We start from the raw sequence: 72,089 nt of genomic DNA, 5'->3' as shown, positions 1-72,089 counted from the left end.
TATCTAGGAATATTATGAATTGAGAATACCATCCAACTATCATTTGATGTCACTAAGCTTTTCATACCAAAAATCTTTTCTGTGATCGCGTACGATGGCCTCTACGAATCGACCAAGTTCTTCTGACTCTGAAGATAGCGTGGCGGGAGCGCACCAACCGATCAACTACCGTGATTTCTTTAGAAAGTGGGGATGGGTTCGCGAAATACTTACCCTATGGAGAAATGAAGAAGGTACTCCATATCATGAGCCGAACTTACCACCTAACGTCGGAGTGCTCGACCCGCTCACCGGCGAACCTGTTCGCAACACCGTTTATACCCTTTTTGCAAGAATTTTTCGTCTTGAGGCTACCATTAACGGAACTAGAGAAGATATCCGACCTCTACCTCACACTGATAACCAACCAGGGTTAGTAGAAGAAGTTAAAGAACTCCGAGCTCGGGTGTTAACTTTAGAGAGCACGGTACTCAATTTGCAAGCACTAGCAGTATCATCAACACCAGTAACATCACCAGCCTCAGCACCAACAGCACTAGTACCACCAAGAACAACATCCGCGTCACCAGCTTCGACATTTCATTCTGTACCTCGAGTATAATCATCGTTCTACATGACGTTCTACATCATTTATCTTAGTTCGACATAGTGATTATGTAACCTCTAATGTTTTAGAGATTATATATTCTTGTTCTAACGGTAAAACAGATGAGTTAATATCATATTAACTCATTAAATCCATGATTGCATCTGAAGAAAATATATATGTATATATGTTTTCATAAAGATTGTAATCAAAAATTCTTTAGTACAAAGTGTTAATTGTGAAAATATTTTAACGGGTAGGTAATACCCGAGGAATATTCAGATTTCACATTAATAGGTTACAATGTACATTCTTCGAAGCTGATTCAACCGTCGTTTACTATCCTACTTACATCCACCGATATACGTATCCGTTCACCACAGAATAACCATTTTCATTCAATTTCATATTTGGATTTTGATCTATCAGAATCCAACAAGTGGCATAATGAAGAAAACATCGGACAAAGTAAAATTTGTTAGAAACAAACGAACTAACTAATTGAAATATTGTTAAGAATCCACGCTAACTGTTCCTAGCTAACTGTTCCTAGCTAACTGGTTACATTTTATTTATCGCAATTTACATTCTCGCAATTTTACTTATCGTCATTTAATTTCTGTTATTTACTTTACGCACTTTATTTATCGTCATTTAATTTCTGTTATTTATTTTTACGCATTTTTAAATATCGGGACACGTATACAAGGTTTTGACATATCATATCGACCCATCTATATATATTATTTGGAATAACCATAGACACTCTATATGCAGTAATGCGGGAGTTAGCTATACAGGGTTGAGGTTGATTCTACAATAATATATATAGTTTGAGTTGTGATCGAGTCTGAGACGTATACGGGTCACGAAACGTATTAATTAATTCGAATATTATTTATTAAACTATATATGAATTATTGGCTTGTTAACTTTGGACTATCGACTGTGGACTAATAATATTGGACAATTAAAATGAATTAAAATATTGATTGTAACATATGAAACTAAACATTTCTTCTAGTTTGCCACTTGATCTCATTTTAAACCTCATTTGTATCTTGACGATTACAATCTGCGTTCAAATCTTTCATGATTCTTGAAAACACCTCGATCGAGAGGAAGAACCAGCCGCATTTCATCTACGGAAGAAAAGGTCGATGCATATAGTTATGCACCTGAAAAACCCTCGGAAACTGAATAAACGTTTAACACATAGCTGTGTTAATTCCTTTAGTGTTATTATTACCCAAAATAACTTTGCAATTCTTCTTCAAATTAGCCAATTTTGTCACAGCTCCAGCAAGTCAATTCCGACTTTTCATCCGAAACAACCTTATTATAACCTTGATATATATGCGTACTCTTTATTGATACTGGGGAACCTTTTATATTCCACCATATTATCATCAGCATTTAATCATCTAAAAACACAACTCTCTTGAAACCACCTCGGATTGATAACCGATGATTCATATAGGGTAGCATTAAATGCAGAGAAAACAGCAAAATCATAGATGGTCTAAACGGCCAAAAGTTTGATAATAAGAATGGAATGTTGGGAACGTTCGATAGAAAATTTAGTACTTTTAAATAGATTGAGCTAACTGTGAAGGAGACCAAGGACAAAGACAAGGACCAAACCCTATATTCAAAGAATCCAGGTAGTTCTGGATCCGCCGAAGTCTTTAGAGAATATCTTGCTCCGAAGTCATGTTAAAATCTTGCGGAAAATTTTTCCTTATCAATTTTCGAACTTAGAAATTCCAAAATATCATCATAAATATCTTCGATATTTCTGAGGATATTTTCATAAATATTCTTGTCCGAAATTATCTATCTCTTCGTGCTTTCTGTATTCCATTATATTGGAAACTTCTGTAAAATTTAAGTATAAATTATGAATGAATTGTGGGGAAGTGTTGGGAATTGAAGCATGAGTTAGTATAATATAATGACGTCAGGCCAACGTGGTTATATTACAGTAAGTCATGCTAAATTTCTAATGTAACGTGATGATGATTCAGAGACCTTATCCTCATCATGTGTCATGTTACACGACTCTTTCATTCTACTTAATCTCTAAGCATATCGCGAAAATATTTTCCTTGATATTTCTGTTTTTCCGTAATTCTGATAGTTTGCTAATAAATTGTGCTACTACATTTTCTTTCCGATTAGAAGATTTTCTTTAAATTCCATGAATTCCGAAAATCAACCGTGACTACGTCAAAAGTTTAGACGAATCTTAATTTTATCATTTCACTCTTTTGCAATAGCTGCACTCATACTCTCCGAGTAATCGAATTGATTTATCCATATTACTCAATGATGATAAAACTCTATTTATTAACTCATATTCGTCATGAAAACATTTTTATTGTTAGCTATGACGACCACGATCAAATTTCGGGACGAAATTTCTTTAACGGGTAGGTACTGTCACGACCCGGAAATTTTCGACCAAATTTAAACTTTAATATTTATATGTATTCGACATGATAAGCAAAGCCTGTAATGTTAAGTCTCAACAATTTTGAACTGTTTCATATATTCAATTGACCTTCGACTGTTCTCGACGATTCACGAACCACTATTTGTAAATAGATACATATATATATATATATATATATATATATACATAAATGTTAATCGTAGATATATTTATTTGAAAATATATATATATATATATATATATATATATATATATATATATATATATATATATATATATATATATATATATATATATATATATATATATATATATATATATATATATATATATATATATATATATTTAGTTCTATAATAAAACCTGATATTAGAATGTATTTATATATAAATTTAGTATATGGAAAATAACTGATTTCGAGCCTAATTAATAAACGACACTAACACTCGATTGACGTTTCGTTAGTTTTAATATAGATATAATACATGTTCATGAAAGATTAAAATAAAAGATGGAGTGTAAATTGATTACGAAGATTTTAGGTTTGATAAAAATATTCTTACCTCTTTAGTTTAAATATTAGTACTCCGTACATATAAATTGGAACAGAAAATAAATAATTATCGAACCTTTTTGATCAGGTTTCAAACAGTTAATGAGTGAAATAATTAAATATACTTAATCTAAAAATTTGGGATTTTTAGGAGCACTTTTATATTTTAACTGTTTAGCAATGGACACGATATGATACTCCGTGTACAAGTGTCGACAGATATTTATGGCTGCTAAGTGATGTCCACACGTTTCAATTCAATTATGAATTAGGAGTTACTATTTTGCACTATATACTTTTTGATTAAAATTCATCAACTGCATCTTAAATATATATATATATATATATATATATATATATATATATATATATATATATATATATATATATATATATATATATATATATATATATATATATATATATATATAGATTATATATATACATAAAACGTGCAATTGGTTACACATACCAATCAATCAACTATATGATTTAATTAGGATTACTGTGCACTTTTTGAATTCATTCATCAACCACATATTCTTATTCTTCTATATATACATGGCATAGATATATACATAGAGGATAAATATGTGTAAACCATTGTCACCTTCACCGCTCCATCACCACCACCCTAAATGAATCACCACTCGACCACCGTTGAACCCTACAACCACTACCGTCGCCCACCCTTCTTTCTTCTCTCTCTATTACTCTCTCTTTTAAAGATATTCGAAACCACCAACACCCTCGCATGTCTAGTGTTAACAACCTTTTACGATTAAGCCATCACCACTTGTTTCTCATGGCAACACCACGGACCACTAGAGTCACCACCACCGGAGCATCTCTTTTAATCGCCACCACAACCCTATGTCCACTCTCTCTCTCTCTCATCCTCTCTTTCACTACTTATTTTCTGTTTCAAATCAATGCAAACCAATGATCCATTTGATCACTCCTGTTTCTGTTTTTCTGGAACGATCAACCATGAAGACACCATAGTTTCATGTTACTACTGTGATCAGATAAGTAAGCTGTTATAGTGGCTTTTACTGTTTCTGTTAAACCGACACCCAAAGACAAACGAGTAGGTGATTACTCAACTACTTTTGCTGTTGAGTATTTTATTATCGTGTTGCTAGTAGTGGGCCGAAGGAAAACCTTCATCCACTCAATTCTGTTTTAGTTAAACTTAATTTGGTAGACACCTATCTATATGATTAAACTATGGAAAATGACGTGAGATGAAGAGGTATCCAAGAATACATGACGGGCTATCTAAATCAAACTAAAACAATTGGTCTTGGTGGACCTTTGATTGATAAGTTGGGCTCTTGATGTTAAGTGGACTACTACCGCTACTATTCTTGGCCTGATTACCGAACCGGGCTGCTATTTTTTTTACGCATCTCTGTTTCTGGTTGACAAACCATCGCATACCGTCTAGTTGGTGCTAGTCGGTTTATATTGCTTGTCTATCGTTTACACCGAGGGTATAATATTTTCTTTATCCAAGCTTTCACTTTAAATGATAATGACGATGATGTTAAGATGGAAGCAACGTAAGATTTGGGTTTGGGTGAGAGTTGTTAGTGAACCGAAAGTGTGAAGGGTTTCTAATTTTTGGATCTTAATTTATCAAAAAGCTCAACTGTTCAGTTTTTAAGCTAACCATTATATTGGGTCGTGATTCAAATTGATATCTATTGGGCTTGTCTTGGTTAGTGAGTTGGACTTTAGGAGTTGAACTCATTGTTTCAAACACTTGATCCACTTTAGATCTAGGATGATTCGATATAGATAACTGGTTATAAGGAAGAAAAAGTTGATCATAATGGACGTAATAATTCATGGTAATATCAAGATAATGGTGTTTACAATTTACATGTGATGATTAACGAGTATGATAATGAGATGATGACTATTAGAAAAGATAATGATAATTATGTACATAAAATAATAACGGGTGTATGATGATGATGATAACTAGCGAGCGATGTTGATGAGTTGATGATGTTGATGATGTTGATCGAGATTAGATTATGATTATGAGTAGAATTTGGTTGTATTGGTGTTGTTAAGAAAATAATAATGTTGATGATAAAAGATAACAATAAAATTATGATAATAATAATGATATGGTTACATGATGATAATGGTGTAACGATAATAAAGGATATTGACGATGAGGTTAAAATGGTTATTTAGTTTTAACTCGGGATTAAAATGGAATATAGTAAACGGAGCAATGGTTAAGGATGTTATCGGGTTAGCGGGACATCGCGGGTTCAAACCCGGACTTGGGCAATATTTCTAGGGCTACTTCCTTAAGGTAGTTATTTATCTATTTATTATTATTATTATTGTTGTTATTATTATTATTATTATTAGTATTATTAAAATTATTATTAATAATAACATTAATATTATTATTAGTATCATTTTTATTAAAAACTATTATTTATATTAAAAGTATTATTTTTATTATTATTATTATCATTATTAGAGAAATTATCATTTTTATCAAAATTATTATTATTACTCTCCTTATTATTATTTTGACATTAATATTATTATTTTTACATTATCAATATCATTATCATAATAACCAATATTATTATTATTATTGTAAAATAAAACAACTTTTATTTATTATCATTATCAATATTATTTTATCAAATAACTATTAGTTATATAAAACTATATTTACTATACATAACATAATTATATTAATACTTTTATAATTAATCAGGTTATTAATGAAAAACCTAATTAAAATAACAATTAAATCTCTAATAATATAAAAATTTGTTCGATTACCATATTATGTGTTAATATATATATAAATGATATAGGTTCGTCAATCCGAAGCCAACCCTATACTTGTTCAATGTCGTCATATGTATTTTTACTACAAAATACAGTATGGTGAGTTTCATTTGCTCCCTTTTTAATTGCTTTTGCAATATATATTTTTGGGCTGAGAATACATGCGCTGTTTTTATAAATGCTTTACGAAATAGAGACAAGTGATTAAAAATGATATTCTGCGGATTGATGTGCTAGGTAATTTAGTTACATGTTATAAGAGCATGTAAGCGCGAATCCTAAAGATAGATCTATCGGGCTTAACACCCCCATCCTGTAGGCTGCACTAGACATAAGAGCTAGTGGAAGGATGTTTAGTACTTCGAGGATTATTTATACATTTGCGGGTGTACATATCCATCTTTGCGAAGATGACTTATTATATTATTGTTAAGGTTGGTTACTGAGGCCTCAACATAAGCAGAACGGTTTTATACACTTGCGAGTGTACATATATTTATAAACGGAAATCTTGTGGTCTATTAATATATTGAAATAATTGTTATGATAAACCTATGAACTCACCAACCTTTTGGTTGACACTTTTAAGCATGTTTATTCTCAGGTATGAATGAAGTCTTCCGCTGTGCATTTACTCATTCTAAAGATATTACTTGGAGTCATTCATGGCATATTTAGGACAGTACCTCGCAATGGGACCAAATGTTGATGACTTCGTCCAGGAGGATTAGGACGGGTCGCTACAGTATTTGTAGAAGGTGAGGGTGTGTGAGGGTGGTGGTGGCCGTAGGTTTAGTGGGGGGGACAAGGGGGACACCTTTTTGCTTTATGGTTAGTGGTGGTCTAAAGTTGGTGCTTATTTTAGAATCCCATGCAACAATAAGGATAATGCTTGACAAAAATGCTAGCATGTTCCCTCTAATAAATGGGTATTTGTCTTACATATAAATGGGTCACTAGTGACTTATAATTGGGCTAATTAAATAGTTCACTAACTAGAGTAGGGTGGGCTAAGGTCCAACAAGGTAGAAAGTCCAACAAAACTAACTAGCGTGTTCTAGTAAGTTACTAATCGTAATTAAGCATCCAAAAACCCAAGTAATTATTATTATAAAATAATAATTAGTATTTCGTAGTCATAATATTATGACCAAGTTAAACGTGTACTGACAAACATAGCTCGTTCAAAACGTTAAGTGACACTAATGGTCGTAAAAGCTCACGTGGATTAAGTTAAGTAACCTACGTACTTAAAGACACGTTCTAACATATAAATGAAAGTAATCAACATGTAACAAAATCTCAGAGTATAAAATAGCACAGTACGCATAAATACGCAGTTACGGGAAAACACAAAGCACAAAAGAAAATCGAAAAAGTCAGGTCGTTACAAAAGTGTTACATCAGCTCAACCGAATCAAGGCTCAACGTCAACAACGGTTGATGTTTCCATGGATACCACTGATGTATAACCTCTTCCACATAACAACCGATGGACTAAAATTCATCCGATAGATCTTATTATTGGTGATGCATCTGCTTTAGTCTCAACTCGAAGGGCTACTCGGAATATGTGTCTATATACTGCCTTTCTTAGTAAGATTGAACCAACAACGGTTGATCAAGCTTTACTAGATTCGAACTGGGTGGTAGCAATGCAAGAAGAGATTAATCAATTTGAACAGTTAAAATTATGGCGATTAGTTCCAAGACCAACGGGTCAACGACCAATAGGGGTTAAGTGGATTTTTAAGAACAAGAAGGATCCTGATGGAATTGTGGTTCGAAATAAGGCACGTCTTGTGGCCAAGGGATATCGACAACAAGAGGATATTGATTATGACGAAACGTTTGTTCCGGTTGCAAGGATTGAGGCTATTCGTATCTTCCTTACATTTGATTCTCATATGAAGTGCAAGGTGTTTTAAATGGATGTCAAAACTGCTTTTCTGAACGGTCATCTTCAAGAGGAAGTTTATGTTGATCAACCAGAAGGCTTTGTCGATCCCATTCATCCAAACCACGTCTACTACTTGGAGAAAGCTTTGTATGGTCTAAAGCAAGCACCGCGTACATGGTACGAGACCTTGACAAAGTATTTGCTGGATAATGGCTTCTCTTGTGGAACGATTGATACAATGCTATTCATCCGTAAAAACCACGGTCACATTCTCTTGGTTCAAATTTACGTTGATGATATTATTTTTGGTTCCACGTCCCCGGCCTTATGCAAAGAATTTGGTGACCTTATGGCCAACAAATTCGAAATGAGTATGCTTGACCAGCTTAATTTCTTCTTGGGGTTACAAGTAAAACAATTACCAAACGGAATTTTTATCAGTCAAAGAAAGTATATCAATGATATGCTAAAACGTTTTAAAATGACTGCTTTAAAACCAATGACAACCCCCATGAGAAATTTACTGGATGCTGATGCTAATGGGGAACCCTTTGACATTACACTTTATCGAAGCCTGGTTGGTTCTTTAATGTATCTGACTTCAAGTAGACCAGATATTACACTTGCTGTAACTGTATGTGCCCGCTTTCAGTCGAACCCTAAGAAATCCCACTCCAAAGCAGTTGTTAGGATTTTCCAGTACCTTAAAGGTACACCTAACCTTGGAATCTGGTATCCTCATGGATCCAATTTCAATCTCACTACTTATACTGATGCAGATCATGGCGGTTGCCATGTTGATAGAAAAAGCACATCTGGATCAATTCAGATATTGAGAAATATGCTAGTTGGTTAGTCATCCAAAAATCAAAACTGTGTGTCTTTATCAACAGCTGAGTCTGAGTATATTTCTGCAGCTCACTGTTGTTCACAAGTTTTGTGGATGCAAATTCAACTTTTGGACTATGGCTTTAAGATTTCTAAGACCCTAATTTACCGTGATTCACAAAGTGCTATTGCAATTACAAGCAACCCGGTCCAGCATTCTAAGACTAAACACATAGATATTCGTTATCATTTTATTAAGGACCATGTAGAAAAAGGGGATGTAGAGTTATACTTTGTGCCTACCAAAGTGCAATTAGCTGACATGTTCACTAAGCCCTTAGATGAACTTGGGCTAAAGTTCTTGATCAAAGAGATTTTCATGGTAGAATATAGTGCTTGACATTCATTAGATCTTTTGGGACTTCTAATTGGGATCTTGTGTTTAGGGGGAGTAGATATTTTCTAGGGGAAGCAACTGATTTCTTCTGCTTTAGATATTATCTTTCAAGGGGAAGCCTTTTAGATTTTTGTTAACTTCCTGGGTTTATTTTTCAATGGTTACGACAGGGGGAGGTAACACATTGATATCATATTTCAAGGAAGAGTTAATTCATTTTCTTGGGAACATATCAAAATGGTGATTTACTTTCTTGTATATCACATCTTGAGGGGAAGAAAAAGGGAGAAAATGAAAAGAAAATTGATTTTCAAAAAGTGAATTTCATAAACTCTTTGTTTTTTATCTGAAATAATTCACTAAGGCTTGTATACATCTCAGTATGCAACCCGTTTTAACATTTGGTATCACTGAAGATTTGTACTTTGTACATAATTCAAAGTTTTTTTAAGTACAAATCTTGTTTTGAGAAAATTAATAAAAATTGAAAAGTTAAAATCCAAAAAGATTTGAATTTTACTGAATAAATGCTATTTTTAGCATTATACCGAATCTGACAACCAACTACACAGATTCAGTAAGTTCAAAGTTTTCAAAAATTGTCTCACAAATGTTTTTCATTGAAAATGTGATAATCTTGAATGGTTTTTTATAAAGATTTGTCAAAATTTGAAGTGAATTTGTTTAAATTTGAAAATGGACTGCATTCGGTAAAATAGGCCCATTCGCTAAAGCCCATGTTTTCAAAATCATTCAGTATCTATAAATAGGCGGGTCAAAGTCAAACTTTCTCTCACTTTATATTAATTGCATACCGAATCTGAATAATCTTACCGAGTCTGCCTAATCTAGCGAGTCATGTCTTTTGTATCTTCAAATCCTTGGTAATTCTTTGTTTTAATTGAATCTAAAATACACATATTGTAGATCTGAGATAATTGAGTACTTATAAATCAGAAAAGATTGCAAATAACAAGATTGTGACACTTAATTTTGAAAAATGTTGATTATACCGAATCTGAGTCGAATATCTTAAATCTTAGATTAAACTCGTCTGATTAGGATAATTAACATGAAATCTTGTCAAATCTATGTTAAATTAGTTGATCTATCAAATGACGGAGTCTGATTACATGTTTAATTGAGTATTTGATGGATTCTGTACATACCGAATGTGTTCTTGCTACAGTACCGAGTCTGTTCAAATGATTAACATGTTTTTCTGATTTGATAAGTTGTTAATTGATTATGATTATGTTTTTGCATGATATAAGACTGAATATGCATGTTTGGGTGATTATGTGTGATTTTTTAAGATACCGAATCTGTTCTTGGCATGATACCGAGTCTGTAATTTGGTACTTTAAAAATAATGTGATTTTCAACTTGAAAAATTTAACATGCTTTATCTAAGTCTTTGAATTAAAAACTCAAGCTAATTTGGTTACCGAATCTGAAGTTTTCAAGAATACCGAATCTGCTTGAATTGTGCTTAAAATTGACTAAGTATTGTTCTGATTCTTTGTGTTATATAATTGACTTTACATGATGATTGTGTAATGTGATGAATATCATATGAATTTCATGTTTGTCAATTGCTTGTTCATATTTGGAATAAATGGTTTTTACAACTTAGAAAAATTATAAAAAATTATAAAAAATTATAAAATCTGAAAAATACAAAGGATTTCAAAGTAAATAAGAATAGAGATATGTGCTTTATGATAACATCTTGTGGTCTTCTACTTCTTATTTATACAGTTAAATGGCCAACAATCACTTCATCAACTCTGTAACCAATATTCCCTGCAACTATTGGACTGCAATTCTAGAGAGGCATACGTTATGGCCTGCTCTAAGCTCTACTGCCAGTGTGGCTGTGACAGATCTAGAGCTTCTAAATAGAACAATTAGGTTTGTGGAAGCTACATAACCTACTGCTGCAAATCCAGAGGGAGCACAAGCTCGATTTGAATTTGAGCTTCGAGGGGTACAAGGAATGAGGAGTATAACTAAAGCTGAATTCAGGAGGATCTTTCAGCTTCCTCTTGTACAGAATGCTCCTGCTTTCCCTGCTACTCAACAGATGATGAGCTCAATCTTTGATCTTGGTTATGTTGGAGCTACCAATGTTCCACCGGCTAAGTTTCAGAAGAAATACTTGCTCTCAAGGTGGTATGTGATCTTCTCGATCATCAACAGATGCTTGCTGATGACCAGGAGTGGATCTGACAGCCTTACTGTGCCAATGCTGAGATTGTTCTACTCTTTCACAAGAGTGGAAACTCGGAACTATGCAGAACTTCTTTGGGATTTGGTTCAGGCCCAAGTTGATACACCAAGGGGTTCCTACATCCCTTGTGAAAGGTTTTTCTGTATCTTTATCCATGTTTCTATAAATGCTTGCAGAAATGCAAATATATTTGTACCAGGTACACATGGATTGCAGAAGAAGAGATTTGGGGAGTTGAAAATAAATACCCCAGTGATTTCTGACAACCAGTTCACTGCGCCGATTCCAAATTGGCTAGTGGGGCTAGCTGCACCCCAATACGCTCGAATGCATTCAGATTTTAAGGCTGCAGGAATACCTCTTCCGAACCTGGTATAACAAGTACAAGTTGAACCTGCTGTGGTTCCAGCCCCAGAGGTTGTAGAGGAACCTGTAGTACAACCAAGCGGGCCAGCTAATCCTCCACTTAGGGTAAACCTCAAACGTTCTAGGGTAGCACACCAAGCTCAACCCGTGAGGATCAGGGAATCTAGTTCACCTAGGATTGAATCAACACTTTCCACAACACCTGAGGTGAGCAATGACACCGATTCATCACCAACTGAATCATCTCCCGAACATTCTCCTAAAAGAACACGATATATGCCTGATGAGATGATTTAGACTCCACCAACCCAACGAGTAACTAGATCTAGGAATTCGACACTATCGTCTGCCAAACAGTTACTCCAACTATTGGTGATATGGACCAAGACCTAGAGCCTATTAGGTCACCCTAACCCATTTCTGTATCACACCCAACAATAACAGTAAGCCCTACATTAAATGAAGCGCAAGCTTTGGTAGGCAAGAGAGCTAAACGCACAGATAGTAAAAATACCAATCAGCCCATCCAATCTAAGCAAGACTTAACAATAAATCCTACCCAGTAAGATGCTTCGGCATCTAAGGAAGTAAAGTCTTCCTCTGCAGTAAAGTCTGCGTTGACTCAATCCATTGAGGAAACTCAATCATTGAAGTCCATAACGGCCGAAGGGGAGCCGAAAAGTCTTGAAAAAGACACCCTGCGTATCGGCTGGAAATCCTCCTGTGTCTCAACGTACAACAGGGTCTCAAGGTCCGGCTTATCTTGATGAGGGAGATCTTCCGCGTCCCATGGAAATGAGTCAACATGACAATCCTTTGGGATATTTATCAGACTTCCAGCAGACTGATCCCTTGGTTCAAGAAATTGATCTATTGGTTCAAACCACTTCTCTTCCGAATTCTGTATCTCAGGGTCTGGAGGAAGAGTCTTTACCTGAAAGAGATGTGCCACCTCATGGTATATCAATGATTTCAGGAGTCGGAGATAGCAATATCTCTGCGAGAGCTAAACCGACGGCTAGTTCTGCTACTTTGTCATAGTCCCATGAGACTAAAGTCATGGAGGCGGATGCTTCAAAAGAAACTTCGCCGGCGACAACTCTGATTGTTGCCTAACCTCCATCAGAAGGGGATATCACGAATCTGACTAGTAGTATGTACAACCCTACATATAAGTATAATACCGCACATTTATCCTTACCTGCCCTCACGGCAAATCAAACACTACCATCGACATCGCCTTCAACCGATGATGCTGCTGCTGTTCCTATTGTTACTTTACCACCATCACCCACGCGTTCAGCAAATTTCTATGATGCTTTGGAGCAAGAATATTCCAGTCGTATGTTTTCTAGAGTCAATCTTGATGTTCTTCAACGCACTTCACTTCAAGCATTGTTTTGCGCTAGAGTACGACATCCGCTTACTTCCTGTTCTTCTCCTCTAAGTCCTCACCGTGATGATGAACATGATGATTATGATTCTCAGAATAGCCATGAGGGGGAGATAGGAGTAGATGGAGAATATCTAACGGTAAACATTTCAACTAAGGGTGGTGGTGTGAGGTGTTCATCAGCTTCTCAAGCTCAATAGGTTCAGATGGAATCAAAAATGGTTTCTACTCATGATGATATTGATGATAAGGAGCCTGAGCAAGTTATAATTTCAATTGTTCATTCTGAGGCTGATAGTGGACTGGTAGATGAGGATTTGAACTTAAGTGATTTTTATCTTGAAGAAACAGATGATGATGGATTTGTCATTCTAAGCAAATTATCTTCAGTATCTTCTATTCCTGAGGATGTAGAGATTGTGGATGAAGGGAATCCTGATCAGGAAAGTGATGATGAAATGGATTCTTCCGATAAAGATGAAGATAATCTTTATGTTAATCCAAATGATGATGACATCTTTGATCATATTGAAGATGATAATATTCCAACATATGATACGACAAATCCTACAGGTCATTCATCAAATTCTACACCTTCATCAAGTTCAAATCCAACTAATGCTAATGAAAGCTCAACTTCTGGTACCTCTACTTCAAGTGCAACAGTGAATTCCAGATTCAAATACAACAATGGAATATTCTTTAAGAATCAGGAACAAAGATTGTTATTGGGAGTTGAACATGATTTCATAACGTTACAAAATACATTCATCGAGGAAAATGCATATAAGATCTTCCGCATTAACGAAACGTCAAGAAGTAAAAGGTTTACCTATATAGGTTCACGATTGCTTCCAGCAAGTGAAAGAAACTGGTATGAGTTTATGTGGAGGAAACATATCAACAAGACCGAAGATGATTTGTGGCTTCAAAGAAAGTATCGTATTTCAGAAGTGTTGAATATTACTCGAGTCGGAGTAGAGATAAGTGAGAAAAGAGACGTCATCAGTCAGTTCCACGTTATTAGAGAAGATGAGAAGGAATACAAGTTCACAGAAGCTGATTTTCAAAATCTAGATATGCTTGACATCATTCACATCTACAACTATCTCAGTATCATCACTATTCGACCTTTTGCTAAGGCTCAAGCTTTGGAAGCTGTGAAAAGATACATGATGGAGACAATTGAACTGATGAGACGTGAAGATTTTCAAATTGGTCTCGAAGCGAATAGGAAAAAGATTCGAATAACCTGTCCGAATCAATTCACAGAAGGACTGAAGGATATGGGAATGTTTCAAATGCAATTCAAACCCAAAGGGTTTGTATTTGTGAATTCTTATAAAGAGAAATTGTTCATCCGCACTGAAGAGCTAAACAAATATTCAGATGGTACACTAAAGGCTGCACTGAAGTATCTTAAGATTATCAAAGCAAGTTTGATGACACTGATATGAAAATGGGTCTTGGAGAGTTTATAAAGCATATCAGAGATCGTCTGAAGCTTCAGATCCGTACAAGACAGTTTGAGATTATTCGTGGCTAAAGAAAGAGAAGGTATTTCAAAGAAATGGATGAATATCCATTACATGAGGGAGATCCAAGAAAGCGTGGGGCGTCTGGAAACCTTCTAAGCAAATTTTAGAAAATCAAGTAGAAGTTTCAAAAGTAGATGGCACACGATGGAAACTAACGTTTGGACCTCTCAAGATTACACAATAGGATTATATTGTAAAAAGTTCACATTTAACACTAAAGGGGAGATTGTTAGGACCCCGAAGTTGTATAGTGTTAATGTGCAACATGCTTAAATGAAGGTTCCTTAGAAGAGGGCTATATAAGAAACCTATGTAGGCCTAATTAGATAGCCATTGCATTGTAAACGAGTTCTAGAAGCTGTGGAATGTAAATCTTATTGATTTTCTCTCATACCGAGTCTCCTTCACTCTTACCGAATCTCATTCTAACTTGTATTTTCTTCTAATCTCAACATGATCTGACCTATCATCGTTCTATGTGTGATATATGTCATCAATCCAATCCTGATAGTATGGATACTCTCTTTCGGGGTGAAACAGTTGTGTTTGGTGGTGACTTTAGACAAATATTACCTGTTATTCAAAAAGGTAAAAGAGAAGATGTAGTAGATGCATCTCTAAATTCTTCCTATTTGTGGGATTATGTTATTGTTTCAAAACTTACAGTTAACATGAGATTATGTGGTAATGAAACTGATGCCGATACTAGAATTTTTGCTCAATGGATACTTAACATACGCAACGGTGATGTCGGTGAATCTGAAGACAGAGTTTTTGATATTGAAATTCCACAAGATCTTTTGATAACATATCTTGATGAACAATTGGTTCTATCATCTCAACTATTTATCCAGATTATCTTCTTAATCTTGGCAATCCATAATATTATCAGCAACGTGCAATTCTTGCTCCAACTCATGAAGTAGTTAACATCATTAATGATAGAATGATGATGAGTTTGGCAGGAGAAGAAAGGTCATATTCAAGCTCACACAGTATATGTGCGTCACAGAGAGACGCTGACTTCAATAATGAACTATACACGACCGATTTCCTAAATAGTATTGAAATTGGTGGCTTACCAAAGCACAATCTGAGGCTCCAGATTAGTGTACTAGTTATGTTACTTCGAAATATAGATCAGGCAGGAGGTTTGTGTAACGGTACACGTTTACAAATTGTTCACTTAGGAGATAAAATCATCAAAGCAAATATTTTAACTGGGTCAAACGTGGGGAAGATTACAGCTTTATCACGTATGCTTATCGTACCGATGGACAAGAATATACCTTTCAGATTTCAAAGAAGACAATATCCATTGTCGGTATGCTTTGCAATGATAATGAATAAAAGTCAAGGACAATCTCTATCGCGTGTCGGTTTATTTCTGCCAAAACCGGTCTTTAGTCATGGACAACTATACGTTGCACTATCTCGGGTTACTAATCCCCAAGGAATGAAGATATTAATCTTAGACAAGGATAACAAACTATCCAACACAACACAAAATGTGGTATACAAAGAAGTCTTGCAACACTTATAGACTTAATTGAAGAAATGTTTTAAATAATTTCTATTTGTATGATATCTATGAACTATTATGTATGTATAATGTTTCTTCTTTAAATATTTGAACTATGTTACATTATTATGAGTTCCACCGAGTATAATCTATTTTTAAATATGTTTCATTCGTATCAGATATGTGAAAAATAGTATATGTTTTAATGTGATGTTACTAATATCATACGTACATTATCTTTGAAATAATATTAATTCCAACGTGCAACGCACGGGCTCTTAAACATAATGTATATATATAGGGTTTTAATCCATGACTAAGCACTAAATGAGGTACAAACTGGATAAGTGAATATAGGCCTTACATTTCAGAAAAGTCTAATTTTATATGAAAAACGAGAAGGGGTAATTCGGTAATTTTGAAAATCAATTGAATAAAGCACATAATAAAAAGAAAAAATAAAACATAGCACGACATATTCATCTTCATCTTTTTCAAATTAAGGTTTCTCAACATCGATTTCGACTATATTACACAAAATCCGATTTGTAGGTTAGCATATTCACGTTCATCGTTCTTCGTTCTACGTTTTGCCTATCGATTTGATTCGGTTGGATGAATCAATCGCCCCTCATTGTCGCTTTTATTGGAGTTTTAGATCCGTCGTTCTCATTTCAAAAGTTCACGTTCGTTAATTCAAATTTATGCGTTAAGTATTTGCGTTGTTTGATCATAACATACTATTGCATGAATTCGATTTTTATTTTACTGTTTTTAATTCGTATTATTTTGTTTTTTATCAGATATGTGGATCTGATGCTATTGGTAAAAGTTGATGGGAGTTGGCAGACTTTCGGTTTGGATCTGATTGAATTCAACGAATACATGCTAATAATTCGGATCTTCAATCGATACGAGAGCTCAAAAAGGTAATGTCCTCATGTAACTGATGATTTGAAATAGAGTTTTGGTAATAGTAGTAGTAGTCATTGCAGGTGGACAAGTATGTCATCGGTGCCGACGAGATGATATTCAGAATGTTGTATGGTGTCTTAAATGTGATAGGAGAGGATACTACAATGAATGTATATCTACATGGTTAGATTAATTTATTGGAAAAGATATTGCTTCGAGTTAAAACTAACTCAACTTTTCTCTTTAAATTTATTTTAAATTAATTATTATTGTTTTTTTAACTGCAACTCAAATTTTTTGTTACTTGTAGGTATCCTAATATTCCAGCTGACGAAGTCCATAGAGTTTGTCCTGCATGTCGAGGTTGCTGTAATTGCAAGATGTGTTTACGAGGGAATAATATGATAATACTAAATAATTTGTGTGTCAGGTCAGATTTCTTTTTTGTGAAAATTGATTTGTCAATCATTTAGCCACTGGCTTGCTAAAATGTACTTATATAATTGTTGCATTTTGTGTTAATTCAAATTGTAGGGGAAAATACGTGAGATACATTCAGAAGAGAAGTTGGAGCATCTTTTTGTTCTTTTGTCTTTGGTGCTTCCTGTTATTAAGCAGGTCCACTCTGAACAGTGCTGAAGGCTTTTCAAGGAAAAGCATTTACTTGCGAATACAAGTATGTTTTTTCGTTTATTGAATTTGATAATATAATTGATATGCCTAGAATTAACTGATTAGTATCGACTGTTATTATGCTAGAAACTATAATAAGGTTTTACATTGTCATGTATAGATATCATGACAACAATTAGATGAATGATAATTGTTTGATAATTGGGTATTTGGTCTAGTGGTATGATTCTCGCTTTCGGTTCGAGAGGTTCCGAGTTCGATTCTCGGAATGCCCCATTTTTTATAAAAGTAATCATGATAACGGTTTGGTGAATGATAATGGTTTGATGATACGAAGTAACATTTTTGACTTTTAATTGACATGTGATTGTTACTAAAACTTTCATCATTCATCATATGTTTTTTCTCATTCATCTTATTTTTATATCATTCATCAATTTTTTTTATCATTCATCATATTTATATAAATGATAACTGTTTAATGAATAATAACTTAGATGAATGATAACTTTTTTCTGATTAATGTTAATTGTTGCTTTTATGAATCATAACTATTTAATGAATGTTAATTGTTTGATGAATGATAATTGTTTTGATGATTGATAATCATTTTGTGATGAATTGTTATTCCTTTCTTATGAATTATAACTGTTTTTAAAAAAATGATAATTATTTGATGAAAGATAACTTAGATGAATGATAATTTTTTCTGATGAATGATAATTGTTGCTTTTATGAATCATAACTATTTAATAAATAATAATTGTTTGATGAATGATAATTATTTTTCGATGAATGATAAATATTTTAATGAATGATATTCATTTTGTGATGAATGATTATTGTTTTCTGATTTTTTGGGTAAAGGGTTACCCCAATGAATATTATTAAAAATAATAAAAGAATAAGTTACAACGAAGAACAGGAGCAACAAGAGTGCCTTGAAGCTACAAAGAAAAAACCAATGCTAAACATCGTAACAGACGAAAAGCAACAACCAAGGAAAAATTAAAAGATGATGTGACGACCCGGGAAATTCCGACTAAATTTAAACTTAATTTTTAAATGATTTCGACACGATAAGCAAAGTCTGTAATGTTTAGTCTCAAAACTTCTTGAACTGTTTACATAGATTCATTTGACCCTTGACTAATTCCGACGATTCACGAACAATTGCTTAAATATGTATATATATATATATATATATATATATATATATATATATATATATATATATATATATATATATATATATATATATATATATATATATGTAAATACATATAATGATTTGAAATTATAAATTATAATTTAATCATTAGAATTAAATATGAAAAATAATATTTAAGATAATAAATTTGTAAGTTATAATGAATCTATATATATGTATTCAATACATAAGTATTATTATTATATATATATCGTAATTAATAAATATTAAAGATTCAATTTGTTATAATATAATTAATAAATTGTAGTATATTAAAATTTATTACAAGTTAAAATAAAATGGTTATATCAATGTTATTACCCTCATTACTATAAAAATTACTAATATTAAAATCAGTATTAGGAGAATTATTATTTTGATATATAGATATGAAAGTTGTTACATTTGAGGTGTTATAATGTTATTATTACTAATATCATTGTTATCATTATTAATATCATTATAATTAGTAGTAAAATTATAATTTTAGTTATTATTATGATTATTAATATTACCATTAACATTAAAAATCATCATTTTATTTTATAGTTATCATAAAAGGTAAATACAAATTATATTATAATAGTATCATTATCAATTATTTTCTTTTTATCATTATTATTAATTATTTTTATTAATTATTAATACTATTATAAAAATTACATTATAGCAGCGAATTTTGAATAAGAATCAGTGTATGTACCAATCATTCTGTAGTGGGTTTTTGGATCTTGTCTCTAAAGCTGATTCCCATCGAATATATCCAGCATATACCACCAAAATTTGTTGCAAGTCTTTGTCAATTTTTTTTATTTTTCTTCCCTGCTTCAGTAATATGTCGACCCTTGTTTTTTCTTCTTTCTTTTTTTTTATAAATTCGATTAATAAAAATTAATAAGGAATTCATTCACTTCCCATCATCAATTATCCATTACAACTGATGCAAATTGATCAAGTTCGTTAAACTAAACAGAAAAATAATAAAACTACCATTTTTCTCCGTTCTTCATTTTTTTCGTCAAAATTTGAATTCGTATCCAATTTCAAAAACTGAAAATGCAATGTTATTAGGAATCTCATACTAGAACTATCTGCAGAGTTTCAAATATCGATTCTTTTTAATGAATTCCAATTTCGAGGTCAAACTTTTGGGGTTTTAAAGTCAAACCATGTTCTTAATTGAAATTCGAAATTTCTGTGATGTATTGAGGTTAATTGTCAGTTCAAGAAGTTTATAGGAATGAAATACAATGTTTTTCCTGTTATAAGTTTTACTCAAAACGATTTAGAAATCAAAGTTTGAAATTTTTTTTTTGTTTTCCTCGAACAGCTGCAGTAGCTGTATTACATATGTTTTATTTTTTTATTTTTTATTTTTTTATTCCAATTATTCCTAAATAATTGATGATATTCCATATAAGAATTATAAAACTCAATTTTTCTGAATGGTTGTATTGGTTGATTAATTTCCCTGGTTGATTAACGTGGAGAGGGTGATGAGATAGAAATACGGGTATATATACTTAGAAGTTAGTAGGATATCAGATAAATGAGTAGCAGCTCAGTGGTTTGTATGGATGTTGGGTATGCGTGAGGTCTCGGGTTCAATTCCCGGCATGGACTCTTATTTCTTTTTGGAACTCATTTGTTTGAGGTAGTCTATTTTTTTATTTATTTTTTATTATTACTATTTTTATTATTAATGTTATTATTATTAATATTATAAAGATAATTATTATTAATATGATTAGTGTTATTAGTATGACTATTGATATTGTTATTATTATTATTATGGTTATTAAAAGTATCATAAAAATTATTATTTGTATTATAATAGGTGTTGTAACGATTATCATTATTATGGCTATAAGTATTATTACTATGTTGATTATTGTTAAATGTTAACATTTATGTATTATAGCTATTATATATGTATTAATATTATTATGATTAGGGTTATTATTATTTTTCATTAGTATTAGTATTAAGTTATTATCATTAATATTATCATTATTATCATAAGTATTATTAGCAATATTATCCCTATTGTCACTAATAAGATTATTACTACTGTTTTTATTAAAACTATCTTTTATCAAAAATTAACATTATCTTTTATTAAAATTATTATATATATTAAAATTTCATTTAGGTCAATATTATTATTATGAACGTTACTTATAAAATATCTACTTATAACAAACTATCGGTTCTAATAATGTACTAATCATATACTTATAAATATACTAATATAACAAAACGAATATAAAAATCATTTTAAATGAATATATGTATATATAAAAAAAATATAGATATATAACATAAAATTTAAGTTATAATACATATAAATAAAGTATATATATAAGATATTTAATATATGTAACTTAACAAAAATCTATATTTTCATATATAAAAATGAATATATTAATGATGAAATACAGAAGTTTCTAATATAAAAATTATATCATTAAAAATAATATATATACATATAAATGTTAGATTACAAGGATACATTTTAATATATATACAAATGATATAGGTTCGTGAATCCAAGGCCAACCCTGCATTGTTTAGTTGTTTAATATAGTCATATGTATTTTTACTACAAAATACATTAGGTGAGTTTCATTTACCCCTTTGACTCTTTACGTTTTTGGGCTGAGAATACATGCAAATGCTTTATTAACTGTTTTACAATATTTATATGCGTGAGTTTCATTTACCCCTTTTACTCTTTACATTTTTTTTGGGGCTGAGAATACATGCAAATGTTTTATTAACTGTTTTACAATATTTATATGCGTGAGTTTCATTACTCCCCTTTTAAATGCTTTTGCAATATATATTTTTGGGACTGAGAATGCATGCGCTTTTATAAATATTTTACGAAATAGACACAAGTAATCGAAACTACATTATATGGTTGAATGATCGAAATCGAATATGCCCCTTTTTATTAAGTCTGGTAATCTAAGAATTAGGGAACAGACACCCTAATTGACGCGAACTCTAAAGATAGATCTATCGGGCCCAACAAGCCCCATCCAAAGTACTGGATGCTTTAGTACTTCGAAATTTATATCATGTCCGAAGGAGGATCCCGGAATGATGGGGATATTCTTAAATGCATATTGTGAATGTCGGTTACCAGGTGTTCAATCCATATGAATGATATTTTTGTCTCTATGCATGGGACGTATGTTTATGAGAAATTGAAATATAAAATCTTATGGTCTATTCAAATATTGAAATGATTGTTATGATAAACTAATGAACTCACCAACCTTTTGGTTGACACTTTAAAGCATGTTTATTCTCAGGTATGAAAGAAATCTTCCGCTGTGCATTTGCTTACTTTAAAGATATTACTTGGAGTCATTCATGGCATATTTCAAAAGACGTTGCATTCGAGTCGTTGAGTTCATCAAGATTATTATTAAGTCAATTATAGTTAGATATATTATGAAATGGTATGCATGTCGTCAACTTTCGATGAAATGAAAGATTGTCTTTTCAAAAACGAATGCAATATTTGTAAAATGTATCATATAGAGGTCAAGTACCTCGCGATGTAATCAACTGTTGTGAATCATTTATAATCGATATGGACTTTGTCCGGATGGATTAGGACGGGTCGTTTCAGTTGGTATCAGAGCGGTGGTCTTAGCGAACCATGTCTGCATTAGTGTGTCTAACTGATAAGTCGTTAGGATGCATTATTGAGTCTGGAGTTTGACCGTGTCTGCATTTCAAAAGTTTTGCTTATCATTTTGTGTCAAAAATTACCTGCTTATCATTCTTAGAGAATCACTTGCTTATCATTCTTATTCTAGACACGTTTTACTACATTGACTGCATGAAAAGCGTATAGACCAAAATTCATATCTTAGCGTATCTGCTACTTCATATCTTAGCGTATCTGTTACTGTAACTTTGCATGACAACTTCCGTAGATTCCTCCGTAACTTATGGGATTTTAGTATTATATATGCATATGTAAACTATGTATTGCAGGGTACTAATCTACATCCTATAATTTATTTCTTATCGAAAATCCTTCATCTGATCGTACGAGATGAATCCTGCAACCAGTTCGAGTCCCTCAGATTCCGATAGCTATTCCGATAGTTATTCCGACAGCTATTCTGACATAGATGTTCACCTAAGCTCCGAAAACAGCGTCATCGGCATGAATCAACCAATCAGTCATTATCAATTCATCTGATGGGTTCGTAGTCGACTTAATTAATGGAAACGCGCAGAAGGCAATCCCTTCCACCAACCGAATTCACCTCTTGACAATGAACCTGAAGCGTTTACCGGCGAACCTGTTCGAGACACCATTTTCAGTCTCATTTCCAGGGTAACTCGACAAGATTATATTCTATCCACAATTTTGAACCTTATTCATCCGCTCGTTCTGACCGACAATCATCCTGGAGTAATAAGTCAACGAACTTCGCGCTGGAGTAATCAATCTGGAGAATATAGTACAAAATGTACCAGCTTCAGCAACATCACCGGCACCAACAGTACCATCAGTAACAGTACCAGTACCATCAACAATCCATGCTTCAATATCATCATCTGTACTTTGAGTATGATCTTCGTTCTATGTATCATTCTACCTCATTTATCTTCGTTCGACATGACAAATATGTAATCTCTAAAGTTTTAGAGATTATTTATTCTAGTTCCAACCGAAAAGCAAATGAGTTTAATATCATATTAACTCATTAAATCCATGAATACATCTGAAGAAAATATATATGTATATATGTTTTCATAAAGATTGTAATTAAAAATTCTCTTGTACAAACTGTTAATGGTGAAAATATTTTAACGGGTAGGTAATACCCGAGGACTATTTAAATTTCACATTAATAAGTTACATTGTACGTTCTTCGAATCTGTTTCAACAGATATATACTATCCTACTTACATCCACTGATATACAAATCCGTTCATCACAGAATAACCATATTCATCCAATTACATATTTGGATTTTGACCTATCAGAATCCAACAAGTGGTATAATGAAGAAATAATGGACACAATAAAAATTGATTAGAAACAGATTAATTAACAATATGAAAGTCTATGAAGAATCCACGCTAACAAAATCCTAGCTAACTGATTACATTTTAATTATCGCAATTTATTTATCGCAATTTAATTATCGCAATTTATTTTATTACAATTTTAATTCTCGCAATTTTATTTATCGTCATTTAATTTATGGTATTTACTTTACGCATTTTATTTATCGTCATTTAATTTCTGTATTTATTTTACGCACTTTAAATATCGGGACATGTATACAAGGTTTTGACATATCATATCGACGCATCTATATATATTATCTGGAATAACCATAGACACTCTATAGGCAGTAATGCGGGAGTTAGCTATACAGGGTTGAGGTTGATTCTATAATAATATATATATACTTTGAGTTGTGATCGAGTCTGAGACATGTACACGAGTCATGATACGTATTAATTATTTCGAATATATATATATATATATATATATATATATATATATATATATATATATATATATATATATATATATATATATATATATATATATATATATATATATATATATATGAATTATTGAATTGTTAACTGTGGACTATCGACTGTGGACTAATAATGTTGGACAATTAAAATGAATTAAAATATTGATTATAAAATATGAAACTAAATAATTCTTCAAGTTTGCCACTTGATTTCATCCTAAACTTCAAATTATATCTTGACAATTACGATCTACGTTCAAACTTTTCATGATACTTGAAAACACATCAATCGAGAGGATAAACCAACCGCACTTCATCTACGGAAGAAAAGATCGATGCATATAATTATGTACTTAAAAACATTCGGAACCTGAGTAAACGTTTAACACGTAGTTGTACTAATTCTTTAGTGTTATTATTACCCAAAATAACTTGATTATCCCTTTTCAAAGTAGCGGATTTTGTCACAGCTCCAGCAAGACAACTTCGACTTTTCGTTCGAAACAACCTTATTATAACATTGATATATATGCGTGCTCTTTTATTGTTACCAAGGAACCTTTCATATTCTACCATATTACTAGTAGACGTACCAGCAACCTCGTTGCTTCTTGGTTTAAATCTCTCTGATAAATCATTATATTTATTCATTGAAACCCTATCATATACTCATCCGCATCTTGTAACCAGAACTGACATACCAATTACCGGGAATCAGCAATCAGTACTTTAAAAACTCACAGCATATCTATATCAACAGTTATATGTATAACATTCATCTCTTAGAATTATGATCTTTCATTCTGAAATTCTGAACAGCACTCAGTCTACAAACCAATACTCTGAATGTTGAAAAAGCTGAATGAAACAGCAAAAACTGTAGACAACTGTAAATGACCTTAATCGTCGGAAGTTTAATAATAAAGAATAGTATGTTGGAAAAGCTCAGAAAAGTTGGAACTGGAAAACGGATTGAGCTAACCACGAAGGAGACCAAGGACAAATACAAGGACCAAACTCTGTATTTAAAGAATCTGATGATTCTGTTTCTGATGAAATATTTAGCGAATACCTTGCTTCAGAATCTAAACCCTTACGAATAAATATTCTTCATCATCTATCGATATTAGAAATTCCAAGATATCATCGTATCTTTCATTATAAATATCCTCCATATTTTTGAAGATATTTTCATAACTACTCTTTTCTGAAATCATTAATCTCTTCGTGATATCAGTGTTACATCATATAGAAACTGTTAGTTTCTATATTCTATAAACTTTCGAGCTTAAAATATGAATGTCATTGAAGTAATGTTGGGAACTGATGCATGAGCTAGTATAATATAATGACACTTGATCAACATGATTATATTACAGTAAGTCATTCTGAGTTTCTAAATGGAACATGATGATTCACAGATTATAACGTCATCATGTGTCATGTTACATAACTCTTTCATTTTGATTAACTTCTGAACATATCAAGAAAATATATTCTTGATAGTTCTATTCTTAGTGATTCTGGTAATTTGACAAATCAAATCGTGCTATAACGTTCTTTCTTGTTTAGAACATTAAATTCATTCGAAACTCCATATTTATGAATTCTGGACTATTACTTACGACAAGAAAACAAAAGCATGAAGCTTCGAAAGAGAAAGGGGGTATAAATTGCAGCAAATAAAAGAGAGCATTAACTATGAATGACGATGATTATAGAAGACGGAAGCAGGGACTCTAAAATATAAGAGAAAATATAAAGCCCAATAACAACACAGAGATTACAAACCGTGGATATTAATACGAATAGCAATATAAAGACACGATAGAATTAAGAGTAGTATCACCCCAAGATAATAATCTAAGTAAACAGATTTTTCTGATGGATGAATGTAAAGAAGGATGACAGAAATGATAATTAGAAAAATATCAGGGATTAGAACGGGATTAAGCATTTTCACGATCTTTTGGATGTATGAACTAAAAAAAAAAGGTATAGGAATGGTGAGGATAATGGAACGGAAGAGTTTAATTTATAGTGGAAATATCAGACAGAGTAATTGTTAACACCTATTTCCTTATGAGGTAAGGCTTAGTATGTCAACAAGAGACTAGAAGTGATCTAGCTTTTAGGAGGGCGGAGTGTTGCCGATTGATTTTTACCCTCGGAAAATAATCCCTGCAGACCCTGTTCACAAGTGTAGAAACTTGTGGGGTGGCTTAATCAATCTGTCATCCGCAGAGCGTAAGAGTGCTAGCCGGATGACTTCTAATGAGAGAAGGTAGAGAGAGAAAGAGAAGTGAAGTCTCAGCTCTCAAACTTATCAGAATATCTGAACTTGTGTAAAATGACGACCCAAGGGGTCTATTTATAGTGTCAGATCTACCAGATTTATTTGGGGACACGTGTCGAATGATGATACGTTCTGTTACATGTGCTTCGAAATTTATGCTAAATGCGGCGCTCTCCGGCCAGGGCTTATGCGCTAGGCGGCCTTCAGGGCTTACGCATGACAGAGCAACCTGTACAGCGGAGAACGCTAGACGGAAAATCTCCATAAAACTGTTGTTTCCAACCTTCCTGATGCTACTTTTATGCAACCTTTATGCCTTTTATGCGTGTATACGATAGGATACACCATTAAGTCCCCCCAGTTGAAGGACTTAAGCATTTGAAAAATGATTAAGTTGTTAAACTTTTGATAACGCATGCCAAACCAGCCTGTTCATTGCCCACTTGCATTGGGGAAAACATTTTAGGCATTAAATGCAGATGAATTTTACTGACACTGTTATGATTGTCTTCTTACGGCTGAGATCATCCACGCGCCTCCAGTTGTAAAAAGTATTATCTTGCACGCTTCGTTTAAACTCGCCCATATACGTGTCTCAATCATGACCATAAAAATTGCACCGATGAACCCTTATAAAAACCGTCATAACCCTGTTACCATCACTTTTTTACCTTTGCCAAGATCCAAAAAGCATATTTCTCCCAAATCTTCATCACCTTCTTCAATCTTCAACTTTTTAAGGTTCACCGTCTTCCAAGGTCAGTACACTTCATCTTACTGCTATTTTCTTGTTGTTGATATCTGTTACTGTATTATCATGGCTTCTTCATGGAGTACTGGCCAAGAACATGCCAAGCCTTCTTCATCAAATACTGTTAACATTCCAGAAGTTAGCACGATGGCTTTATCATTGACTAGTGAATACTTAGATGGATTAAAGATTGCCTTTCGCCATCTCAATCAATACAACCCTGTTCTTCCCACTATCGGACAAACTGCTGACAATCCTCCTGAGGGAAAAATTACTTTATACGCTTTACAAATTACCCACGGCAACCTCCGTGTTCCCCTTACTAACTTTCTTTTTCGCCTTCTTAGATATTACGGGGCCTGTCTTAGTCAGATACATCCCCATGGTCTTCAAATAATTATCCTTTTTGAAATGTACTGCAATGCTATTAATATAAAGCCTAGCATTAATGTTTTTATCTCTTTGTTTAGAATCTGCACAATTAGCGATTGCTGGCTTACTATTGATAGTAAGAAAAATAATCATTTTGTTGGTCTAAATAGAGTTTCAAACTTGAAGGACTGGAAAAGTCCATTTTTCTTTGTTGATGAAACTGTTATTCCGGAAGAATATTTTGTTGTCCGGGAGTGGGGTGCTATTGATGCTGGCATAGGAAAGGGTGTTAAAATTTCTCCCGCAGAACAGCGGATAGTAAATAGCTTGAAAGGACTCCGTATTCCACCCAGATCATACAAAAGGTATGAGGGAATCCTTGTGCTGTGCAAAGTGAGCCAAGAATGGCCAAGCAATTCTGTGCCAGTACTTCGTGAGAAAAAACAGGGTAGGATGTGATATGATCATCCTATTATATATATAGATTTTTGTCCACTGTTTGTCATGTGTACTTATATTGCTATTAATGTGTAATCTTTGCAGGCAACTCCGTGATGCAGGTCCGCTCTGCTCTTTTATCCCCTGATCTTGATGATGATGTGGAGGTCACTGCTCGTGACAAAACTGTTGAAGAGCTTGAGGCGGAGAGAGTTGCAGCTGAAGCTAAAGCTGCTGCTGATGCTGAAAAGGGGAAAGAAATTACTGTGAGCAGCTCTGACAGCGAATCCAGGTCTGATCATACAGACACTGAGTGGACAACGGATGACACCACCACCGCCGATCAGCAAACATCGGCATCAATTGACATCACGGGTGAAACCAACCCTACTCCTCCCCCAACTCAAAAGACAAGAAAGAAGAGCATGGGCTCTAAAAGGGTGAAGAGTACTGAGGAGGGCAAAAAGCAAAAACGCAGGAGAAGTATGTCCATTCTGCTTTCTTTTAAAAATGCACATGTTTTTGCATATAACTGTTATGTTTGTTCATAATACTAATTTGTTTTTGTTAGTAATTTTAGCAGAGTCGGATGATAGCCAAGGAAAGGCTACGGAGGGCGGTGACCGGAGGCCAGAGAGGAATCTTGAAAGTGAAGGAGAGAAGGGCCTGAAAATGCCTGACCCAAACTTTGCTCCCTTCGATGAATCTGAATTTCATGAAGATAGGCCGGAAGGCAACTCTGCTTATGATTCTCCTCTTCCTAATATCACTAACCCTGCTGTCACCTCTTCCAATGTTCAAGAGCCAACTCTTCCTGCTCATGTGAGGGTTTTGCAGGCCATCATTGCAAACCCTGCCACTAAGGATAAAGAATTTGCAACTCTTCTTCAGGTATGAATGATAAGACCATCTACATGTATATGCTAGTAATTTATTGATGTGAGTTGTTTGAAATAACCCATAAAATTTTATTAATGTACAGGGTTGTGTTATCCCCGAGCTGAAACCCCAATTCTCTGCTCTCCGTTCTCATCAACTCAGGGAATCAACTATGGCAGCTCATGTACTACTAACCAACCATCTGGACTCTGTTCTGCAACTGCAGGAACATCAAGAGTCTATTCTTGCCTTTGCTCATAAAGACATAGCTGAAAGTGCAAATGCTCGTAAAAGAGCTGCTGATGCTGAGCGTGCCTTAAATGATGCACAGAACATAATAAAGGCTAAAGAAGTTGAGTTAAAAAGTGCTCAAGATGTTGCTGCTGTTCTGCAAGGGGAAAAGGATGTTGAGCAGGTGAAAGTGGGTGAGCTGGAGAAATAGCTGAGTGAAGAGAGATAGAAGTCTGCTGAGCTACTCCGGAGGGCGGAGAAAGGGGAGGGCAATTTTGCTGAGCTTAAGAAAGGTGTGCCAAGTCTGATAGCTAAGGTTCTTGGATCCAGTCTTGTAGGGAATCCCTACAATGATTATGTTGATGCTGCCTGCGCCCATGCTATTGCTGATGTGACCGGTAAGCTGTTCAAACGCCTTGCTCCCAACCAAACGCCTTCTCATGCCATTGCCAAACTTATGCCTCCTGGTACTCAAGAAAAAGTTGATGAGGCCAAGAACAAATTAATAAATCTGAAGATAAATGTTTATGATGAAGTGTGCAACAAAGAAGACTCTTCTGCTCAAGATGTACTTGGCGTGCAGTTTAATTGATCTTTGTAAAAATTTCAAACAATGTTTTGTAATAAACTTCTTACTGACTTTAACATTATATATATATATATATATATATATATATATATATATATATATATATATATATATATATATATATATATATATATATATATATATATACTGACTTTATTGTGATGACTATGTGTGCTTATATGCTTGTTACAAATATTTTTATGCTTAACGCTTTAAAACCAATCAATTATGCACCTGAGCATAAAATTTCTATACACAATTGTAAAGTGTATAATTTGAGCAAATCATTTTGAAAAGTGCATAAGGTAACTCATATGTAAATGCCTTGCAGTATCAAGAATACGATGTCTAATTACGCCTTCCATCATAAAATTAACGAGGAAGAATTATGAAGTGTTTTAGAAGAATGACTATAAATCAACAAACTCTCCGTCTTACGCCTTTCGTCATAAAGTATATGAGGAAGAATTGCTAATTATTTTGCCTTCATACATAAAATGTATAACTTCGTTCTGTGAAGTAATTTTTTATAATGTTTGTCATGACAAGTATCTGAGTTTTATATCATGCCTCGGTGCGTTCTAGTAAAACTTAAACGTTTTCTAGCCTATCCCTTGTGCCTTTATTGGCCGGCACAAAAGCTTCCGACATCGGAGGTATTTAAAAATACGATCCTTCTGTGGGCAGGTTATAAATGTAATGTTTTACATTTGTCACGTGCAACACTTTGTTTAAGAAAAATATAAAATTATTGCTCAGTACTGTGCAATACATAAACGATTGATGACGACTTTTAGGTGGATCAAGCCTAATTAGTACGTCATGAATGTTTAATGTATGCAATTGCTAATGTATGCACTGCAAAATAACCACAATGGTTCATAGTAAGTTTGATAAACGCTGCTTCATCTTATAATTCGAAATGTGTTCTTCAAATGCCAAACAGGCATGAGCACAACGATTGTAAAAGACTGCTTTTATTAAAATGCTAAATGAAACTGCTCTTTATTGAAAAGATAAACACTGTTCTTGATAACTTGTTGACAAATTGCTTCTTCATATGCCGAGCACCCAGCGCTGTCCGGCCTTCACACTTGCTTACGAAATTAAAACTCCTGAACTTCTTCCTCGCTGAATAACCTATCACGCCTTCTCTGATTCATTCTGCCTTCTGGCCCATTTGCAAACGTTGATCTTTCCCTTGTTGGCTGCACATACTGTGAATGTATGGCTGCGACTCCATTTGGAGTGGGGAATCTGACCTCTGCATGGGCCGTCGATGTTATTGCCCCAAACTTAGCCAAAGCTGTTCTTCCAAAAAGGACATTAAAACGAGAATTGCCATCTATGATTGTGAAATCAATTGTTTCCGTTCTCAACAATGGGAATGTGCCCATAACAACTTCCAAACGAATCTGCCCCCATGGCATTTATCGGTGCTCCTGTTAGTCCAGAAACTTTCAACCTCATTTGCCTAGCTCTGCTCTACACATGCCTTGGAAAAGTTCTCAAACAATGCCAGTAGATGATGTCAGCTTCACTTCCTGTATCTGTGTAGATACAATTGACAAACTTATTTGCTATCTCTGCTGAAATGATCACTGGTTGAACGGACAACGCCCAATTCTGAATTGGCTGAAAGATAATTAGGGCATATCTCCAGCTGTCCAAATTGCTGTTTGATGATTCACCTTCTTCATAATGACCATCGTTAATCCAAACCATCCTGATTTCAACTTCTGGAGTTGTCTCACGCTCTGTGATCCGTTCTCCATACTGCGGTTGGTTCCGATTATCTCTTTCGCCCTGCTGCTCTCTTCTGTTCTCTCCACGGCGTCCTCTGCTACCATCATTCCTTTGCCACGCAAATTTCCTGCGAGGATCATTCCTCATGTACTGTTTGCCAGGCAACAAATGATTCAATTCTCCTGCCTTGATTTTCGCTATGATTTCCCTCATCAAAGATTTACAATTGTCCGTATCATGGCCCCATGCCTCATGGAAATCGCACCACAACTCACTCTTTGGACCCTCCCTTTCTTCCATAGGTGCTGGAGCATTGAAAGTGGTCCGAATCGGTTTAGTGAAGAGGATCTCTTTAGGAGTTTTGGTAAGCGCCATAATCAACGGGTGCCTTTCTATTGGCTTTCTGTTGTGGTGAAAAATCATTAGGGTGATTGTTTCCTCTCCATCCTCCATTTGAATTGTCATTCCTTCTCTGATTTCTGTCAAAATACCGTCCTCCGTTGTGCGGCTTGCTACTACTACCAGTATCAAACTTGTTCAACCCACGCTCACCAGCTCGAACATGCCTCTGTGAAACCTTCAAAGCTTGATGCAATGTTTTTGGCAAGTCATACCGTAATGCATGAACAAGTGCACTAAACCGTCGTTGGTCCAAACAGAAAATGAAACCAGATACAAGCTGTGATTCTGGACAATCAGGAATCTTCTGTGCTTCAAGTGTATAACGCTTCATAAAATTGCTTAAAGATTCGTTATGATGCATTGTGATCTCGTGTGCATCAAGATGTGTCAGAGTACAGCTCCGTAGATTTTGGTATTGCATCACAAATTTTGCTCTCAAATCAAGAAAACTGGTAATACTCCTTGGTGGCAAACTAGCAAACCATTCGCGTGCCATTTTCTGCAATACCATAGGAAACATATGGCACGCAGTTTCATCCTCCCAATGCTACAACCTCATAACACCTTCAAACATAGTCAGAAAATCTTCCGGATCCGTTGTACCATCATAAACTCCAATTGCTGGTATAGCAAGATTTCTGGGCAATGGATAATTAGCAATTCGATCAATGAAACACTGCGTTGATTCTGCCATCGCTGGTGGCTTGGTGGCTTGTTCTCCAGTAATGAGGGCAAAAAAGTTGTCCACAGTCACAGCACGGACGGCGGGTTGCGCTAAGCGTTGCTTGTATTTTGCTGGAGCTGTCTGCTTAAGAATGTCATTTAAAAGCAACACTGCCTGCTTTTCTGACATGAACTCATCTTTGTCAATTTCATCATCAGAGTCATTATTATCACAACTCAGGTCATTATCATCCCCAGAATCATCAATAAGACTGCCCAGCTTGTCAAGTAGCCTGGATAACTTGTACTTTGATATAGATTGCCTTTTCATTATCTACTTGTCTTTGCCATCCGCCATCCGCCGAAAAGGTATAAATGACGGACATCGCCGTGGCTGCATCAATGGTCGTCGCTCTGGATTAGTAATAAAATTTGGAAGTCTTTCTGCACTTTTAGCTGTCACTTCTTCGATTACTGGCCTTTTCTCCGAATTAGTTGCCAAATGTTTAAGCCTCTCTGTAGTTTCAGCAACTGTTTCTTCAATCGTACCATCTAGTGGTGAAATAGGTACATCTTCAATAGTGACCATGTCGTCAGTTGATGGATGATTGCCTACTTCAAGTACAAATGGAGCTTCAACTGCTTTCGTTCCTTTTCCGTTTCATGTGTTCTTTGCATTAGTGGATGGCGCCATTGTTAACACCTATTTCCTTATGAGGTAAGGCTTAGTATGTCAACAAGAGACTAGAAGTGATCTAGCTTTTAGGAGGGCGGAGTGTTGCCGATTGATTTTTACCCTCGGGAAATAATCCCTGCAGACCCGGTTCACAAGTGTAGAAACTTGTGGGGTGGCCTAATCAATCTGTCGTCCGCAGAGCGTAATAGTGCTAGCCGGATGACTTCTAATGAGAGAAGGTAGAGAGAGAAAGAGAAGTGAAGTCTCAGCTCTCAAAGTTGTCAGAATATCTGAACTTGTGTAAAATGACGACCCAAGGGGTCTATTTATAGTGTCAGATCTACCAGATTTATTTGGGGACACGTGTCGAATGATGATATGTTCTGTTACATGTGCTCCGAAATTTATGCTAAATGCAGCGCTCTCCGGCCAGAGCTTATGTGCTAGGCGGCCTTCAGGGCTTACGCATGACGGAGCAACCTGTACAGCGGAGAACGCTAGACGGACATCTCCACAAAACTGTTGTTTCCAGCCTTCCTGATGCTACTTTTATCCAACCGTTATGCCTTTTATACGTGTATACGATAGGATACACCATTAGTAATCGAGGCAGATCATCGTATTTAATTATAGAGATCTTAATTTTCTTACTCGCCGAAGAATCAAATCTTTTAGATTTCGAAGATTTTCTTTAAATCCCTGGAATTCCGGAATTCAACCAATACAATGTCAAAAGTTAAGACGCACCTTATTTTCTAAATTTAACCCTAACTACGTCAAAAGCTATGACAAATCTTTACTTCTTTATTTCGCTCTTTTGTGATAACTTCACTCGTACCCTTCGAGTAATTGAATTATCTTATCCATATTACTCAACAGTAATAAACTCTATTTATCAACTCATATTTGTCATGAAAACATTTTTATTGTTAGCCATGACCACCTCACTCAAATTTCAGGACGAAATTTCTTTAACGGGTAGGTACTGTGACGACCCGGGAAATTCCGACTAAATTTAAACTTAATCTTTAAATGATTTCGACACGATAAGCAAAGTCTGTAATGTTTAGTCTCAAAACTTCTTGAACTATTTACATAGATTCATTTGACCCTTGACTAATTCCGACGATTCACGAACAATTGCTTATATGTGTGTGTGTGTGTGTGTGTGTATATATATATATATATATATATATATATATATATATATATATATATATATATATATATATATATAATGTAAATACATATAATGATTTGAAATTATAAATTATAATTTAATCATTAGAATTAAATATGAAAAATAATATTTAAGATAATAGATTTGTAAGTTATAATGAATCTATATATATGTATTCAATACATAAGTATTATTATTATATATATATCGTAATTAATAAATATTAAAGATTCAATATGTTATAATATAATTAATAAATTGTAGTATATTAAAATTTATTACAAGTTAAAATAAAATGGTTATATCAATGTTATTACCCTCATTACTATAAAAATTACTAATATTAAAATCAATATTAGGAGAATTATTATTTTGATATATAGATATGAAAGTTGTTACATTTGAGGTGTTATAATGTTATTATTACTAATATCATTGTTATCATTATTAATATCATTATAATTAGTAGTAAAATTATAATTTTAGTTATTATTATGATTATTAATATTACCATTAACATTAAAAATCATCATTTTATTTTATAGTTATCATAAAAGGTAAATACAAATTATATTATAATAGTATCATTATCAATTATTTTTTTATCATTATTATTAATTATTTTTATTAATTATTAATACTATTATAAAAATTACATTATAGCAGCGAATTTTGAATAAGAATCAGTGTATGTACCTATCATTCTGTAGTGGGTTTTTGGATCTTGTCTCTAAAGCTGATTTCCATCGAATATATCCAACATATACCACCAAAATTTATTGCAAGTCTTTGTCAATTTTTTTTTATTTTTCTTCCCTGCTTCAGTAATATGTCGACCCTTGTTTTTTCTTCTTTCTTTTTTTTATAAATTCGATTAATCCAAATTAATAAGGAATTCATTCACTTCCCATCATCAATTATCCATTACAACTGATGCAAATTGATCAAGTTCGTTAAACTAAACAGAAAAATAATAAAACTACCATTTTTCTCCGTTCTTCATTTTTTTTGTCAAAATTCGACTTCGAATCCAATTTCAAAAACTGAAAATGCAATGTTATTAGGAATCTCATACTAGAACTATCTGCAGAGTTTCAAATCTCGATTCTTTTTAATGAATTCCAATTTTGAGGTCAAACTTTTGGGGTTTTAAAGTCAAACCATGTTCTTAATTGAAATTCGAAATTTCTGTGATGTATTGAGGTTAATTGTCAGTTCAAGAAGTTTATAGGAATGAAATACAATGTTTTTCCTGTTATAAGTTTTACTCAAAACGATTTAGAAATCAAAGTTTGAAATTTTTTTTTTTTCCTCGAACAGCTGCAGTAGCTGTATTACATCTGTTTTACTTTTTTATTTTTTATTTTTTTATTCCAATTATTCCTAAATAATTGATGATATTCCATATAAGAATTATAAAACTCAATTTTTCTGAATGGTTGTATTGGTTGATTAATTTCCCTGGTTGATTAACGTGGAGAGGGTGATGAGATAGAAATACGGGTATATATACTTAGAAGTTAGTAGGATATCAGATAAATGAGTAACAGCTCAGTGGTTTGTATGGATGTTGGGTATGCGTGAGGTCTCGGGTTCAATTCCCGGCATGGACTCTTATTTCTTTTTGGAACTCATTTGTTTGAGGTAGTCTATTTTTTTATTTATTTTTTATTATTACTACTTTTATTATTAATGTTATTATTATTAATATTATAAAGATAATTATTATTAATATGATTATTTTTATTAGTGTTATTAGTATGACTATTGATATTGTTATTATTATTATTATGGTTATTAAAAGTATCATAAAAATTATTATTTGTATTATAATAGGTGTTGTAACGATTATCATTATTATGGCTATAAGTATTATTACTATGTTGATTATTGTTAAATGTTAACATTTATGTATTATAGCTATTATATATGTATTAATATTATTATGATTAGGGTTATTACTATTTTTCATTAGTATTAGTATTAAGTTATTATCATTAATATTATCATTATTATCATAAGTATTATTAGCAATATTATCCCTATTGTCACTAATAAGATTATTACTACTGTTTTTATTAAAACTATCTTTTATCAAAAATTAACATTTTCTTTTATTAAAATTATTATATATATTAAAATTTCATTTAGGTCAATATTATTATTATGAACATTACTTATAAAATATCTACTTATAACAAACTATCGGTTCTAATAATGTACTAATCATATATTTATAAATATACTAATATAACAAAACGAATATAAAAATCATTTTAAATGAATATATGTATATATAAAAAAAATATAGATATATAACATAAAATTTAAGTTATAATACATATAAATAAAGTATATATATAAGATATTTAATATATGTAACTTAACAAAAATCTATATTTTCATATATAAAAATGAATATATTAATGATGAAATACATAAGTTTCTAATATAAAAATTATATCATTAAAAATGATATATATACATATAAATGTTCGATTACAAGGATACATTTTAATATATTTATAAATGATATAGGTTCGTGAATCCAAGGCCAACCCTGCATTGTTCAGTTGTTCAATATAGTCATATGTATTTTTACTACAAAATACATTAGGTGAGTTTCATTTGCCCCTTTTACTTTTTACGTTTTTGGGCTGAGAATACATGCAAATGCTTTATTAACTATTTTACAATATTTATATGCGTGAGTTTCATTTACCCCTTTTACTCTTTACATTTTTTTGGGCTGAGAATACATGCAAATGTTTTATTAACTGTTTTACAATATTTATATGCGTGAGTTTCATTACTCCCCTTTTAAATGCTTTTGCAATATATATTTTTGGGACTGAGAATGCATGCGCTTTTATAAATGTTTTACGAAATAGACACAAGTAATCGAAACTACATTATATGGTTGAATGATCGAAATCGAATATGCCCCTTTTTATTAAGTCTGGTAATCTAAGAATCAGGGAACAGACACCCTAATTGACGCGAACTCTAAAGATAGATCTATCGGGCCCAACAAGCCCCATCCAAAGTACCGGATGCTTTAGTACTTCAAAATTTATATCATGTCCGAAGGAGGATCCCGGAATGATGGGGATATTCTTAAATGCATATTGTGAATGTCAGTTACCATGTGTTCAATCTATATGAATGATATTTTTGTCTCTATGCATGGGACGTATGTTTATGAGAAATTGAAATATAAAATCTTGTGGTCTATTAAAATATTGAAATGATTGTTATGATAAACTAATGAACTACCCAACCTTTTGGTTGACACTTTAAAGCATGTTTATTCTCAGGTATGAAAGAAATCTTCCGCTGTGCATTTGATCACTTTAAAGATATTACTTGGAGTCATTCATGGCATATTTCAAAAGACGTTGCATTCGAGTCGTTGAGTTCATCAAGATTATTATTAAGTCAATTATAGTTAGATATATTATGAAATGGTATGCATGTCGTCAACTTTCGATGAAATGAAAGATTGTCTTTTCAAAAACGAATACAATGTTCGTAAAATGTATCATATTGAGGTCAAGTATCTCATAATCTAATCAACTATTGTGAATCATTTATAATCGATATGGACTTCGTCCGGATGGATTAGGAATGGTCGTTTCAGTTGGTATCAGAGCGGTGGTCTTAGCGAACCATGTCTGCATTAGTGTGTCTAACTGATAAGTCGTCAGGATGCATTAGTGAGTCTGGACTTCGACCGTGTCTGCATGTCAAAAGTTTTGCTTATCATTTTGTGTCAAAAATTACCTGCTTATCATTCTTAGAGAATCACTTGCTTATCATTCTTAGTCTAGACACGTTTTACTGCATTGACTGCATGAAAAGTGTATAGACCAAAATTCATATCTTAGCGTATCTGCTACTTCATATCTTAGCGTATCTGTTACTGTAACTTTGCATGACAACTTCCGTAGATTCCTCCGTAACTTATGGGATTTTAGTATTATATATGCATATGTAAACTATGTATTGCAGGGTACTAATCTACATCCTATAATTTATTTCTTATCGAAAATCCTTCATCTGATTGTACGAGATGAATCCTGCAACCAGTTCGAGTCCCTCAGATTCCGATAGCTATTCTGATCTGATCTGATGGGTTCGTAGTCGACTTAATTAATGGAAACGCGCAGAAGGCAATCCCTTCCACCAACCGAATTCACCTCTTCACAATGAACCTGAAGCATTTACCGGCGAACCTGTTCGAGACACCATTTTTAGTCTCATTTCCAGGGTAACTCGACAAGATTATATTCTATCCACAATTTTGAACCTTATTCATCCGCTCGTTCTGACCGACAATCATCCTGGAGTAATAAGTCAACGAACTTCGCGCTCGAGTAATCAATCTGGAGAATATGGTACAAAATGTACCAGCTTCAGCAACATCACCGGCACCAACAGTACCATCAGTAACAGCACCAGTACCATCAACAATCCATGCTTCAATATCATCATCTGTACTTTGAGTATGATCTTCGTTCTACGTATCATTCTACCTCATTTATCTTCGTTCGACATGGCAAATATGTAATCTCTAAAGTTTTAGAGATTATTTATTCTAGTTCCAACCGAAAAGCAAATGAGTTTAATATCATATTAACTCATTAAATCCATGAATACATCTGAAGAAAATATATATGTATATATGTTTTCATAAAGATTGTAATTAAAAATTCTCTTGTACAAACTGTTAATGGTGAAAATATTTTAACGGGTAGGTAATACCCGAGGACTATTTTAATTTCACATTAATAAGTTACATTGTACGTTCTTCGAATCTGTTTTAACAGTCATATACTATCCTACTTACATCCACCGATATACAAATCCGTTCACCACAGAATAACCATATTCATCCAATTACATATTTGGATTTTGACCTATCAGAATCCAACAAGTGGCATAATGAAGAAATAATGGACACAATAAAAATTGATTAGAAACAGATTAATTAACAATATGAAAGTCTATTAAGAATCCACGCTAACAAAATTCTAGCTAACTGTTCCTAGCTAACTGATTACATTTTAATTATCGCAATTTATTTATCGCAATTTAATTATCGCAATTTATTTTATCGCAATTTTAATTCTCGCAATTTTATTTATCATCATTTAATTTCTGTTATTTACTTTACGCATTTTATTTATCGTCATTTAATTTCTGTATTTATTTTACGCACTTTAAATATCGGGACATGTATACAAGGTTTTGACATATCATATCGACGCATCTATATATATTATCTGGAATAACCATAGACACTCTATAGGCAGTAATGCGGGAGTTAGCTATACAGGGTTGAGGTTGATTCTATAATAATATATATACTTTGAGTTGTGATCTAGTCTGAGACATGTACACGAGTCACGATGCGTATTAATTAATTTGAATATATATATGTATATGAATTATTGAATTGTTAACTGTGGACTATCAACTGTGGACTAATAATGTTGGACAATTAAAATGAATTAAAATATTGATTATAAAATATGAAACTAAATAATTCTTCAAGTTTGGCACTTGATTTCATCCTAAACTTCAAATTATATCTTGACAATTACGATCTGCGTTCAAACTTTTCATGATACTTGAAAACACATCAATCGAGAGGATAAACCAACCGCACTTCATCTACGGAAGAAAAGATCGGTGCATATAATTATGTACCTAAAAACATTCGGAACCTGAGTAAACGTTTAACACGTAGTTGTGCTAATTCTTTAGTGTTATTATTACCCAAAATAACTTGATTATCCCTTTTCAAAGTAGCGAATTTTATCACAGCTCCAGCAAGACAACTTCGACTTTTCTTTCGAAACAACCTTATTATAAAATTGATATATATGCGTGCTCTTTTATTGTTACCAAGGAACCTTTCATATTCTACCATATTACTAGTAGACGTACCAGTAACCTCGTTGCTTCTTGGTTTAAATCTCTCTGATAAATCATTATATTTATTCATTGAAACCCTATCATATACTCATTTGCATGTTGTAACCAGAACTGACATACCAATTACCGGGAATCAGCAATCAGTACTTTAAAAACTCACAGCATATCTATATCAACAGTTATATGTATAACATTCATCTCTTAGAATTATGATCTTTCATTCTGAAATTCTGAACAGCACTCAGTCTACAAACCAATACTCTGAATGTTGAAAAAGCTGAATGAAGCAGCAGAAACTGTAGACAACTGTAAACGACCTTAATCGTCAGAAGTTTAATGATAAAGAATAGTATGTTGGAAAAGCTCAGAAAAGTTGGAACTGGAAAACGGATTGAGCTAACCACGAAGGAGACCAAGGACAAATAAAAGGACCAAACTCTGTATTTAAAGAATCTGATGATTATGTTTCTGATGAAATATTTAGCAAATACCTTGCTTCCGAATCTAAACCCTTACGGATAAATCTTCTTCATCATCCATCGATATTAGAAATTCCAAGATATCATCGTATCTTTCATTATAAATATCCTCCATATTTCTGAAGATATTTTCATAACTATTCTTTTCTGAAATCCTTAATCTCTTCGTGATATCAGTGTTACATCATATAGAAACTGTTAGTTTCTATATTCTGTAAACTTTCGAGCTTAAAATATGAATGTCATTGAAGTAATGTTGGGAACTGATGCATAAGCTAGTATAATATGATGACACTTGATCAACGTGATTATATTACAGTAAGTCATGCTGAGTTTCTAAATGGAACATGATGATTCACAGATTATAACGTCATCATGGGACAACAAGCATTTGACGAGCACGAGAGCACACATCCAAGGCATAAGCACATTCAAAAAAGAGATGATCATGGGAATCAGCACAAGAATTACAAAAAGGGCATGTATTAAGCATACTACTGTGAATTTCCCATGGCTTCATCCTATCATGAGTTTTTAACCTCTCTCCCATAACTAACCACGCTAAAAAAGCATGCCGGGGGATACATTGAGAGAACCAAACCACTGCAAACCAGTTGACGGAAACACCCATAGGCCGGATGGACTCCCACACTCGAGCAGTAGAGTAAGGGTGAAGATCACCATTATTATTTTTCCACAGGATTTGGTCATTATCATCACTTAAAGAAGGCAAACTTATCGATAGGAAAATCGGGTATTTCACCACCCGTGAGTTCGGCCAACCAGAATCGAACATCGAAACCATACCTGTAACAGAAGCATTCAATGGTAAACCCACATAAGCCATATCTCTTGGCGTAACAAGATCAGCAAGCGGTCCTTCAGTACACCATTTATCATAATATGCCGATGTGGAAGTACCATTACCAATAGAGTAGACATAGAACTTTCGAATAATGGGACGCATTTGAAGTAACTTTCGCCAACTCCAACTAGCCGTCACTTTAATAGGCACATCCAAAAAATTACGGTTCAAGAGATTAAATTCCCTAACCCAACTAACCCAAAGGGACTTTCAACATTAAATAATGCTCCAAACATTATTGGTCATGAGCGCAATGTTCCAATATTTTAGCCGACGAATACCTAGACCACCTACATCTAACTTTTGCTTTTCCACGTTTCATATCCCCTTGACACCAAAGGAAACCACGAAGGACTTTCTCAATGTCCTTAATTATAGCTTCAGGAAGGATAAACGATAAACACCAATAAACTTGCATCACGGTTAACATGGAGGTAATCAGCTGCACCCTTCCTTCAAAAGAAAGGAATTTGTTCTTCCAATCATCCACTTTATTTTTAACACGGGCAACCAGAACTTTACAGTCCCTATACATTAGCCTAGAGGAGACTAACGAGATACCAAGATATCTCACCAGAAACTTGCTAGTATCGAAAGGCATAATATCAAGAATCTGGTATTTTAAAGAACTAGACACATTAGCAAAGAAAGCCGTACTCTTCGGCAAGCTAGGAGATAAACCCGAACACTTTTTAAACTCCTCTAAGGGGTTCCACAAAATGGACACCAAAGCCAAGTTCGCATGAGAGAAAATAAATAGGTCATCCGCAAAACATAAATTAATAATCTTATGCTTTTCACATCTCGGATGAAACTTAAAATCATTAGATGAACGTGCATTACGATTTAGCATCAGAGTGAGGACCTCCATGACAAGCCTAAATAAATAAGGAGACATAGGATCCCCTTGATGAAGACCCAGTTTCCCCTTGAAATAACCACGCAAGTCACCATTAATAACAATAGAATATGAAGTAGTGGAAACACACTTCATTATCCACCTCACCATTTTCATAGGAAAACCAAAGCAGATGAGAGTCTCCTCAAGGAAATTCCAATCCACAGTGTCGTAGGCCTTCTGAATATCCACTTTGAAAGCACACCTAGGAATGCCAATATCTTGATGATAATTATTCATTAATTCTTGAGTGAGGAGAATACTATCAGAAATCCGACGACCTGGCACAAACGTCGACTGGTTTGTGCTAACAACATCATCAAGGCTCGACTTAATTCTATTAGAGATAATCTTGCTTATACACTTGTAAAGCACGTTACAACAAGAGATAGGGCGATAATCATTAACCCTACACAGAGATTGGACCTTCGGAACAAGGGATATGATAGTATTATTTATCTCCGTAAGTAATTGACCATTAATGAAGCAATCATGAACAGCACGTGTGACATCATCACCTATAACATCCCATGCACTCTTACAAAATGCAGCTGAATAACCATCAGGCCCTGAGAATTTAGAATCGCCAATATCAAAAATAGCCTCCTTGATTTCATGTGCAGTGACATGTCGAATCATGCTCACAGCCTTATGACCACTAACACGTCGAACAAACAGACTACCAGGATCACGGATTTCATTTCAAACATTATTGGTACCCAAAAAATCCTTGTAGTAGTTCACGAAAACATCACAAACCTTGGATCCCTCAACATAGTTATTACTGTTGTCTAACACCGTGTGGATACGATTCCGGTTAGTTCATCCTTTGACCACTTTATGGAAGAAACTCGAATTACTATCTCCAACACGAAGCCACTCAATTTTGGATTTTTGCTTCAAAAAACTTTCCTCCTCCAAAATCACTTCATTATATTCCTTCAGAGCCAATTGAACTTGCTCCCTATCATTCATCTCAAAAGGATTCTGATCAATATTAACATGCGCATCATCTAAGGCTTGACGACATGATAGAACCCGTTTATGCAAATCCACTTTCTGCCACATAAGTTTTCGAATAGGAGACTTCAAGCTGCGTAGTTTCTTCACAATACAAAATATGGAATGACCATCAACTTGCATACTCCACCCCTCCCAAATAGTTTGAAGAAAATTTTCATGTTTAGCAATATAGTTGCTAAACTTAAATGCTTTATTCTTGTGAACCTCGACCAAGGGAATGGATAAAACAGAAGGGGAGCATGGTTTGGAATACGATAAGGATGGAACATTGCAAACGCATTCGTAAACGAATCGGTAAATACATCATTAGCCATCACCCTATCAATTTTCTTTAATAGCCCAGATGTCACATTCGGACGCTGATTCCATGTATATCGAAGACCAGAGTGATTAATATCCGACACACACAACTCATCAACGCATTCTTTAAACTCCCGCAGAGCAATAGAATAACTCGTGGTACCAGCTGTAGAGTCTTCCAAGAATAAGCCTGCATTAAAATCACCCATTAGCACCCAAGGATGATTGCCTACAAATCGCTTATTCATAGATAATTCCCTCTAAAGAGGTCTGCATTCCACATATTTATTTCTTGCATAGACAAATGAAACAAAAAAGCAACAGTCATTATTCATCGTGCAAACTTGATAATGAACTGCCTGATTTGAAAGGGCAACAACCATTAAATCAACAACTCCTGGATCCCAACCAACAATGATTTGGGTACCCTTCTTACACACATTATTGTTTGAAGACCAATTCCATCTAGGGAAAATAGTATTCCCCATAGCATTCAACTTAGATATAGAAACATGGGACTCTAGAATTGCACATATAGAAAGTTTTTTACTAGAAACTACATCTAAAACCTCTTTTTGTTTAGGGTCAATGTTTAAACCCCTTATATTCCATGCTGCAATGTTAATCATTGGAAACCATCTACAACGGGAGTGCTTGCCCCCTCAGGATATTTTTATCTGCACAAACTTTACGATTTCCTCAACAACCTCTTCAACATCACTTTTCTCATCTATTAACTGTAGGCGATCATGCTCCTCCTTCCCATTTGGGTGGTCATCATTAAGATCATTCAGAGCATCATAAGCATTATGCGTAGCAATTGGAACAGACCCCTTATGCTGCACCTTTTTAAACTAAACCTGAGAGGTACCAGTATCTTGCTGATGTGCACTTATAGGTTCAACTCGCTTTGGACGATACACGAACTTTGTTTTAAATTTATTCATTGAAATACCAATACTATTCTTATTCTTCTATCCACCTATTGGGGCCTTGTTCTTTCGCTTATTATTCACCTCCAGGAAGCCATCTTCAACAGGTTTAATCACAACCTTTTCAACTATTTGTTTCGGACATTGAGAATCAATATGTCCAAAGACACAACAACAAGAGCGACGAGTTGGAGTCCAATCATATTCAACTCTGACCACATCAATCGTACGACTAATCCCATCCATGCATGGAGTAGCGACCCTAATACTCTCCTTCAACGCTTCTGCTGACGACACCTCAATCAAGGCACGAGCAAAGTTAGGCCTACCCCACGACTCCAGTACTAGTATAAGTATCAAGCATCATTGGTTTGCCCATTTTTGAAGCAATAATACTTAATCTGTCTTCATTGAACCAAGCAAGTGGAAGATCAAAAAATTTCACCCATATTGGAACCGTGGTAAGGTCTTCTTTAGTTAATGAAACATCAGAGTTCCATTTATTCAAAATAATCGGGATATTACGGATCATCCAAGGACCATTCTCTAACACATCTATGAGGCCTAATTTCGAGTTGAACTTAAAGAAAAAGAAGCCATTAGCATTCATCATCACTTTTTCAAGTCCATACTTTTTCCATACATTCGACACATAATTGTTAACAACAGGAAAAGCCACCCTACGTCCCAAGAAATATCCATATAATGTGTTTTTATATTTTGCATTAGCAAGGTTGGAGAACTCAGATCTCGAGGAGATCTCGTTTGGACATTTTTGAGGAGATCTCGGCATCTCGGAAAAATCGCGGGGAGATCTCGTATGTAGTGACCCGAACTTTTCCATGTTTATATATATTAATTGAGATTGATATTTACATGATTAAATGTTTCCAACATGTTAAGCAATCAAACTTGTTAAGACTTGATTAATTGAAATATGTTTCATATAGACAATTGACCACCCAAGTTGACCAGTGATTCACGAACGTTAAAACTTGTAAAAACTATATGATGACATATATATGGATATATATATATATAGTTAACATGATACTATGATAAGTAAACATATCATTAAGTATATTAACAATGAACTACATATGTAAAAACAAGACTACTAACTTAATGATTTTTAAACGAGACATATATATAACAATTATCGTTGTAAAGACATTTAATGTATATATATCATATTAAGAGATATTCATACATGATAATATCATTATAATATAATAATTTAAAATCTCATTTGATATTATAAACATTGGGTTAACAACATTTAACAAGATCGTTAACCTAAAGGTTTCAACAAAACACTTACATGTAACGACTAACGATGACTTAACGACTCAGTTAAAATGTATATACATGTAGTATTTTAATATGTATTTATACACCTTTGAAAGACTTCAATACACTTATCAAAATACTTCTACTTAACAAAAATGCTTACAATTACATCCTCGTTCAGTTTCATCAACAATTCTACTCGTATGCACCCGTATTCGTACTCGTACAATACACAGCTTTTAGATGTATGTACTATTGGTATATACACTCCAATGATCATCTCTTAGCAGCCCATGTGAGTCACCTAACACATTTGGGAACCATCATTTGGCAACTAGCATGAAATATCTCATAAAATTACAAAAATATGAGTAATCATTCATGACTTATTTACATGAAAACAAAATTACATATCCTTTATATCTAATCCATACACCAATGACCAAAAACACCTACAAACACTTTCATTCTTCAATTTTCTTCATCTAATTGATCTCTCTCAAGTTCTATCTTCAAGTTCTAAGTGTTCTTCATATATTCTACAAGTTCTAGTTACATAAAATCAAGAATACTTTCAACTTTGCTAGCTCACTTCCAATCTTGGAAGGTGATCATCCAACCTCAAGAAATCTTTGTTTCTTACAGTAGGTTATCATTCTAATACAAGGTAATAATCATATTCAAACTTTGATTCAATTTCTATAACTATAACAATCTTATTTCAAGTGATGATCTTACTTGAACTTGTTTTCGTGTCATGATTCTGCTTCAAGAACTTTGAGCCATCCAAGGATCTGTTGAAGCTAGAACCATTTTTCTATTTTCCAGTAGGTTTATCCAAGGAACTTAAGGTAGTAATGATGTTCATAACATCATTCGATTCATACATATAAAGCTATCTTATTCGAAGGTTTAAACTTGTAATCACTAGAGCATAGTTTAGTTAATTCTAAACTTGTTCGCAAACAAAAGTTAATCCTTCTAACTTGACTTTTAAAATCAAATAAACACATGTTCTATATCTATATGATATGCTAACTTAATGATTTAAAACCTGGAAACACGAAAAACACCGTAAAATCGGATTTACGCCGTCGTAGTAACACCGCGGGCTGTTTTGGGTTAGTTAATTAAAAACTATGATAAACTTTGATTTAAAAGTTGTTATTCTGAGAAAATGATTTTTATTATGAACATGAAACTATATCCAAAAATTATGGTTAAACGCAAAATGGAAGTATGTTTTCTAAAATGGTCATCTAGACGTCGTTCTTTCGACTGAAATGACTACCTTTACAAAAACGACTTGTAACTTATTTTTCCAACTATAAACCTATACTTTTTCTGTTTAGATTCATAAAATAGAGTTCAATATGAAACCATAGAAATTTGATTCACTCAAAACGGATTTAAAATGAAGAAGTTATGGGTAAAACAAGATTGGATAATTTTTCCCATTTTAGCTACGTGAAAATTGGTAACAAATCTATTCCAACCATAACTTAATCAACTTGTATTATATATTATGTAATCTTGAGATACCATAGACACGTATACAATGTTTCGACCTATCATGTCGACACATCTATATATATTTCGGAACCACCATAGACACTCTATATGTGAATGTTGGAGTTAGCTATACAGGGTTGAGGTTGATTCCAAAATATATATAGTTTGAGTTGTGATCAATACTGAGATACGTATACACTGGGTCGTGGATTGATTCCAGATAATATTTATCGATTTATTTCTGTACATCTAACTGTGGACAACTAGTTGTAGGTTACTAACGAGGACAACTGACTTAATAAACTTAAAACATCAAAATATATTAAAAGTTTTGTAAATATATTTTGAACATACTTTGATATATATGTATATATTGTTATAGGTTCGTGAATCTACCAGTGGCCAAGTCTTACTTCCTGACGAAGTAAAAATCTGTGAAAGTGAGTTATAGTCCCACTTTTAAAATCTAATATTTTTGGGATGAGAATACATGCAGGTTTTATAAATAATTTACAAAATAGACACAAGTACGTGAAACTACATTCTATGGTTAAATTATCGAAATCGAATATGCCCCTTTTTATTACGCCTGGTAATCTAAGAATTAGGGAACAGACACCCTAATTGACGCGAATCCTAAAGATAGATCTATTGGGCCTAACAAACCCCATCCAAAGTACCGGATGCTTTAGTACTTCGAAATTTATATCATATCCGAAGGGTGTCCCGGAATGATGGGGATATTCTTATATATGCATCTTGTTAATGTCAGTTACCAGGTGTTCATCATATGAATGATTTTTATCTCTATGTATGGGATGTGTATTGAAATATGAAATCTTGTGGTCTATTATTATGATTTGATATATATAGGTTAAACCTATAACTCACCAACATTTTTGTTGACGTTTTAAGCATGTTTATTCTCAGGTGATTATTAAGAGCTTCCGCTGTCGCATACTTAAATAAGGACGAGATTTGGAGTCCATGCTTGTATGATATTGTGTAAAAACTGCATTCAAGAAACTTATTTTGTTGTAACATATTTGTATTGTAAACCATTATGTAATGGTCGTGTGTAAACAGGATATTTTAGATTATCATTATTTGATAATCTACGTAAAGCTTTTTAAACCTTTATTGATGAAATAAAGGTTATGGTTTGTTTTAAAATGAATGCAGTCTTTGAAAAACGTCTCATATAGAGGTCAAAACCTCGCAACGAAATCAATTAATATGGAACGTTTTTAATCAATAAGAACGGGACATTTCAGTTGGTATCCGAGCGTTGGTCTTAGAGAACCAGAATTTTGCATTAGTGTGTCTTATAGAGTTTGTTAGGATGCATTAGTGAGTCTGGACTTCGACCGTGTTTACTTGAAAAATGATTGCTTAACAAATTTTGTTGGAAACTATATATTTTTAACATGTGAATATTATGTGATATATTAATCTCTTAACGCGTTTGATATTATGTGATAGATGTCTACCTCTAGAAGAAGTCCCATTGACTCACCTAATAATAATGAAGAGTCAAATGTAAATTGGAATGATTCTTGGACTGATTCACAAGTTCCCGAAGAGGAACCGGAAGAAGAGTCAGAACCGGAAGAAGAGTCGGAACCGGAAGAAGAATCGGAACCGGAAGAAGAATCGGAACCGGATGAAGAAATAGAACCGGTGGGGGAAATAATAAAACGGTTAAGTAAAAGAAAATCCTCAACCAACCGACCAAGGTTAATTATGGTCAATGGTGTTTCCGCCAAGGAAGCAAAATATTGGGAGGATTACCAATTCTCCGATTAATCGGATTCCGACGAGAATTCCTATGATGTTATAGAAATTACCCAAACTGAATTTAAAAAGGCAAAAGAAAATAATAAGGGAAAGGGTATAAAAATAGAGAAATCTAATTCCAACCCCGATGAACTTTATATGTATTGTCAACCCCCGAAGTCCTTAAGTTGTAACAATGACCCGGGAACCTCTAAACCACTAGGTTTTTCTAAACCAATGTGGAAAACGATGGCTCGTATTAGGGGAACATCATACATCCCTAGAAACTTGGCAAAATGAACTAAAACCGAATAAGAAGAAACAAGCGAGTCGAAATAAGATAGTTGTATTCGTGTGGTGTAATATATGTAATATAGTATGCTTATGCTTTATGATATATGTAAAAATTGCTTGTATTAATAAGTATTTTTTTTATGAATCTAACTCTTGTCTATTTTACAGTATAAAAACACAAAATGGATAGACAACCCAATATTTTAAGAGACCTACCCGGAGACATGATTGATGAAATCTTGTCTAGAGTCGGTCAGAATTCTTCGGCACAACTATTTAAGGCGAGATCAGTTTGTAAGACATTCGAAGAATGTTCCAAGAATGCCTTGGTTTATAAAAGGCTTTTGTTCGAAAGATGGGGGATATCACATTGGGAAATCCATAAGTTACGATGTGTTTACTTTGACGCATATATTGCGGGGAACCCAAATGCTATTTTACGCAATGGGTTAAGAAATTATTTTGAGTCAATATATCCGAATATTGGACTTCGTGATTTAGAAAAAGCGGCTAACATGCAACATAAAGAAGCATGTTATGCTTACGGATTAGTAATGTTCGCTTCTCACCAAAGTGAGAACAAGAACATCGGGCTACAACTATTAAACAAAACGTTCCCACAAGTGACGAAGTCGGTAATTGGGGTAAGAAATGAGGTTTTTAGATTGTTACGAGACTGTTGGACATTACGTAACCCTCGTCCCTTTGACGACGTTACAACACGCTGTCTTATCAACGGCCATAACGGTTATGTTCCACAAGACCAAGGATGGGAAGTAATCCTAGTAAAACCAGAATGCATGACTTGTTTCTGGACGTATGAATTACGTGTCTTTATTGCCTTTGCTGAACGACTTGTGTACTAGCTAGAATTATCTTCACAACCATCTTGTATCAAATTTATTGTGTGCTATATTTCATGCTATATGTAAAATAAGCGGTATTGTAAGTTTGTAAAATATTGTGTAAAAGTTTGAACGCGAAATATTATTATAATCAGTTTTTCATATAGAATTGTAGTAGTTGAATTGTATATTAGCTACTAAGTATGAACTTAACGGGTAGGTACTACCCGAATTTAAACTTATAAAACGCTAATATGAAGAAAAAGCTTTTATAAATGAGTTCATATTATGCTACGAAATACTATTAACTACTCTTAATATTCTGTATGATTAACTTGTTCCATTTGACTATTTTGAAGGAAATGGCACCGACTACTCGACACACCGTGAATATGAATGAAGAGGAATTCCGTACTTTTCTAGCTTCAAACATAGCCGCAGTACAGGCTGCGCTACATACCAACAATAACCTTGGATCTAGCAGTACAGGAAATCGTGTAGAATGCACCTACAAAGAATTCACTGCTTGCAAACCTTTGGAATTTGATGGAACCGAAGGACCGATCGGATTGAAACGGTGGACCGAGAAGGTCGAATCGGTGTTTGCCATAAGTAAGTGTACTGAAGAGGACAAAGTGAAGTACGCTACACATACCTTCACAGGTTCTGCGTTAACATGGTGGAATACCTATCTAGAGCAAGTGGAACAAGACGATGCGTACGCACTACCGTGGTCAGCATTCAAGCACTTGATGAACGAGAAGTACCGTCCCAGAACCGAGGTCAATAAGCTCAAGACAGAACTTAGAGGGTTACGAACCCAAGGATTTGATATTACCACGTACGAAAGACGATTCACAGAATTGTGCCTATTATGTCCGGGAGCATTCGAAGATGAGGAAGAGAAGATCGACGCGTTTGTGAAAGGATTACCGGAAAGAATCCAAGAAGATATAAGTTCACACGAGCCCGCCTCCATACAACAGGCATGTAGAATGGCTCACAAACTAGTGAACCAGATTGAAGAAAGAATTAAAGAACAGACTGCTGAAGAGGCCAATGTGAAGCAAGTCAAAAGAAAGTGGGAGGAAAACAGTGATAAGAATCACCAATACAACAACAACAGCAATTACAACAATAATCGCAAAAATTATCCCAACAATCGTAACATCAATCGCAACTACAACAAACGGCCCAACAACAACAACAACAACAATAACAACAACAACAACAACAACAACAACAACAACAACAACAACAACAACAACAACAACAACAACTACAACAATCATCCCAACAACAATAATAACCGCAACAACAACAACAATCAGAAGCAGCTATGCCAAAGGTGTGAAAAGTATCACTCGGGGTTCTGCACCAAATTTTGCAACAAGTGTAAAAGAAATGGTCATAGCGCAGCGAAGTGTGAGGTCTACGGACCAGGGGTTAATAGAACGAAAGGAACAAATGGTGTCGGAACGAGTAATGGCGGAGCAAGTAGTGTCGGAGCAAGTTATGCCAATGTAGTTTGTTATAAATGTGGAAAACCGGGCCACATTATTAGAAATTGCCCGAACCAGGAGAACACGAATGGACAAGGCCGCGGAAGAGTTTTCAATATTAATGCCGCAGAGGCACAGGAAGACCCGGCGCTTGTTACGGGTACGTTTCTTATTGACAATAAATCTGCTTACGTTTTATTTGATTCGGGTGCGGATAGAAGCTATATGAGTAGAGATTTTTGTGCTAAATTAAGTTGTCCATTGACGCCTTTGGATAGTAAATTTTTACTCGAATTAGCAAATGGTAAATTAATTTCAGCAGATAATATATGTCGAAATCGAGAAATTAAACTGGTTAGCGAAACATTTAAGATTGATTTGATACCAGTAGAGTTAGGGAGTTTTGATGTGATAATCGGTATGGACTGGTTGAAAGAAGTGAAAGCAGAGATCGTTTGTTATAAAAATGCAATTTGCATTATACGAGAAAAAGGAAAACCCTTAATGGTGTACGGAGAAAAGGGCAACACGAAGCTACATCTTTTTAGTAATTTGAAGGCACAAAAACTAATAAGAAAAGGTTGCTATGCTGTTCTAGCACACGTCGAGAAAGTACAAACTGAAGAAAAGAGCATCAATGATGTTCCCATTGCAAAAGAATTTCCCGATGTATTTCCGAAAGAATTACCGGGATTACCCCCACATCGATCCGTTGAATTTCAAATAGATCTTGTACCAGGAGCTGCACCAATAGCTCGTGCTCCTTACAGACTCACACCCAGCGAGATGAAAGAACTGCAAAGCTAATTATAAGAACTTTTAGAGCGTGGTTTCATTCGACCAAGCACATCACCGTGGGGAGCTCCTGTTTTGTTTGTCAAGAAGAAAGATGGTACATTCAAGTTGTGTATCGACTACCGAGAGTTGAACAAACTTACCATCAAGAACCGCTACCCACTACCGAGAATCGACGACTTATTTGATCAACTACAACGCTCGTCTGTTTATTCAAAGATTGACTTACGTTCCGGGTATCATCAAATGCGGGTGAAAGAAGATGATATTCCAAAGACTGCTTTCAGAACACGTTACAGTCATTACGAGTTTATGGTCATGCCGTTTGGTTTAATTAATGCACCAGCTGTGTTCATGGACCTTATGAACCGAGTGTGTGGACCATACCTTGACAAGTTTGTCATTGTTTTCATTGATGACATACTTATTTACTCAAAGAATGACCAAGAACACGGTGAACATATGAGAAAGGTGTTAGAAGTATTGAGGAAGGAAGAATTGTACGCTAAGTTTTCAAAGTGTGCATTTTGGTTGGAAGAAGTTCAATTCCTCGGTCACATAGTGAACAAAGAAGGTATTAAGGTGGATCCGGCAAAGATAGAAACTGTTGAAAAGTGGGAAACCCCGAAAACTCCGAAACACATACGCCAGTTTTTAGGACTAGCTGGTTACTACAAAAGGTTCATCTAAGACTTTTCCAGAATAGCAAAACCCTTGACTGCATTAACGCATAAAGGGAAGAAATTTGAATGGAATGATGAACAAGAGAAAACGTTTCAGTTATTGAAGAAAAAGCTAACTACGGCACCTATATTGTCATTGCCTGAAGGGAATGATGATTTTGTGATTTATTGTGATGCATCAAAGCAAGGTCTCGGTTGTGTATTAATGCAACGAACGAAGGTGATTGCTTATGCGTCTAGACAATTGAAGATTCACGAACAAAATTATACGACGCATGATTTGGAATTAGGCGCGGTTGTTTTTGCATTAAAGACTTGGAGGCACTACTTATATGGGGTCAAAAGTATTATATATACCGACCACAAAAGTCTTCAACACATATTTAATCAGAAACAACTGAATATGAGGCAGCGTAGGTGGATTGAATTATTGAATGATTACGACTTTGAGATTCGTTACCACCCGGGGAAGGCAAATGTGGTAGCCGATGCCTTGAGCAGGAAGGACAGAGAACCCATTCGAGTAAAATCTATGAATATAATAATTCATAATAACCTTACTACTCAAATAAAGGAGGCGCAACAAGGAGTTTTAAAAGAGGGAAATTTAAAGGATGAAATACCCAAAGGATCGGAGAAGCATCTTAATATTAGGGAAGACGGAACCCGGTATAGGGCTGAAAGGATTTGGGTACCAAAATTTGGAGATATGAGAGAAATGGTACTTAGAGAAGCTCATAAAATCAGATACTCAATACATCCTGGAACTGGGAAGATGTACAAGGATCTTAAGAAACATTTTTGGTGGCCAGGTATGAAAGCCGATATTGCTAAATATGTAGGAGAATGTTTGACGTGTTCTAAGGTCAAAGCTGAACATCAGAAACCATCAGGTCTACTACAACAACCTGAATTCTCGGAATGGAAATGGGAAAACATTACCATGGATTTCATCACTAAATTGCCAAGGACTGCAAGTGGTTTTGATACTATTTGGGTAATAGTTGATCGTCTCACCAAATCAGCACACTTCCTGCCAATAAGAGAAGATGACAAGATGGAGAAGTTAGCACGACTGTATTTGAAGGAAGTCGTCTCCAGACATGGAATACCAATCTCTATTATCTCTGATAGGGATGGCAAATTTATTTCAAGATTCTGGTAGACATTACAGCAAGCATTAGGAACTCGTCTAGACATGAGTACTGCCTATCATCCACAAACTGATGGGCAGAGCGAAAGGACGATACAAACGCTTGAAGACATGCTACGAGCATGTATTATTGATTTCGGAAACAGTTGGGATCGACATCTACCGTTAGCAGAATTTTCCTACAACAACAGCTACCATTCAAGCATTGAGATGGCGCCTTTTGAAGCACTTTATGGTAGAAAGTGCAGGTCTCCGATTTGTTGGAGTGAAGTGGGGGATAGACAGATTACGGGTCCGGAGATTATACAAGAAACTACCGAGAAGATCATTCAAATTCAACAACGGTTGAAAACCGCCCAAAGTCGACAAAAGAGCTACGCTGACATTAAAAGAAAAGATATAGAATTTGAAATTGGAGAGATGGTCATGCTTAAAGTTGCACCTTGGAAAGGCGTTGTTCGATTTGGTAAACGAGGGAAATTAAATCCAAGGTATATTGGACCATTCAAGATTATTGATCGTGTCGGACCAGTAGCTTACCAACTTGAGTTACCTCAACAACTCGCGGATGTACATAACATTTTCCACGTCTCGAATTTGAAGAAATGTTTTGCTAAAGAAAATCTCACTATTCCGTTAGATGAAATCCAAATCAACGAAAAACTTCAATTCATCGAAGAACCCGTCGAAATAATGGATCGAGAGGTTAAAAGACTTAAGCAAAACAAGATACCAATTGTTAAGGTTCGATGGAATGCTCGTAGAGGACCCGATTTCACCTGGGAGTGTGAAGATTAGATGAAGAAGAAATACCCGCATCTATTTCCAGAAGATTCGTCAACACCTTCGACAGCTTAAAATTTCGGGACGAAATTTATTTAACGGGTAGGTACTGTAGTGACCCGAACTTTTCCATGTTTATATATATTAATTGAGATTGATATTTACATGATTAAATGTTTCCAACATGTTAAGCAATCAAACTTGTTAAGACTTGATTAATTGAAATATGTTTCATATAGATAATTGACCACCCAAGTTGACCAGTGATTCACGAACGTTAAAACTTGTAAAAACTATATGATGACATATATATGGATATATATATAGTTAACATGATACTATGATAAGTAAACATATCATTAAGTATATTAACAATGAACTACATATGTAAAAACAAGACTACTAACTTAATGATTTTTAAACGAGACATATATGTAACGATTATCGTTGTAAAGACATTTAATGTATATATATCATATTAAGAGATATTCATACATGATAATATCATGATAATATAATAATTTAAAATCTCATTTGATATTATAAACATTGGGTTAACAACATTTAACAAGATCGTTAACCTAAAGGTTTCAAAACAACACTTACATGTAACGACTAACGATGACTTAACGACTCAGTTAAAATGTATATACATGTAGTGTTTTAATATGTATTTATACACTTTTTAAAGACTTCAATACACTTATCAAAATACTTCTACTTAACAAAAATTCTTACAATTACATCCTCGTTCAGTTTCATCAACAATTCTACTCGTATGCACCCGTATTCGTACTCGTACAATACACAGCTTTTAGATGTATGTACTATTGGTATATACACTCCAATGATCAGCTCTTAGCAGCCCATGTGAGTCACCTAACACATTTGGGAACCATCATTTCACAACTAGCATGAAATATCTCATAAAATTACAAAAATATGAGTAATCATTCATGACTTATTTACATGAAAACAAAATTACATATCCTTTATATCTAATCCATACACCAACGACCAAAAACAACTACAAACACTTTCATTCTTCAATTTTCTTCATCTAATTGATCTCTATCAAGTTCTATCTTCAAGTTCTAAGTGTTCTTCATATATTCTACAAGTTCTAGTTACATAAAAACAAGAATACTTTCAAGTTTGCTAGCTCACTTCCAATCTTGTAAGGTGATCATCCAACCTCAAGAAATCTTTGTTTCTTACAGTAGGTTATCATTCTAATACAAGGTAATAATCATATTCAAACTTTGGTTCAATTTCTATAACTATAACAATCTTATTTCAAGTGATGATCTTACTTGAACTTGTTTTCGTGTCATGATTTTGCTTCAAGAACTTCGAGCCATCCAAGGATCCGTTGAAGCTAGATCCATTTTTCTATTTTCCAGTAGGTTTATCCAAGGAACTTAATGTAGTAATGATGTTCATAACATCATTCGATTCATACATATAAAGCTATCTTATTCGAAGGTTTAAACTTGTAATCACTAGAACATAGTTTAGTTAATTCTAAACTTGTTCGCAAACAAAAGTTAATCCTTCTAACTTGACTTTTAAAATAAAAAAAAAACATGTTCTATATCTATATGATATGCTAACTTAATGATTTAAAACCTGAAAACACGAAAAACACCGTAAAATCGGATTTACGCCGTCGTAGTAACACCGCGGGCTGTTTTGGGTTAGTTAATTAAAAACTATGATGAACTTTGATTTAAAAGTTGTTATTTTGAGAAAATGATTTTTATTATGAACATGAAACTATATCCAAAAATTATGGTTAAACTCAAAATGGAAGTATGTTTTCTAAAATGGTCATCTAGACGTCGTTCTTTCGACAGAAATGACTACCTTTACAAAAATGACTTGTAACTTATTTTTCCAACTATAAACCTATACTTTTTCTGTTTAGATTCCTAAAATAGAGTTCAATATGAAACCATAGAAATTTGATTCACTCAAAACGGATTTAAAATGAAGAAGTTATGGGTAAAACAGAAAAACCGAGAAATCGTGGCTTTTACCAAGTTTGACCCCGTTGACCAGGAAATCTCGGGAGATGGACATCTCCTCTCGGTTGCCTTCTAAAAAAGAGAACTCGGGGAGATCTCGGGGAGAAATAAGGAGATTTACAACACTGGTCATTAGCAGCAATAACCGATTCCATGGGAAGAACCACATCATACTCATCATTAGGGTTATCAGCTTGATTAATAAATCTGAAATTAACCTTACCCTTAGTAACACCTCCTGCCACATGAAAGTACGAAGGTTGTTCATCCCTAATAGCAGCCTCACCATCAAGTTTATCCTTCTACAATTGACCAGGCGATAAGTGCACAGGTATAAGGAACACACTATTATAAACTAGCATAAGATCTCTAAGTACTACGATAAACGTGTTAAGCCTATGTCGTTCAGGACTGGAGATTATGTGTGGCACAACAATGAGGCAAGTCGGGCAGAGATTGCTGGGAAGTTGCGGCCCAATTGGGAAGGCCCTTACGAAGTTATTGGCATAAGTGCAACGGGGTCCTATATCCTGGCAGGATTAAATGGAGTACGAATACCTCGTATTTGGTATACACCCAATTTGAAAAGATGTTACATATAATTTTTAGGCTACAGCACCAGGGATTGATCACCCTGACTTTTGAGCACTTTCATTTTTTAGTTCATTTAAAATGTTGCTTTATTTACTTGTAAGACAATTCGTATTTCTTTCATGGTTGCAATAAATTGTCATTTGGATATGGCTTGGGAATTTGATTTATTTTGTAAAAAATAAATTTAATTTTTTGAATGAAAGTGTTTGGTTACATTTCAACACACAATATGATAGCTATTACGTGCATCCTACCTCCTTAAGGGATGATCTCTAGATCCCGCGTGGCCGAAGCCTGTTTGGTTACAAGGCTAGAATTTAGGGGGGTAACAGGCATTTTTTTGCCTAGACCAACACCCTCTCGTAGACTAGAAGACTGCAAGTCTTGACTATAAATGACAAGCATTGGAGTTTCTTACCCACTAACCTAAGTGTTGGTTCACTTGTGTGACGACCCGAAAATTTCCGACCAAATTTAAACTTAATCTTTGTATGATTCAATAAATATTAAAGATTCAATAAATTATATAATTGGTAGATATGATATAACAAATGGAAACATATTAAACTTGATTAACAAATTTTGAATATAATTGTTATATTAATATTATTATCATTATTAGTAGTATTATTATTAATATTATTAATAAATTGTTGTTATTATTATTATATATTGTGTAATGTATAAATATTAAATATATGTTATTATATAACTATTAAATATTACATAATTAATAAATTAAAATATTAAGTGTAATTACAAGTTAAAATATAAGTATTATATTAATAATGTTATTATTATTTTCATCAAAATAAATATTAATATTAATATTAAAATCTATTATGAATATTATTAAATTATATAGCTATAAAATTTAATACATGTAAATTACTATATTAATGTTGTTATTATTATTATTATTATTATTATTATTATTATTATTATTATTATTATTATTATTATTATTATTATTATTATTATTATTATTATTATTATTATTTTTATTATTAGAATGATTAAAAATATAATTTTGATTATTATGATTAATTGTTATAATTATTTATTATTACTAAAAATTATCATTTAAAAATATTATTATTACTATTATTATCTTTATTAATTAAAATTATTATTAATAATTATTATTATCATTTTCATTATCATTTATTATTATTAATACATTTATAATATTATTATTATTATTAATATTATTATTATTAATTAGTATAATTAATATTAATATATTTATATTATTAATTAGAATAAAGAAAATGGATCAGAGAAAGAATCAAGTTTGTTTAACATAACTATCAAACTGTTTGAGTGATTGAATTATGTCTCTAAATTGGTAGAAATTAACGGCTGCTTGTTTTTTCCTTTTCAATTGGACGTTCTTTTGTTCAATCATTTTATTTTATTATATTAATTATATACTGTCACATATCTACATTTATCTATATGTGATTATACATTACCCCACTTACTAATACATCTGTGATTTAAACCACTTTTTGTTTACAATCAATTCAACTAAACTATTGTAATTACTAATTGATAGACACTGTCTTCTTTCAATCTAACAACTAAATATCTATATATTTACATTACACATAAACATCACCTAACATATAAAACATACACTTCTCTTCTTCCTTATTCCACAACGGCACCCATACAACCATCACTGTTTTCTCTTTTGTTTATGATCAAGAAAACAAAAGTTTGAATATAATTGTTGCCCACTTAGGTTAGTGGGCAACAACCTACCTCCTTAAGGGATGATCTCTAGATCCCGCGTAGCCGAAGCCTGTTTGATTACAAGGCTAGAATTTAGGGGGGTAATAGGCATTGGTTTGCCTAGACCAACACACTCTCGTAGACTAGAAGACTAGAAGACTGCAAGTCTTGACTATAAACGACAAGCATTGGAGTTTCTTGCCCACTAACCTAAGTGTTGGTTCACTTGTGTGACGACCCGAAAATTTCTGACCAAATTTAAACTTAATCTTTGTATGATTTCGACATGATAAGCACAGTCTATTAAACTGAGTCTCAAAATTTTTGAACTGTTTACATGGATACATTTAACCTTTGACCATCCCTGACGATTCACGAACAATTGTGTGTAAATAAATATATAAATATATGATGTTATGCGAGGCGTATATGAAATAGCTTATATTTTACTAGGAAAAACTATTAAATACGATACAATTTTACACAAGATATTTATTTATTTATAGAATGGATATACTTAAACCTTGCTACAACACTTATATGCAGTGTACCTAATCGTACAATAGTGTAGTTTTTAGTAAGTCCGGTTCGTTCCACAGGGAAATCTTTTAAACAAAGCTTAACGCTATATTAGTTTTAATTTATAAAAACACAAATATATATTTAAGTAATATTATTATTACCAAAAGGGGGTTTTTACCGTTTAATGACCGGTTTGTCGATTTTTGAAACTTTAGTCGCAGTTAAAACCTAATGTAAAATATTAAATAAATAAAAGACTTAATTTAAAGCGTAAAGTAAATAACGATAATGAAATTGCGATAAATAAAAGTGCGATAAAATAAAATTACGATAATTAAAGAGTACGAAAATAAAAAGTGCAATTAAATACAATGACAATAAATAAAATTGCAATTAAATACAATAACAATAAATAAAAGTGCAATAATTAGAAGTGCAATTAAATATGAAAATAAAGGAATTATGCTTATTTAAACTTCCGCAATCATGATGTTTGACGTGTTGATTTTAGTTTATTCCCATGGGTTAATTGTTCTTTGTCCTGGATTATTCAATATGTCCGTCTGGTTTTTGTCCACAACAGTCCATCAGTCATAAATATAAAGTGCGGGTGTCCTCGTCAAATTATCCTTATATCCGAAGTCAAATATTCCAACTAATTGGGGACTTAAACTATAACAAGGTCTTAATACTTTGTTTAATAATTACACCAGGATGTTGACTGCGTGTAACCCAAGGTTTTAATACTTTGTTAACAATTATGCCAAGTGTCCTTGTACATAATTTCACCCTTTTTTTAATAATTCCATAGACTATTAATCCATTCCCGTGTCCGGTTAAATGAACGATTATTCGTACATATAAATATCCTGCCCATCGTGTCCGATTGAGTGTATATGGTTATTTATAGGTATGTCCAATTGTAAATCTTTATATTAAAATTAACAAACTATCATTTAGTTAAACAAATATAAAGCCCATTAATAGCCCATAGTCTAATTTCCACAAGTGTCGTTCTTTTGTCCAAACCCCAATTATGGTGCAAAGCCCAATTACCCAATTTTAGTATTTAGCCCAACATCATGATTACTTCGGCATTAAATAAGCACAATAATAACTTAGCTACGAGACATTAATGAAAATAACATAAACATAACTTACAGTGGGTGTTATTAGCGTAGTGGTACACGGACAGAGTTTCGACTTACAAAACCTTAAAACATTCGACTAATCGATCCTTATTATTATCACTAACTTAAAATTAAAATTACAAATTGAGATTATGATTTGGAGTGATACTTGATACATAAAAATGGGGAAAGAAAAATATCTATAAAATATAAAAGGTATATCTAAATCGTCGAAATGCATGTTCTTTTATAGGCAGAGAGTGCTCCACGAGTGCGGTGCATTTTGGTCTTCAAAGCTCCGCGAGTGCGGAGGTCGTGATTCCAGCTCATCCAAGTTTGGATCTTAGTCTGCCGACGGATTTTATTATAAATATAATATAAATATATAATTTATATAATTAATTATATATTATATTATATTTATATACATAATTAATTTATAATTTCCGATCCGTTATGTCGTACGTTGAAAGCTGGTTCATGTCTCGGTTCTGGATTTTCGAACGTCCTTTCGTATAATTTAATATCTTGTACTTTGCGTTTTGCGGCTTGTACTCTTGTAATTTTGAGACGTTTCTCATCAATAATTTGAACCACTTTGATTGTACTTTGTACTTTTGAGCTTTTTGGTCGTTTGCGTCTTCAATTCGTCGAATCTGTCTTTTGTCTTCACCTTTTAATTTTTAAACAAATATTCCTTGTAAATAGGACAACTGCAACTAAAAGCTTGTCTTTCTTGAGGGATAATGCGATGAAATATATGTTCGTTTTTAGCATTATCAAATATTCCCACACTTGAGCGTTGATTGTCCTCAAGCAATATAGTCTTGAATAAAAACATACTAGAATCACTTCTTTATTCTTCACACTTTGTACATCAGTGATTTCATTACGGCGGTATGAACAATGATAGTAACGTTGTGGTTTACAGTCCTACATGACTATAAAAATTTAGATCCGTTAGGAAATTGGATCTTTATGAAAACATTTGATCTTTTGAAAATTAAATCTAGCTTTTACCCTAGATAAATTTTCCGGAATAACCCTTCACCGGTGTTTGCAAATTCTTTTTGTGGGTTTGGTGGGTTTCATATTTGAAATTTTTAGCTCAAAACCTAAGGTTTTGTGTCACCCACTTGCTAACCTTGTATTGGGAAAGCAACACATCCAGTATACTTGCTCCGTATATTACCTTTCAGTAAACTACCATCCAGTTGTAAAGGAAAGCGTTGAACAAGCAACTATTAAGGCAATGTCCCCTGACATGCTTTTAATTATGGTCTATAACGTATCGGATGCAATTACTATCCTTTGTAGGAGCAATAGTAAAGCTTACCCTTATAATTTTTTGGTCTGGCACAAGGTCCTGTATTTGACCATGCTATGCAACCACCGTTCTAACGGTTGACACCCGATTTGGTTCAGGTGACCTAATGAATTCCAGGTGAATTCCTGGGATTTTACGTTCAATGGTAATGAACGCATTGAAAATGGGTTTTCAGAAAACAAATCGGTTTATAATTTTGATCAAAATATTTTCTCGTTCAAGCTCGAGTTTAGATATCATCGAATTCCATGAGTTTGTAAATCTCAATCTTTAAGGTCCATCTCTAGGATTGAGTAATATCAGGCTTAAAAGCTGATTTTTGATCTTTTAAGGAGATTATCCTTTCTGAGGATCTGATTCATTAGTCTTATCCAGCTAATTTGCACGGCGTCCTCCCCATTTTACAAGACAGATCCTCTCATGGTTAGGATAAGTCTGACCACTTGGTGACCCTGTTTTATGCTGAGGTCCGTGGATTTCCTGCTGATTTTAGTGATGATTTTTCTAGATTTGTCGTCAACCTACAGCTGGTCTGGACGACAACTTCATGACCTAAATCAAGAAGCGCGTTTCTTTTTCAGAAGACTTTACTTCCTTTTAATGATGGAATTGATTTATCGTGTTGATCCATCTTTCTTTCAAATATATTATAATAAATCGGGTAAAACTGTTTAGTTTAGTCCAAAGCAAAAGTATCTTCAATTATTTGTTACAGAAATATGTGACATATGTTTAAGATAACTTGGTAAATTTTCCCATACTAGGCTTTTATTTTCTTTTATTTGCCTTTTTAATGTCCTCTATTCCATTTTAAATGAATTCTAACATTTTGGTTTGTTTCTCAATTTATGTCCTTTCCGAGGTAACAATAATTTCGGTGTTAACACCTAGTTTTATCGTTCATAAATATGTATAAACATGATTTTGAATTCATTTAATTGAAAATTTTGAAAAATTTTACTAGAAGTGGGTAGTCAGTATATAAGACTAGGGTTGTTCTTTGTTATCAGAGTGCACTAGATTCTAATACAACTACTGCGTTACTAGTATTTTTAATGGTAACCAAGTGTATAAGTTAAAAATTTTAAAAATTCGAAAGAATTTAACCCATTCCCACACTTAAAATCTTGCAATGTCCTCATTTGCAAGAAATCAGTAACAATTTAAATTATTGAGGGTGATTAGCGTAGAAAAATAATTAAATTTTACCAAAATTTCCAAACATATTGGCGTTTGTTTGCTGAATGATAAATGGTGCACATCATTTGTTCATTCCGTCTGTTGGTACATCACATTTATTTTTTTCGTTTCGTCGTCAAAATTAATAGCTTTTGCTGAACTTAATGTCAGTCTTTGAAAATGCGCTGCTTTACCCTGTTTTGTACATGAGATAAACTACAAACACATATATACATATTTTTGAAGTTGGGTTTTCACACCACATTCAAAAATTATTAAAATCTAATAAAGTTAGAAAATTACTAAAGCTATTATAATAATAAAATAAGAAATAAGAAATAAGAAAATTAAGAATTAGTAACATTACAATAAAATAAACAAAAATAGAAAATTACGGATGAGGAGGATGGTTCCATTATGGGTCCCAAGCGTATCCATAGATGTTGTAAAATGCTTGGGCCGGGTCATATGTAGGATATGGTGGTCGGCTCTCTAATGTCCAAGGAGCAAATTCGGGCATAACGGTAGGAATGTAGTTTCTACCTACGTGTGTACAATGACTTATGATTTGGCTTTGATGATACTGCCAATCTTGAAATGCTTTTTGTTTAGCCATTTCATACTCGTGTCGAGACATAAAATTTACATTTCCATCATTGGATTACCCCCTCCCGGTTGACCTTGCTGTTGATCTCTCTCAACCTGTGGATGCATGCCATCATAACGTGCTGCCGCGTTGTTTCGTTTTTTTAAGACCTTAGTACCATGATAAACACGCAAATCTATTCTATCGCGGGGTTCTGGTTCTGCCATTAATATTCCCCCCGACTTCTATCCGCACCGAGATATTCAGCAATTAAAGTAATAAATATACCACCTCCTATTATGCTACCACGCCTCATACCTCTAACCATAGTCAATAAATAATAACCCACACAAAAAGGTATACTTACAGCGCTCTGTGGGTCTCGAATACACATGTGGTAAAACAAATCTTGTTCATTTACATTTTCCTTATTCTTACCTCGTTGTGTAATCGAATTGGCTAAAAACCTATGGATTACTCTTAATTTAGCTCTATCAATATCAAGATAAGAGTATAATCCCCCCCTGGATTTGGCGGTGGCTAGTCATCCTACTCCATACGTCATTCGTATCAAAATTCTCATCCACCCTGCTACCATAAACTATTAACCTCTGACAATCATAAGATGCTAGCTCCTCGGGCGTATATATACGTAAAGCCCGAGCCATATCTAGTAAAGACATATGGCGCATCTCCCCTCCTAATAAAAATCTAAGAAAACTACGATCGGTTAAAGTATCTACCCGATCATTTATTTCAATAGTACATAATAACTCTATACACCATTCTATATACACAGGTCTACGCATGTTGAATAAACGTACCCAATCACTAAAAGTAGAATTACCATACCTTTGAGTAAGTAATTCCCTGATTGGCTCGGCCAATTCCACTACCTCTAATGGTTCTCAATCTATAACTCTGGGTACCTCAACATTATTAGACACAAGGTTGTGCAGGTTCTTTTGATATTTTGGATAGTCTATCCAATATCTATCAAATCTCAAATTCGGATGTAAATCTGCCTCATGAATGTTTGAATATGAAACAATTGGGTGAGGCATATCTTGTCGGTATTGGTTATTAATTTCCTGTTGATCTGCATCTTCCGGACGAGCATTGCGAGCCTGGGATGAAGATTCACCCCTTTCAGTCTGCAAAATAAACACAATTTTTGTGCATCCAAATATGCATTAATTTTAGCAAAATCATAAATCTAAACAATTACAATGACATGTTTAATCCATATTAAACTCTATACACATTTTTAAAATATTAACAATTCTACACTTTTACAAATATACTTTTACGAAAATCTATACAAAGTTCCTTCGCATTTATCTTTTAAAACATGTAAAATACAATCATTATAACAATTAAATAAGTTCCTCATGGCATTCATATCAATTAAATCAAGGTCATGCAATTTTGGTTCAAAAAGTCCACTTTAATCTTCATAAATCATGTTTAGGATCAAAGTTTTGATCATTTAGCAACCTAAACATGTTACACTACTCAATTTAGCATAAACTAACAACAAAATTCGGCCATAACCTGTTTATATCAAAAAGCCCTAATTTTGCTCAAGAACACAAACCCTAGATTATTCAAAAATTGAAGTTCAAAGCTTCTAATCATGTTAAATAGCATCAATCTAGGTTATACAAGCATAATACACAAACAATTGAAGCATTATTACACTAGAAAGCATCAAAATCGAATTAGGCATAAAATTGTTCAAGAACACTAAAAATTCGTATTAAATGGTGGTTAGGTGTAGAAATTTACCGATTTCCTTGAGTAATTCCTTGATAATAGTCTCCTCATTGTGATTTTATAAAAGATTTGATGAAAAATGGTGAAAAATCACGAATTTGGGCGATTTTTTGTCTGTGTTTTTCGCAGAAAATGGGTGTGGGTGGTGTACAAACTGGTCTGTTCGACCAGTTATATTTTTTTTTTGGATTTTATAAGCTCCGCGAGTGCGGTGGTGGTCCCACTAAAACCTCCGCGAGTCGCGGCTATTTTTTTTTATTTTTTTTTATTTTTATATAAAACCTTATACTAACAAAACATAAATTAAATTTAAAATTTTGTTTTTCCTTTTATTTAGGACGAGGTTGTTTCAGAATGATGTCCTAGTCCGTCCCTCGATAAAATTTTAAAATTTCATCATTTCAAAACATTGTTTTAAAAGCAAAGATTTTTGGGTTTTTTTTTTAATGTTTTTGGCATACTTTAGTTCAATAAGATTAAAAATAATGATAATAAAATTTCTCGTCCCTCCCTCGGGTAAAGCAATTTCAGTTCAACGACCTAGTCTTCAACTCACGATGAATTTTAAAAATCATATTTTTAACTTGATGAAATAAAGTAAATTTTTATTTTTAAATTCACATCAAACTTAAATTAAAAATGCATAAAATTAAAAATTCATATTTTTAAAAATTTAAAATTCACACCAAACTTATATTATATTTTTGTTTTTATACATACAAACTTATATTAAAAATATTAATTTTTCAAATATTTACAATTTTAAATATATTGATTTAAAAATTTTACAATATTATTTTAATATTAATTTTAAAAACAAAGTAAAAATAAAATTAAAAATCTTTTTGGTCTTTTATCCCACTTTAATCAATCAAATATTATCAAAAATATACGTCCCTCTTTTCGATAAAGTAATTTTGGTTTTATAACCTAGTTTAACTCATGACGAATTTTTGAAATATTTTGGGTTGATTGATTAAAGATATTTATACCTTAAGAATAAACGGTAAATTTCGCAGTGTTGTAATACATTTTTGTATGATATTAATAATTTCGGTTGCAAGACCTAATTTTATCGAATACCAATTTAATACTTTATAGCGAACAAATTAGCGTTTATTATCAAAAGGTTAAAAATAAAAAAAATAAAAATAAAAACTGAAAACTGTACAAACTTACCTGTGAGATAGTATTCTTAGTGATATGCTCTAGCCCACTCATAAGATAGTCGGACTAATTGGTTTTCCATGGCTACATAGGCGTAACCTCGAGCATTCAACGTTTTTTCTTCTAAACATATGAACGGTCCATCTCTGCATAAAGTAACGAACTCGGTATTGGAATATGTCTGATTCGTCGAGCATTTTCCTTCGTGTGACCATTTTCCGCATTTGTGACATCTTTCAAGGTGTCGTGCTCTCCTTTTTGCTGCGGATTTTGATTTTCCTTTACCAAATTGTAACTTATTATTTTCGCATCTGGATTCTTTTCTTACTCCGTCCAATTTACTTCTGATTAATGATACTATTTCACTTGGAAGGGTGTCATTATTACGTTTAGTGATCAAAGCGTGTAGCATTAGACCATGGTTTAATTCACAGGAAGTCTTCATCTCGTAAAACCTAAAAAAAAAATAAAAATTCAGAATGTGGGGAGAAGACTAGTTCTTTAGGGTCTGCTAGGGAAAGACCATTCGGGTTCCATTTTCGAGAACTACACGAAAATAGAAAATCTAACTCTAACAGAAATACATATTATCCTTTAAAGACTTGATTCTCCCCACACTTAGTTAGCTGTGGTGTTAAAATTGTGATTAACTTCGTTGTCAACTTCCATTGGACTATCTATGTAATGTTTAACTCTGTGACCATTAACCTTAAATTCAATCCCATTTGAATTTATCAATTCCACTGTTCCGTACGGGAAAACTCTTTTGACTATAAATGGTCCAAACCATCTTGATTTCAATTTTCCAGGAATTAGCTTGAATCGTAAATTGAAAAGAAGAAGTATGTCTCCTTCTTTAAATTCTTTTGAACTTCTGATTCTTTTATCATGCCATTTCTTCGTTCTTTCTTTATAGATTAACGAATTTTCATATGCTTCATGTCTTAATTCTTCTAATTCGTTTAATTGACTTAACCGTAGACGTCCAGCTTCATGTAAATCAAGATTACATGTCTTCAAAGCCCAAAATGCTTTTTGTTCAATTTCTACTGGAAGATGACATGCTTTTCCAATTGGAGTTTTTTAGGCTGTTTTAAAAGCCCAGAGTGCATCCTCCAATTTAATAGACCATTCCTTCGGATTTGATCCTACGGTTTTCTCTAGAATACGTTTTAAAGCTCAGTTAGTATTTTCAACTTGTCCACTTGTTTGTGGATGATATGCGGTGGAGATTTTATGAGTTACTCCATATCTTTTAAGAACTTTCTCAAGTTGATTATTACATAAATGAGTACCCCGATCACTTATTAAAGCTTTCGGTGTTCCGAACCTTGGAAAAAGACGTTTTAAAAAGTTGACTACAACTCGTGCATCGTTAGTCGGGAGAACTTGTGCTTCCGCCCATTTAGATACATAATCAATGGCTACGAGAATGTAGAGATTATTATGAGATTTTGGAAATGGACCCATAAAGTCAATACCCCAAATGTCAAATACTTCACATACTTGAATAACATTTTGTGGCATTTCATCACGTTGACTTATTTTTCTGGCCCTTTGACATGCATCACAGGATTTGTAAATAAGGTGTGCGTCTTTGAAAATTGTAGGCCAATAGAATCCAGCATTGTAAACTTTTCTTGCTATAAGTTGAGGCCCATAATGCCCTCCTGTTGGTCTTGTGTGACAATGGTTTAAGATTTGACTAGCTTCATCTCTGAATACACATCGGCGTATTATTCCATCGGGACAACTTTTAAACAAATGTGGATCTTCCCAGAAATAGTGTTTTATATCACTAAAGAATTTCTTTCGTTTTTGGTACGATAATCCTTTTTCAAGGAATCCACATACTAAGTAGTTTGCATAGTCTGCAAACCATGGAATTTCATTATAATCTATCTTCAATAGATATTCATCCGGAAAGTTGTCTTGTATGGCTGATTCATTTAGAACTTCTAATTCAGGATTTTCAAGACGAGAAAGATGATCAGCGGTGAGATTTTCTGCTCCTCTTTTATCTCGGATTTCAATATCGAACTCTTGTAAGAGTAAGATCCAACGGATTAATCGTGGTTTGGCATCTTGTTTCGAAAATAGGTATCTAAGATCAGAATGGTCAGTATAGACCACTATTTTAGCTAGAACGAGATATGAACGAAATTTGTCAAAAGCAAAGACAATAGCAAGGAGTTCTTTTTCAGTAGTTGTGTAATTTGTTTGTGCTCCTTGTAACGTCTTACTAGCATAATATATAGGTTGAAATCGTTTTTCAATCCTTTGTCCTAAAACGGCTCCCATTGCAAAATCACTTGCATCACACATTAGTTCGAATGGTAGATTCCAATTTGGTGTTATCATGATCGGCGCATTAGTGAGTTTCTCTTTAAGAATATTAAAAGATTTGATGCATTCATCTGAAAAGATGAATGGAGCATCCTTTTCTAGGAGTTTATTCATAGGAGTGGCAATTTTAGAAAAATCTTTTATGAAACGTCGGTAAAAACCGGCATGCCCTAGAAAACTCCTAACTCCTCTAACATTGGTGGGATATGGAAGTTTAGCAATTACATCTACTTTAGCTCTATCCACTTCAATTCCTTCCTTTGAAATTTTATGTCCAAGAACGATGCATTCTTTAACCATGAAATGGCATTTCTCCCAATTAAGAACTAGATTTGATTATTCGCATCTAATAAGCATTCGTTCAAGATTAACTAGACATGATTCAAATTTATCACCGAAGACTGAAAATTCATCCATGAAAACTTCCATGCATTCTTCTATCATGTCGTTAAAAATCGCCATCATGCACCTTTGAAAGGTTGCAGGGGCGTTGCAAAGTCCAAATGGCATGCGTTTGTAAGCAAAAGTACCATAAGGGCACGTGAACGTGGTTTTTTCTTGGTCCTCGGGTGCTATTGGAATTTGAAAATATCCGGAAAAACCATCAAGAAAACAATAGTAACTGTTTCCGGCTAATCTTTCCAACATTTGATCAATAAAAGGTAAGGGAAAGTGATCTTTTCTTGTGGCGTCATTTAATTTTCTATAATCAATACAAACACGCCATCCTGTTATAGTCCTAGTAGGAATAAGCTCATTTTTCTCATTTGTGATGACAGTCATGCCACCCTTCTTAGGCACGCATTGAACTGGGCTTACCCATGGACTATCAGAGATTGGATAAATTAAACCTGCATCTAGCAGTTTAATAATTTCTTTTTTAACAACATCTTGCATATTAGGATTTAGTCTTCGTTGGCGTTGCACATACGTCTTATGACCTTCTTCCATAAGGATTTTATTTGTGCAATACGAAGGACTTATTCCTTTAATATCATGAATCTTCCATGCAATGGCTGGTTGATGAGCTTTTAACACAGAAATAAGTTGAGATTTTTCATTTTCAGTAAGAGAAGACGATATTATTACAGGTAATTCAGATTCACCATGTAAATAAGCATATTCCAAATGGTTTGGAAGTGGCTTTAACTCTAATGTCGGTGGTTCTTCTATCGATGATTTATATCGATATCTGTCTTCTTCTTTTAGCATTTGAATTTCTTCTATTGTTGGTTCATATCCATTAGCCATAAGTGTAGCTAACATTTCAGTTTCATCAATTGGTTCAGTACCTTCTCCTAAAGAAAATTCTCCTGTTCCTTGTAATTCTTGAAATTCTTCTAACAATTCTGCATGTGAATCTATAGTTTGAATATAATAACATGTATCATCTGCAGATTGCGGTTGTTGCATTGCTCTATCAACAGAAAAGGTAACACTCTGGTCCTCTATACTTAGGGTCAGTTTCTTACCGAACACGTCTATCAATGTTTTAGCCGTGTTTAAGAATGGTCTT

At 33.5% G+C, this 72,089-nt stretch overlaps 2 protein-coding genes across 2 annotated transcripts; one reads left to right on the top strand and one right to left on the bottom strand.

Annotated features, from left to right (window-relative positions):
- Positions 1-15,593: 15,593 nt before the first annotated feature.
- On the top strand, positions 15,594-18,157 carry LOC139901130 (uncharacterized). The gene is made up of 6 exons (XM_071883868.1): positions 15,594-15,908; positions 15,974-16,401; positions 17,407-17,532; positions 17,669-17,701; positions 17,829-17,862; positions 18,053-18,157. Exons 1-6 carry the CDS (start codon positions 15,594-15,596, stop codon positions 18,155-18,157), a joined length of 1,041 nt encoding a protein of 346 aa, XP_071739969.1.
- A 25,959-nt stretch (positions 18,158-44,116) lies between these two features.
- LOC139901129 (uncharacterized) lies at positions 44,117-44,865 on the bottom strand. Its single transcript, XM_071883867.1, has 2 exons — positions 44,440-44,865; positions 44,117-44,398 (listed from the first exon to the last, which is right to left on the bottom strand). Exons 1-2 carry the CDS (start codon positions 44,863-44,865, stop codon positions 44,117-44,119), a joined length of 708 nt encoding a protein of 235 aa, XP_071739968.1.
- Between the last annotated feature and the right edge of the window lie 27,224 nt (positions 44,866-72,089).

The sequence above is a fragment of the Rutidosis leptorrhynchoides genome, chromosome 3 (genome assembly GCF_046630445.1).
Source record: "Rutidosis leptorrhynchoides isolate AG116_Rl617_1_P2 chromosome 3, CSIRO_AGI_Rlap_v1, whole genome shotgun sequence".
Taxonomy (NCBI): Eukaryota; Viridiplantae; Streptophyta; class Magnoliopsida; order Asterales; family Asteraceae; genus Rutidosis; species Rutidosis leptorrhynchoides.
This window is presented reverse-complemented; position numbering and strand designations above follow the sequence as displayed.

Coding starts and splice junctions, on each gene's coding strand:
- LOC139901130 (XM_071883868.1), top strand. CDS start 15,594: ATGGATACTCTCTTTCGGGGTGAAACAGTTGTGTTTGGTGGTGACTTT. Junction 16,402..17,406: donor CAAAGAAGACAATATCCATT/GTCGGTATGCTT, acceptor GTTTTTTATCAG/ATATGTGGATCTGATGCTAT. Junction 17,863..18,052: donor CAGCTGACGAAGTCCATAGA/GTTTGTCCTGCA, acceptor TTCAAATTGTAG/GGGAAAATACGTGAGATACA.
- LOC139901129 (XM_071883867.1), bottom strand. CDS start 44,865: ATGAATAAGCGATTTGTAGGCAATCATCCTTGGGTGCTAATGGGTGAT. Junction 44,399..44,439: donor AACTATTTGGGAGGGGTGGA/GTATGCAAGTTG, acceptor TGTATTGTGAAG/AAACTACGCAGCTTGAAGTC.